Source organism: Dermacentor albipictus, chromosome 4 (assembly GCF_038994185.2).
Source record: "Dermacentor albipictus isolate Rhodes 1998 colony chromosome 4, USDA_Dalb.pri_finalv2, whole genome shotgun sequence".
Classification (NCBI taxonomy): domain Eukaryota; kingdom Metazoa; phylum Arthropoda; class Arachnida; order Ixodida; family Ixodidae; genus Dermacentor; species Dermacentor albipictus.
The window spans coordinates 167,782,445-167,836,910 of NC_091824.1; the positions used below are offsets into that span (position 1 = coordinate 167,782,445).

Genomic DNA, 54,466 nt, shown 5'->3' on the forward strand with positions numbered 1-54,466 from the left:
CGATCGCCGCGATTGAGTCTCCCGAACCGGCTTCTTGCGTGAAAGGTACAGGCAAGCGCTGAGAGAAAACTATGTGAAATATGTTCTTATAGTGGGCTGTCTGTATAACCAAATGGAGCATAACAGAATAACGCCTTAATGCAGCGATCGCGCGCGTTCGCAGCGACCGACGGCGTCTGAATTCATTTCCGCGCACAATGTTTCGCTTCCGCTGGGAGCGCGTTGTCGCACCGTGCCGTGAGCTTTAGGCCGCAGAATATGAGCGTTTGACAGTACACAAGCGACCATTGTTGCGAGGATTCTATTAGAGCTGTTCAAAAATAATTTCGTTATAGAGACTTCGACGCCTATGGCGACTGTGATGTGCCGTCGCGACGATTCAATGTTTACCGGGATTCTGCAGCGTGCGATTTCCCGCTGTGTCTGTATCGTAATCCAGTGCGTTAATTCATAACACAAAACATGACCATACGCCAGGCTTCTTTTAATGTGCTTCTTACCGCTCCCTTTCCATTATAGTGAACTTGCCAGTATCTAGCATCAACAAGTTCATAGACCAAACTGTTATGACATTAGCCGGGCAGCGAGCGCGGGCGAGCGTCTCACTGCGCGTTTTCTGCTGTTCCTCGAACATCGCACAGTCCCGGCGCCGTAGCAGAAATCTTCCTCGCGTCTGTGCTAGCTGTATACCCGAGTTGTAGCCGATGGCTGTTTGCCGGTTCTAAGTTGCGCGAGCCAAGCTTCACGTGGCTTCTTGTCATTTGGCTGCGTGTGAATAAGGCTGACACCGGGCTCTGTTGCGTACGTCCGGAACTGCGGCACCGAACGGTTGCGTACCATGCTGCACGCTTCTAAAGGCAGCCACTATCTATTATAGTGTTTTCAAATGTTGTCAAGCAGACACCCAAGGCGGGAAAGCCTCACCACTTAATCAGAACCGCAGCGCAGGTAGGACATTGAACCTTCGTTTTCAGCTTGCTTCGGCGCTTCCGAAGCAGCCGACGCGGCCGCTGTGTCCACGTTATCCCTCATGCCACATCACGTCGATGGTGGCGCCAGCATTTCCAGTGGTGGAGCTCGACCACTAAAACCCGTGATATGGGTTAAATAAAGTGGAAAATAATATCACGCGAAACAGCATCTATCATGAAACCTTGCAATAACGGTTAAACCCATGGGCAATATGAATGTCACCCGTTACGTCGTCTGGTTGTTCCCTAATTGTACAGCACTTTTCGGGCAAAATTGGCAACTGAACACAAGAGTTTCAAGGAGTTGAGAAATTAAGCTATCTACTAAGGAAGAGAGCCGAGGCAACAGCCAAACAGGAAGGAAAAGTGAAAATTAACAAATTTAACCATCGTTGGCGAAAATATTTATGGATCAACATCACTTTATTTTAAAAGGAAGTAGAGAAAACGCCACCGGAAGTGGAGCATGATTTTGTGTGCGTTGAATGACGCTTCTACAGTTATGAGATAATCAGTCGAGCCGCCTGACGTAGCCACTTCTCTGCTGTGCTTATGTGGGGTGTTTTTCTAACCTTTCTCGGTGGGCGCAGTACGTCTCGAGCCGCAGCGACCTGCGCTCTACACGGTTGTACGGGACTGGCGCCAACGCATCGTTGCGCAACTTCCCCAATGACGATACGAGTCGGTTCTGGCACTTGGTAGAGCAGTAAACGAGGGCTTCAAAAGAACTCTGATTGTTCCACAAATATGCTTTAAAGTTTGAAAGGACAGCGCAAGGACAGCAGAGGGGAAACAAGAGAGAACAGAGCGCTAACAGTTTATACGCGCTGTTATTCAAACTTTAAGGGATGTTTTAAGGATGCAGGATGCACCCTTCCGCAAATATATATTTCTCTATAGTTCTTTCATAGCTAATTCAGAAAACACTACTAGAAATTTTTATTTTACACTTTCGCTTATTTACTTGTTGGCAGTGTTCTTCCTGCACTTCTTTCCTGCGCGAGACCATTTGATGTGGTTCCTTGTTTGTCAAGTAAAGAAGTGTATCTCACAGGCGTACCTGTGAGATACACCTTATTTAATTTCTCTTTTGTGGATTTACGTGTCTTTATGGTGAACAGTGGGCATTATTCACATTTGTACTAGTAAAGCCCGGACCCCCCCCCCCCTTTCATTTGCATAGGAATGTAACCCTGGGTTGGTCCCCCCACCCCTGAAAAAAAAATCCTGGGTACGTGCCTTTCCTGAGCACAGGATCAGTGAAATAATTTAGGTATGATGTATGCGTCAGCCTGCTATAAAATAGATGGGCTGTGCACGCAATCCCATATGACCACCACTGTGTATCCCTGATTCCAGGTTGATTGGAGCAGCTGTAAACTAATTTCAACTTTTCCTCAACTTCATGCTCTGAATACTTTTTCTTTGAGTGTATGTCATTTGAAAATGGGGTGTTTGGAGAACAATGCCTTAATTTTAAAAATGGGAAACCTGCATAGCAATAGCAATCGTCTCATAGCAATTAGTCTCATTCAAGCTGATGGCTGAATTCAAGGTATGTTGTGCAAATAAGGATGATCATACTAAAGCCTGTATTCACCATAGCCTCATCTAAACATTTTCTGTTAAACTCTGTTTCAAACTTTAGTACCACAACTTTATGTATTCGTTGTATTCTTCTGCATTTCTTTTAGTGCTCATTCGATGCTTCGGAGGATTAAACCTGATATCTTCGTTTGAGGTTCAAAAAAACACTGGTCATTGCACACCAAGAATACTTGACAAAAGTCCTTTTAATTTTAATAAATATGCCAGTGCCAGCGCAGTTGCATTCAACAGGATCACAAACACTTTCCCCACACGGGACCACAACACTTTGTGGAAGTTCGTTCTCGAAGGATGGTATGTTCTCAGTGTCCCTCCATTCACGCACAGGTAGCTGCACACGTCAGCTACTAGGTGAGGAGCTTGTCTTCACTGTAGGAGTTGGACCGCATATGCAAACTGTGCATAGCTCTCCCAGAACACTTTAATTACCTTGCTTGCAAAGCCTTCATTGCAATGCTGACTGGAACTTCCCGAGGGCATATCTGCAGTGCAGCATTGGGACCCCAGTGCATTTGTAAAACCTATGGCACTCGGCTTCAAACACTGCATGACCAAGTGGGAATGTGCCACCCTTGCCTGCTTTTGCTTGTGTAAAATAAAGTGCTGTAAACGTTTCACTTAGCAAGCTTCACTAGCCGTTGTAATCGGGCCCAACTTGCGCCGTTACGTAAGGAAGATGGGAGTATGATGGATTGTAGAGTTTGTAGATGGCAGCAAGCAATATGGACTTTGAAGGCTTCTGCAAGCCGGTGAAAAGAGTCCAGGAGTGGCTAACCACAGGTGCATAGCTGGCAGTTATGCATCACTGAGCGCGCGTGGTCTCGCTTGATGCGCGTTTCTCCGCAGAGTTGCAGTGGTGTGCCCTTGTCGGCAGCGCATCGCGTTGGCACTTGCGCCGTTCATCGGCATCCCGCGCCGAAGGCTCTGCCCGTTGCTTGAATACGAGTCGGTGTTTCCCCGCGCCGTGTGCGCCGTGGCGGTCAGCTGCAGAGCGCCGACCCTTTGTCCTGGAGGAAGGACAGGCAGGGGCTCTTGGCTTCTTTGGCGAGCGCGAGGCACGAGTGTCCCGCGTAGTCTTGGGCCTCGATGCTGGCACCGTGCGACACGAGCTGCTTGACTAGGTGCTCGCGCTGCAGGGCGATGGCGTGGTACAGCGGCGTCCGCCCGCTCCGGCCGTCCTGCGAACGGAAGCGAGAGGTGTGTGACATAAACGAGTGTAAGACAGTACACAACGACGCGAGAAAAAAAAGAGAAACAAATTTACTTATTTTTCCGCGCGGTACCTAGGCCGCTCTAAAGGCCGTGGGACGTTTTTCGCATCGTATTAAGCATTTTGCAACCACCGTAAATTGCTTCCCGGCATCGCAAGAGGCCTGTTGTCACGCTGTCTCGCATGCCTGAACGCAGCACCGTAATATAATCGCACACTACAGCGGCAACTGGTTTTATCGACTTGCTCCTGCACGACTTGTACGAGCTGAGCGTCTGATTCCTAAGCTTAGGATGTCCTAAACGCCGCCGATTCGGCATTGCTTAGGGCCTTCAAGTAGTGTAGCTATAATGCTGCTCATTCTAATTGGTCAGGTCCTTCGGCATTTTCATTAGAAATACATTGTTGGTTGAACGTCCCTAAACCACACAGCGGGTTATGAGAAACCTGCTACAGCCGACATTTTTGCAGTGTATGTCAAATGATTTATAACGATGACTTTAGGCTTAGCTTTGAGTGCACGAATTTCAGTGCAAGACCTGCAACATTACCGCTTAGATAGTGCTTTCTGAATATAGAGGAAGACTGATGTTTTCCATCCCCTTCTGTATAGTCTAGACTGAAGCCTCTTTTTAGAAAAGGTTTTTTCATGGACTTTGCTAATCGCTAACGCATTTAGCGGGCTAAATGATTTGGATTCGTGATAAGATCAAAATGTGCGCTATGTGTGTAGTCTTCGTTTCCTTCGTCTGTAGTCACGCTGCACGCCCCTCTCCCACCTCCCTTCCATGTTGATCTTGCGCGGGCTTCTGTATAAATTGCAACGGTTCTATAAGAAGGGAAGTCTTTGTACACTTCATGCAAAACGCTATGCTCAATCAGTGTTTGATCACCCAGACTTCCGCATTACAAGCCACGTCAGACAAGGCCCATTTTGTGGCTGGGCGGTACGTGATTGGTGCTAATGTGAAAATAAAGAGATGGTAGAATCCCGACATACTTACAGAAACATTGATATCACAGTTGGCCTTGATTAGGAGACTGACCGCTTCTGGCTTGTTGAGCAGTACTGCCAAATGCAGCGGGGAGTAACCTGCGAACAAGATAATATAAGTTTGTTTAACGCCATCTTTAAGCATTTTTACGTGATAAGTGTGCGCCGCCGATTCGGCATTGCATAGGACATCCGAGTAGAGTAGCTATAATGCTGCTCATTCTAATTCGTCAGGTCCCTAGGCATTTTCATTAGAAATAAATTGTTGGTTGAACGTCCCTAAACCACACAGCGGGTTATGAGAAAAGCCGTAATTGAGGGACGGAATCCCAGTCTTGGCAAGTTTGTTGCGGTGTTGTCGCCTCCGATCTCTAATTTCACTCTTTTCAACTTTATATTTAATATTTTATTACCCGCTCTCGTCTCCCTTAATTCACTTAAGCCCATAGCACAGAGTAGCGTTGACCGGCGCATTCCCAATTTTTGAATGCATAGTTTTTAGCCTGCCCGTGTATCGCTACCGTTAAAGTAGGCATCAGTATGGCACCAACAACGCTGGCACTTTAAATGCCCACGCGTATACATGACTGGTATGCACCTGTATGCGAAAGCTCCTTTAAATTTAGAGGGCACCAGCTGCTCACCATCGAAGTCCGGCGCGTCGACGATCTTGGCCGCTTGCCGGTGCGAGAGCACGAGCCGCATGCACCCCAGGCTGGGATACTTGAGCGCCAGGTGCAGCGGCGTGTTGCCGTTGCGATCCCTGCGCACCACCGAGGCGCCCTCGCGCAGCAGCACGTCGACGGCCGGCTCGTTGCCCACGATCAGCGCCAGGTGCAAGGGCGTCTGCCGGAGACAGAGGGGCACGTATTACGCACGAGGGCCGGGGCTAAGTTGGCTGGGGCCACTATACTGCAAGCACGCACGTTCGCCTGATAATGAACTGAAGGTCTTAGAAAAGATAGATAGATAGATAGATAGATAGATAGATAGATAGATAGATAGATAGATAGATAGATAGATAGATAGATAGATAGATAGATAGATAGATAGATAGATAGATAGATAGATAGATAGATAGATAGATAGATAGATAGATAGATACTACTGCATAGTTACTCAATTCGACTACGAGTGGGTAAATGTAACGAAGACGGGACACACCGAGAACAAGACAGGCACTGCTTCACACTGCGCCTCAATTTCGTTCAGTTTTCTGCCGATCCATCACTTGCGTGTTTGTGCAGTCACCTTTGAAGCCGCTCGGAGTTAGTGCGGTGCACTATCGTCACTACCGCACCATGTGCAACAGCGGCACCACATACCTTGTCACTATATATATATATATATATATATATATATACATACATACGTTCGACTGCTGCTTTTCGCATGCTTTTTGTGGGTCGCCCTGTCACATACCCTTCTGAACTTTTGCCTTTAGGACGGTATTTGATTACTACCATACATTTATTCTTCATTAACGCGACGTGGCCGCAACTGTGACTCAGCATCTATGGCAGCCTGTTCCAAAACACTAGTTCAGGGTTATAGCCCCGCCAAACCGCTACATTTCAGAAGGGGCGGTACCGCATAGTTGGTAGAATTATCCGCAGGCTTTCAGTCAAGCAGTCCACACAAGCGTTAAACCCGTGCGCAGTGGCGTAGCAACAGGGGGGGGGGGGGGGGGGGGGCCTTGGGCCCCGGGTGCAAGGGGCCAGTTGGGGAGGGGGGGTGTTATATACGTCTGAAGACACCCGGAACTTGTTGATATCCTCGCGTTCCTCGACTACACCCGGGGACGGGGGGGGTGACAAAAGCCCTATGGGCCCCGGGTTCCAGAGGACCTAGCTACGCCACTGCCCGTGCGTCAAGTTTCCGCAAGGTATAGTAGGCTTTGTCCCGTTCTGGTAAAGCTCTCTTCGTCCCTTCTCGTTACACCCTCTGGCCATCGTCCTGCTTCAACTGTAGCAGCGACTGCCGTGCAGGCTCCAGAGCCTGGACACTCTTGTGGAGAGCTGCTCCGCTGCTGCGCTGCCGACCGGCCGATTCCGGTGGGCGCTGGCACGCCTCGCGAGCAGACGGCTCGCGAGTTACGCGCACATCTACTACCAGCGGAAGTGCGCGTTCGTTCACCGTGACCCGTTTGTGCGCCGGCCTCGATCTCGCTCCTAACATCGCGTCCCTCATGTCAGCATTTTGCCCCAGCTGCCGCCGCCGCGCTGGGAGGGTCAACAGTCGCTGGTGTGGCGGGAAAGCCCCATTGTCGGAGAGGACGCTCCGCCTCCAACCCGCCCCGTATAGCTCGCTCGTTGTTTTTCCGTTCTTTGTTTCGCCAACCACGCGTCGGGCGCGCACGCGTTCTCTTTTTCACAGGCCGTGTCTGCCGGCGCTGCAAAAAGGAGATGAACCGCGCCGCCGCTTCGATCGTCGTCGTTGCCGGGAGCGGGCTGGGGGGAAAACCCCGGAGCTGTTCCGCCGGTTGCTCCTCTTCACAAAAGAGCTTCAATGATCGCACACGCGGCGAGAAACAGACTACCAGCGAGCCAGTGACTTTTTGCTCGCCTCCCTCGCCTTCCTTTTTTCTTTCTTAGCCGTAAGTGTTCTTCGACTCAAAGTGGCTTCGGCTCTACCGGCGGCGCCAGATTTCGCGCTGTGGCCTCTTGAAATCCAGCCTGCCTTCATACATATTATACATGCCGCCGGTGTCACCGGCCCGTCCTGCCAGATGTGCAGAGACTACCCAACCGTCTCCCACACCTACATGTCCTCGCGATAAGTCCTCGCCGTATTTTATCCAAATACCATCCCCATCCCATCTCCACTCTTGGGTGAGCTGGACCACTTCACCCCAAACATCTCCACCCATTGTTCGTGGGGTATAGTCAGCACTTCTTGGGGATTTCCCAACCCCAAAGCACCGCATGACATGTCACCAGCGCCAGAGGATCGGACAAAGAGCCGATGGTAAAATAAAGTTATCTCTCTCGCTTGCCCCTGCCTCGCCCGCACGATGCCGCGCCTTTCGTTACTTCATCCCCTTTGTTCTGCTTTTGCTGGCCTCGTGAGCGACCGCATTGCCTCCGCTTTGAGTGGACGCCTGGGAAAACCGACCATTACGTAGCACAGGGTCGCACTGTGCTGGATTGACGATCAAGATAAGACGGCAAACCTCCTCTTCCGAGTGCTTCGGCCCGAGGAAGGGTTGAGGGGTGGAGTCTCGCGAGGGTGGGGGATTAGCTGCCACGCTTCTCCGCCGACTGCGCTTCTGCTGCTGCGGCTGCTTCGCAAACACTGGCTGCTTCCTCGCTGGTTTTATTATTATTTTTTTTGTACCTTCTCCATCTTTTGACCTGCCGCACTCGCCCGTAACTCTTTCCTGTAATGGGGGTCTGTGTGGCTGTTAATTACAAAGTTTTTCCGGCCTACCGGGCTAGAGCCACGAATCGCGCGTTGTCGCCGCCCGTAACCTTGAAGGCGCGACGTATTTAAACGCACCACCGAAAAAAAGAAAGACAGAAAAATGATTTGTGCCACGCGCAGCGGAGACGGAGAATGAATAGAAAGCTTGTCAAAACGAGCGCATAACATGATAAAAAGGGGATAACGCTTATTCCCTAATCCATCATTCGAACTCATTTCGTGAAAGGAAAGCTTGCAATTCCACGCCCCCAAGAAGAGGTAAGAAGAGGTGTTAAAAGAAGTGTACCATACGATGAGAATTTCATGCTGGGAAAATGACTAGATAATAAAAAAAAGCCGCACTTTCGCCCGTAAGGTGAAGCATCGATTGCGATAGCAAATTAGTAGACGGCTATATACGAAGTAAGGATAGTAGTTTTATCGGCCGTATAAACTTGGAAGCATCATCATCATCATCAGCCCATTTTATGTCCACTGCAGGACGAAGGCCTCTCCCGGCGATCTCCAATTACCCCTGTCTACGCCAACCGATTCCAACTAGCGCCCGCGAATTTCCTAACAACGCTGTTAGGCCCCACCTATATAGCCGTCTGCCGTCCTCGACTGCGCTTCCGTTCTCTTGGAAACATTCGCTTACTAACTCGCGCTTCGATAAAAACTAAATGCGAAAACATCCGTGTACTTAGATTTAGGTGCACGTTAGACGACTCCTATTGGTCCAAATTATTCCCAAGTTCCCCACTACGCCTCGTACCTCATAATCAGACCGTGGTTTTGGCGCGTAAAACCCCATATTTTTTTTTGCTTACAAACTGAATTAACAAGCCTGTTGTCAGCGCACACAAGGAAGCATGAACACATCACATTCGATGGGCGCGGGCATCGGCTGTCAAAGCGCGGGTGCGAGTAAGCGCGGCAGCAGCAGCGAGCGAAGTGACCTTCGTGCCGTCTATCGCTTCAACGCAAGAGCGGCTAGATCACAGCGCGCACAAAGGTATGAGCTGTCTGCAGATCCCTTTCAAGATATGGCGCACGCGACCGTGCAAAGTACGCACTTGTTGGCGGAGTCGAAACCACACCCCTATACCTCGCTCCCGCGCTGCCTCCCCGCTTTCCTCCACATATGGCGCGTAAGATTGAGCCGCGATCGTCAGTTCCCGTTGCGGCCGGTCGCGAAATTCGCAGTTATTGCCGGAGCGCAACGCCGCCTCCCCTCCCTACCTCCCTCCCTCCCTACTATCCTCCCTCTATCTCTCTTGCTACGAAAGACGGCGGGTTTGCTCACCTCTTTCTCCGCGCGCGCCAGATTGAGCCGCGATCGTCGGCTTCCCTCGCGTGCTTTCCCTCACACATGCGGCATACGACGCGCGGCGACGGTGGTATCGCCATTGGACTTTGCGCGGAACATCACGGCGACGGCCAAGATGCGCCCGGAATGTCCATTGCTATCGCAATGAAATGGGCATGTTTCCCTTTGACATGTTTCCCAATGACATGTTTCTCTTTGTCTTTGTTAACAGTAACGTTCGGTGCCGTCGTACGATTTTGAGTTCGAGATTCAACGTTACGCCTATTACGGCCGTGTTAAAGGAAGAAATATTGCGCCATTGTGCGCTACCAGGATGTACCTTGAATGCGGAATTTTTCTTTTATCGTGGACTATCATAATAATGGTAGGTAGGCTATTTTCACGAGAAACAAGTTGTGTCCGTTATTTTCTTGTACTCTGAGTGTCTCCATATTGCAGAAGTCAAGAACACAAAATTTCATTAAATTGGAAACGCGCTGTGTCGTCCTTCCCAATTTACAATGAACATTTCACTGCAAGTCGACTACGTTGCACACCCTTCACTCTGTGAGCCGGTTTCGCCATTATTCTGTTACCGTACTTCACCTGATTCGGTGGACAGTCATCCTGTAATCACTTCTGAAGATTGACGATTGTAACAACTGCAAAGAGAGGAGTGGATGTCCTGCGAAAGTGCATGTCCAGCGAAGCTATTGAAAACCACCAATACAACTGCTAAACTTTTTGTTGGGCTAGTTGGTGCATTACTGAAGTACTATAGCGCCAAACAGACGACACAGTTTCTTCTTCTTGTGTCGTCTGTTTGGGCTATAGTACTCCAATACACCTGCTGAGGGGGGGGGGGGGGGGGGGGGGGGCACGCAATGCCTTATTGCTTTAAAGTAATGGGAGTGATGGTAATTTTGACAGTACTCCGCGGCCGGTCCTATTGTTCTGTTTTTTCCCTTTGCCGCTCCTCGTGTTCGTGCTGCTCCTCGAAAGCGCTAACTATGCGTTGCCTACCTATAGCGGTGCTGCAAAAAACAATGAAATCAGTTGCTAGGCTAGTTGTTTTATATACTGAAGGCTAGAGACCTTACTCGTACGTCGCAAGCTGCCGTCGCCGCGGCACATTACGCAACAGTAATCTTTACCGGGAAAGATATGAGGGGACTGCTACGTGTTTCGCATTGGTATCAGTGGCGCCTTATCATCAATTATGTGGTTCGGATGCTTGTTTTGGGCTTATTCTTTATTGAGACGAATGATGTTTTGTATATTGCACACGTGATTAAAAAAAAAAATGTATGCACTTTTCGCTACACTTTGCTGGGTGCTTGAAGTCTGCTTCACCTTTCCGCCGCTCGGCCCGGTATTCTGCGGGATCTGACCACATTTTTGCCACGGACATGGACACGAAAAATAGTGACCAACGGGAGGCTAACAGCTTCACTGTAAAAATATTATCGCCTGATCCACTTGTGAAAACAAGCGGTTTAAGAATCGATGCTGCATGGTTGTGGATGGCGACTTATGGAAACTAGATGTATAGGCGAGCAGAGTTCCTTTTAAAACTTTTTGCACGCGAGTGAGATTTATTATTGGTCTGAGATTGGTCGGAGCATGGACCCCTTCAACCAATAACGAACGTTCCCTAAGTGCGAGCTGTATTTGCGGTATAGACAAGATTTGCTGCCGCCAGCTCTTGTTTTCGCACCGTTCGTGGTTATAGCGAGGCATGCAAGTATATGTATACACTAGATTCCGTAACGTGAATATATAGCCTCTTGTGTGCGCGTGCTCTTCTGCTGGGCGCACAAATGTTAATCTATTTTAATTCCCTCTTGCTAGGGTTTCTCTTTAGCTTGAGTGCTACTCAAACTTCTCCCACTCGTATGGGAAACAGCGTTAGCAGAGATACTACTCCGGACTTGACATTCGCAAAACGAATTCCACAAGCAGACTGGATCAACACACAAGACAACTTGGGCAGTGACCACTATTTAATCCAAACAACAGTTCGAGCGGGCCCGCGAAAGCCTAAGGGTCGTGAACTCCACATAACGAACTGGGACGCTTTCCGGCAGGCCAGAGCCCTCACCTCTTTCTCGGGTACCCAACCCCCTTACGAAGATTGGGTCGCATCCTTGCTGCAAGACGCGAGCAAAGCCACTAAATTAGTTCCTGAGGAAGCCAATCTGCAGGAGGCAGATAGCAAGTTACTGCATATGTGGGAAGCCCTCGCCAGTCTGCAACGCAGATACAAACGCAACAAGCTCAACCGAACGCTCAGGAAACGTATTAGCACTCTCACCCTTGAAATCGAAGACTACGCACAACAACTTACTCGTCAAAATTGGCACAGCACATGCGACAGCATGGAGCGGCAACCAAACCTGCCCAAAACGTGGAATATCCTCCGTTGCCTCCTCGATCCGGCTAACAGCAAGAACACACAACAGCACAACTTGCAAAAAATTATTCACACCCATTCTGGCACGGACGCACAAGTTCTTCAAGAATTGATAGACCGATACATAGGACCTCAACCTACTACACCCGCTCCACCATACACAGGCACCGATAACGACCACCTGGACGTGCCCATAGAAGCAGCAGAAGTACGTGAAGCCATCCTCGCACTCCGCCCTAACTCAGCCCCGGGACCTGATGGCATTACTAATAAAATGCTTCGCAACCTAGATGAGGATTCTATACTAGCCCTCACAGCTTATTTTAACGAATACTGGGAAACTGGAAACCTCCCCTCACAATGGAAAGAAGGCAAAATTATTATGATTCCCAAACCCGGGAAGCGCCTCCTACTCGAAAACCTCCGCCCTATCTCCCTGACTTCATGTGTCGGAAAAGTCCTCGAGCACGTCATCCTCACACGCTTACACAGACATATGAACGACAACGACCTCTTCCCCAATACCATGATTGGCTTCCGCCCGAAACTTTCTGCTCAAGATATCATGATTCAGCTCAAGCACCAAATTATCGATGGCGACAAAACCTCCAGGCTGGACACCAGAGCCATCTTGGGGCTAGACCTAACCAAGGCCTTCGATAACGTCACGCATGAGGCCATACTGAACCAACTGGCCCAACTCCAGGTTGGCCATCGAACCTATAACTACGTAAAGAATTTTCTTACAGGTCGCACGGCCACCATTACCATTGGAGGGTTGCAGTCGCCAATTATTCACTTCGGCAGTAAAGGCACGCCGCAAGGTTCGGTTCTATCCCCTTTTCTGTTTAACGTGGCCTTGCTCGGACTACCGCCTGCATTAGCTAGCATCCCCAACCTCAAGCATAGCCTCTACGCAGACGATATCACCCTGTGGGTCACCGGAGGCAGCGACGGGGACATCCAAGACACGCTGCAGCAAGCCATCAACGAGGTCGTTGCATACGTAGAACCGCGCGGCCTGGCGTGTTCCCCACAGAAATCGGAGCTCCTTCTGTACAAGCCTAATTGGGGAGGTCGACGTCCAGACCCTCACCCACCCGAGATAGAACTCCACGTGCACCAGCAACGCATACCTACAGTACCTAGCATTCGTATCCTTGGCTTACGCATCCAACAAAACGGCAGAAACACGGAGATACTCAAGCAATTAGATAATCATGTACACCAAACCACTCGCCTCATTGCACGCATCGGAAATCGACATCATGGCATGAAGGAAAGCAACCTTATACGCCTGGTAACCGCCTACGCCTTGAGCAGGATCACCTATGTCGCCCCGTACCTTAGCCTCAATGCAACTGACAAGTCCAAACTCAATATCATGATCAAGAGGGCCTATAAACAAGCCCTACATCTTCCCATCACCACCTCTAACGAGAAACTGGACGCCCTAGGCATTCATAACACCATAGACGAGCTTATTGAAGCGCACCGTATTAGCCAATACGAACGACTTGCCAATTCCACCACGGGCAGGCACATTCTAGGCACCCTAGGCATAACCTACACCACCCAATTCGGACCAAAAGTACCCATCCCTCCAAACATTCGTGATCAGCTAGTTATCCCGCCCATACCTCGTAATATGCACCCTGAACACAATCCGGAGCGACGTGCAGAAAGAGCTAAACAACTACAAAAGCGCTACGACCAAGCCGCTGACGTAACCTACGTGGACGCAGCAGACTACCCCAACCAAAACGCCATGGCGGTAGTCGCAGTCGCGGGTTCGCAGTACCACCTCTCCGCGGCCGCATCAATATTCGCCACGCAACCCGAAGTAGGCGAAGAAACGGCCATCGCTTTAGCCTACGCGGCTACCAATGCACACTGCATCATCAGCGACTCAAAAACGGCCATTCGTAACTACGCAAGAGGACTGATAGCACCCCAAGCGCAAAAGATTCTCTCTGGCACTCCTCTCTCAAGGCAACGCCGCGTGCAGATCATCTGGGCCCCTGGTCACTCGGGTCTGGCTGGAAACGAAGCCGCCCACGATGCCGCCCGAGCTCTCGCACACCGGGCGCATCATCCTTCTCCTGCGTCTTCCGATCCCGACCAGCCCTCTGTTCTGCATCGCGGTCACGCGCGGGACCGAATGGTCACGTTCAGTGAAATTCTACTGCACTACCGCAGAGAGCGGTTACGCTACCCCCCAGCACACAAAACACTGACTAAGTCTCAATCCACCACTTGGCGACTCCTTCAGACACGAACTTTTCCGAACCCCGTGCTTTACAACCACATGTACCCCGATGCATACTCACCACTCTGCAAAGTGTGCAAAGCCCGCGCCGACCTCAATCATATTATTTGGCAATGCCCCAAAGCCTCACCCACCAACACCTCCCGCACTAACACACGCATCATTAGTACGGCCGAGCAGTGGGAGACATTGCTGCTCAGCTTGGACCCAGAGGAGCAGCTCTGGGCCGTCCGGATGGCCGAAGACGCCGCCAGGAAGCAAGAACTGGCCGCCGTCTGAGGAAGGGGGGGGATTGGGGGTTAGCCTCCCGACCCCCGCCACCCCTTAACCCCATCAAGGACACAATAAAGTTTTATCTCTCTCTCTCTACTCAAACTGAAAAAAATCACTAAGTATGGACAGCTGGGCTAGTTGGTTATGATTAGCATTGTGAAACATAGTTCCAGCGCACATTTGAACAAGGACCAGGCGAGAAAGACAACACGAACGCCGGACTTCAACTGAGTTTTATTCATTGGAAACAGTGCTTTATGTACACAAGGGGGGGGGGGAGGGACTGCTACTGCGCAGGACCACTCAAAAATATTTCCTTGGTCTAGGCAAAGGTCATCACAGGTGTCAAAACAAGAATAAAATGAGAAACTTTTCCCTCTTTTTTTCTCTCTTCTATTTACGTCACTCAGTACAATCTTGTTCATATCCCGCCCTGCCTAGCTGATTCGACACATCCGTTTGCCCTGAGATAATCAATTTCTTTTGTCCCGAGTGCAACAGAAGGAGCGCTGACACAGTTCTCGTTTGCATTGGAGATACAACACGCTTCAAATATTTCCCGGTGTTTCTGATCGCTATATTTGCGCAACACGCGTGTTCGTTCGAAAAAAGCCTCGCATGCTGGCTTGTGCGAGCAACGGCGTATGTGGTCGGCTAAATGACCAGCGCCACTTAGTGATGTAGCATTCCTGCGATGCTCTAGCAAGCGTTCATTCAGACAGCGCCCGGTTTGGCCGATATAGCATTTCCCACAGGCGAGGGGAATACTGTACACAACGCCGACGTCACATTCAACGAGGGCTTTGGTGTGCTTAATTTTGCAGGCTGGTATCTTCTGGGATTGGTTTACAAGGCGACACATTCGTCCCAGCTTTACGGTGCTGAAAACACAACACGCACCCCGCACCTGTCGCCAACCTTCTTGAGGCGGTGAGACACCTGGTGCCAATAGGGCACTACGACAGGGCGCTTTTGCGGGCGTGCGTCTTTTTTCAGCCTGCGCCTCCCACCAGCCTTTGCCTCGCGAATCTGGCTCTCTACCACCGAGGCCACGATTTCTCCGTGGAACCCAGCCTTCTCCAGACGCCTTAGCTGGGCGTCGACGCTGTCACGAACTTGATGTTCGCATGACTTGTCTAGAGCAGAGCGGATGCAGTTTTTTGCTATAGCTCTTTTTACGAGCTTGGAGTGGGCCGATTGATAATTCAGAATTTGTTTTTTCGACCGTGGCTTCAAAAACAACATAAAAAAAATAAACGAGAACGTGTGCTGGCTGATTAAAATGACTTCACATCGAGGCTGCCTTTCTTTCCGGCTTTCTTTTTCCTCCGTTGCGCATAGGCTCCTGGCGACAGTTGCGTTTTCTCCCGACGGGTTGCGCAATTGTCAACGCAGAGTTCGCGAGAGACCGCGGAGTGGTGCGCGACCGTTTTCAGCGTGCCATAAGGTAGTACGTTCAAATATCGTGGCCGATTTCGAATCTATACTGATTTCCAATCTGTGCCGATTTCTGCTGCATATTCTAGAGTTTTGTTTCGCACAGATGTTGTCAACTTTGATCTAATAGTTGTAAGTAGATATGTCCTTAGATTTTATTAGAAAGGGTATTAAATGTCTTTTTGTTTTTGTCTCGTTGTCTCGTTTTTCTGTCTCGTTTTGTCTCGTTTTCTGACTTCTGAAACAATGTTTTCGCGGTACAATTTTTCTCTGCATTGACGGGGAAATGTAAGGCAAGCACTCATTTCTGTCGCGGACAGCTAGGCGACGACATATTTGCTTTTTTACAAACCACACACGCACGCAATACGTAACGTTCCGCGCTGCATTAACTAACGCACATGAGAAGGGATTTCTTGAAACGGTTATCCCAACGGCATATACTTGTGAGTCGCTCGGGTTGCGACCGCGTGCTGCTTTAAGGCAGTGTAATTGGCGTTTCGTTACCCCCACTGGCGCAGTGTCAACACACAAACATAGACTCGCAGAGCTCTGCTTACTTGCAGTGTTTACAGTGTATACCTCACTCTTGACGCTTCATTCAAGCGCCTGTCAGAGTGAACGCGGATAGCTACACGCGCTGTGTATACAAGGGCAGCTGCTGTCACTTACGTAATAACCTTTGGATTATATTTTTTGAGCGTTGACGGTGGCATACAGTGGTGACGCCAGTGCTTTATTCTCACCTGCCTGAGGCTGTTCAATACGTCGACGCTGGCACCCGCCGCTCTGGTGAGTCGGCAGAGCCGCTGGACTAGGGTGATGTCGTCGTGGAGCACGGCGATGTGCAGAGGCCTGCGTGTGAGTCAGAAAAAAAAATTGTTGTTTAAGAATGGGAACGATATAGAATGCTGACATGGACTATATAGCTGTAAGATAGTGGCTGCCGAGTGGCATTTATACGTCGCTTCTACGTCCAAGCACCGTATTCTCGACATAGCACTTTCGGCATATATTACTTTCTGTGTGGGATAGCTGGTAAGTGCATTGACAGGACGCCCGTCGCATCAACGAGACATGACTACGGCCAAGTTGCACGAAAGTGAAAGTAGCCCCGAAGGTGATCGACCGAGCGGTTCTCTATCGGAAGCACAACCACGAAAACCAAGAGCAGAGATAAAGCAAGTTCACCGCCAAGTATCCTGCACGTGCAGATAGTACGGATGGTTTCGAGCTAGCGTCACAATCAGGGCACGCTTCAGAGATCGTGGTTCCGTGGTGGTTGCGGCGTGCCACCTCGGTCGTCGTTCCGCACCGCGTGCCATTTCTTTGCGTTTCCTCCGCTTCGCTTCGCGCTTGGCCTGTCATGCGCTGTCTTCAAAACTCCGCGTTTGCGTCCTGCTGGAGCGGGTGCGTATACAGTGCGACAAAGTCGGCTTTCCCGGTCGCGCAACCTTGTTCATATGCGACCGCGCTCTGCTTCACAACAGCCAAGAAGAATATAAAGAAGAACGAAAACATACAATAAACAGGCGGCGTTAGGGAGGAAACTTCGAAACTGTGCTCGTGTAATTCATGGTGCTCTGATATCGAGGTTCCTTTTTCAGATTCTGTTAGAATGCCTTGCGCATTGTTCATATATATATATATATATATATATATATATATATATATATATATATATATATATATATATATATATATATATATATATAGGAGGAGTGGTTGCACTGGCTAACACTCCTAAGGTTAGTTCTTGTAATTCCCAAGAAAGTAGATGCGAAAACGGCGCCGCGGTAGCTCAGTTGGTTAGAGCATCGCACACGTAATGCGAAGACCTGGGATAGTTCCCCATCGGCGGCAAGTTGTTTGTTCACCCCACTTTCATTGCCATTACCTTAAAACTTCTAATTTAATTAGTAAGTACAAGTAATTTCCTTTATGTTGTCTTTGGTGTCTTTCTTTGTTGGCTTCTCGTGACATGGTTAATAAATATCGGACTACCTCGTTAAACCCCTCACTTGTCGTTTCTATATATATATATATATAAGGAGACAAGCGAAAGATTATTGCCCTCTAATGTCTATAGGCGACATTTTAAAAAGCCATTTTCCACTGGAAGATCGCGCGTGTAAAACATGTTTACTGCGCTAAGGAAGAGCAAACACGAACCGAAGACAGCGGCTTGACGGAAGCATCGTCTGGATGGAGTTAATCATAGCGAAAAGTAGTATGGACGTCGACCCCAAACGACAAAAATGCAAGACGTCTTTGGGCCGAAACCACTTGCATTTCGCTTGTTTGCGGGACGAGCGCTCCGAGTGCACCGGGACGAGCGCTGGACGTCGTAAATAGCTTTAGTATACGGGAAGGATTACACCCTTGACAGGCACACGTTCGCGGCAAAGTTCTCGTGCATACATCACTCACGACCGTTCATCACGTGCGCGTGTCAGTCGTCGTCATATTCAAGCAATCAGTTTCATACAGTCAAATAAAAAAGTACGTATTCAAGCACTCGATAAGCCTTGAGTTCCTACACTGAAGGACACAGTGTGCACCAGTAAATTGAGGCTATAGAGGGACCAACTTAGTTAAAGACGGGAGAGAAAAGTGGCACTTCAAGCTTGTATCGGAAATATTGCAGGTAAATGCTTGCCATATTACAATGGGAACGGAGCAGTGAGGAACACAATATAATTCGGTATTAATTGCCCTTTGATTACGCTCCCAAAGTACGCCGTGGAAATTCCCTGGAAAACCAAGGCTGTTCTCAGCCCATCCAGCTGCATGGTCAGGCAGAGTGTAATGGGCTTTCGCTTATTTGTATTTATTTTGATATAAGCCTAACGTTATTAGCTTTTTGCAGCAGAAAAAAAAATGTCAGCCCGAAGGGCGCCTGTGCTTTCCGCGATTACGGCATATATTTTCGTGGCGTGTCTTCGCTCACGCGGCCCCATTTCCTCGCGAGCCGCCGATGGTGTCGCGTGATAGAAAACAATTCGCTCGTCGATGAGAGAGGTGCTCGGCGGTCTTCACAGGTGGTCTGGTTGTGATTGATGGGCACTGCACGTGGCCGCCGTGGACTGGGACTTACGTTAGCCCCGGGCGTGAATGACGCGGACGTCTTTCCGGCGAGAAAAACAACGGGTCGACGTTTCCGTTTTCTTTTTATTTCAATTTTTTTTCGACGTGGTTTGTCGTACCTAACGAATTCTGTGCACCGTTTAGATAGACGCCACTTCATGAAGATCTGAATTCGCGGGCATGACATCGGTAGAAACATTGCACAAATTGTTCGTTATATTCGAACTGTCGGGCATTATTGCAACTTCGGGATGATTTAATAGATTGGCGTGCTCATTAATGCACAGGGTCGTGGCAGAGACCAAACGTATCGTCTCTGTCTTCTTGTGCAGGTTGATTATTGCGACGTTAGAGGTGGATGGGTATACACTCATACGTTTCTCCTCGACATGAACATCACGTGGTATATACCTCGCGTCGGCCGTTGGTTGCCGTCTTTCCGTTCTCCCTTTCGTTCTTATTCACCGCCCTGCGTCCTTAGCGACAAGACCAGGCCTTGCACGAGTGAATACGGTAACCGAAAGCCGACCAAGATGCGCGGTAAGTCAGTAAGCCCCGACATCTAATTCGACGAGCGAAGGTCGTGCTCGTGTACCGCAAGCTTAAGATTGTGCAAGTCCACATAAAACTGCGCTCGCTATATCGATCGCACACTGACCGGGGGCGTGCGAGCGGCGCCGCGCTATCGGCGGCTATCGGCGCAGCTTAGATAATAACTCCGGCAAGAAGAAAGCGCGAACCCTGACAAGTAAACGTAATGAATGCAACGAGTGAAACTACATTTTGAAAGTCTTCCGGCTGGGAATTTTGTTTTTAAAAAATTAAATTATGGGGTTTTTCGACCCAAAACCTCGATATGATTATGAGGCATACCGTAGTGGGGGATTCCGGAAATTGGGTCCACCTGGGTATCATTAATGTGCACCTAAATCTGAGTACACAGGTCCTTTCGCATTTCGCCCCCATCGAAATGCGGCCGCCGTGGCTGGGATGCGATCCCGCGACCTCGTGCTTAGCAGCCCGACACTGGAATTTTGTTTACCGATTCGCGATTTGACATCGAAAGGTCTTTTATAGAACGCTGTAGTCTCCTAAAAATAGCAGTTCCCAGTGCCGTATGTAATTACCTCAAACCTGTTTCGTACCTATCGTGGTTTCGGACTCAAAAATAAAACATGATTCTGGGTTGGTGTAGTGCGAGTGTTATCGTTTTGTTCCGTGCATCCGTGTCATTAGGCGTGCCTACTGGTCGATCATGGTGATAAGTTAGTCGGGTCACTGCCCGGATCAATGACAATTAAGGAGCGAAAATAATTGGCCTAAAGTTTCTAGAACCGAAATACCGGGCCTTCCAGCGAAGAGACAAAAGTTCCCTAGTGCATCGCGTTAGCGATAAGAAGGCGATGGTATCGAGCACTGTGGCACTTCATGAAGTTGACTGGGCTCAGCGACACGGAGTGCAGTGCGGACTTAAGTGTGGGCACAGTATCACTTCTCGCCACCTCTTCTATTTCCATTCTCCTATCACCCCCACAGAATAGCGTAGCCATCCGGACATGCGCCTGCTAGACTGCCTTTCCTTTTCTATATGATATTAGCGCACATTTGAAATGCCAGTTCCGAAGACACGTCAAGAAAGTCCTGTCGCGAAACATGTAATGGAATACACTGGTAATTCGCATACACTGTTGTCCTGAAGGCTGAGATAAATATGTTAAGAGAGAGAGAGAGACCTGTGCATGTCACCGAATGAACGGTTTGCATTTTGCTTTTCAATTCTAATTAAACATGCTAGTGTAGCTTGCGGTGCTCACGTGATGGTCTTCATCGTTACTGCGCTAACTTAGCGCGTAATTATTTTATTTTCTCCATTTTATCCGTGACGATTTTTGCGGCGTATTTTGTATTGTGAAATTATCAGCACGCAAGACGTTTTAATACTGCGAAAACATTCGTTCGACGGCGTGCCATCACCTTGCCGATCACACTGCTTATATAAACGTAATGTAGAAGCGAACTGTCCGTCATAACTTTAACTTTCCTGTCACATATCACTCCCAATTCACGCTGTGGACCGAGCTGCGCCGTGTGTATTCCCGCCACCGGAGATTGCAGAGCTCGACCTCCAGCGAAGAGCGCGAGGGAAGCGAAGCAGATGGACGACACCTCAAGCTCGTCTCGCCGAAACCCGTCCGGCAGTGGCCATGCGCGCGGGGAATCCCCGTCGCCCGGTCGCGTGGTTGTTACGTGCGCCTCGAGGCGTGTGCGTGCAGGCATCCCATCTGATGCCGGGCACGGTCAGGCGAGGTCTTCCTGGGGCGTTCGCTGGCCGAACAGAGGTGCGAGTCGCGCAAGTGGAGGGGTGACCGCTCGCTATGTTTCCCAACTACGGCGCTTACTGACGCCGCCCGGTGGTGGCGTACGAGCCGTTTTCTACACAAAGCCTGGTACTATATAAAATCAGAGCACCCTCCTTTTGCTGTTGTTTCTCGCCGTGGAAAACTGTTCTAGAGTGGAGTTCGTAAAGGATCTGTTTCGAAGGTGCCACCTTCAATGCAAGACACATGGGGTTGTTTGGAGTGCGGCTTCACTGCTACACTTGCGCGACGTTTGTGGAACGTATGGCTCGAAACTGCTGCTAAAAAAAAGAAAAGAGATGAAGAAAGCTTAGTGGGGATGTGGTGTGTGCAGGCGATTTGTATTTGCTATCCTAAGTAGTCGCACACAAATGCTGAGTTTCTTGCAACGGGTACAACGTGCAAAAACACCAGGATGACAAAACGACTGTGCACTTTAGCTCGAGTTTACTTAAGCGAAGGGGAGTTGCTGGGACAGCCGCGGAACACGAGTATCATTTGCAAGACGAATGAAAGTAAACAGTCAGCATTATGGTATGACAGATCGTTAGTTTCAGCCGTTTGTATACAGAAGGCGCGCATATTCGTCAGAGCTGCATATGGTCTCACGCGGACACGCTAAATTTCTCCGTTCCCACGTGTCTAACGCATTTCGAACAGTGAAGGAGGCCGGAACTTCGCTGTCGCACAGTTCGCGATACGGCCGCTCCGTCTGGCGCGATCGCGAATCGCCGGCTTACCCCTTTTGTAACCTCGTCACACACCCCGTCGTAGCGGTCGCTGCAGCATTTCCTCCTCCGCGAAGGCGCTCGTAAAAGCGCTGGCAGGGCAGGAAAGTCGGGGAAGGCCGACAACTGCCGACACGCAACGTGCTCGTCGCGTTCTTGCAATGTGCCAGGGCGCGACCGCCGGCCATTCATGCCGCGGCCGCCGCTTACTACGGCGCCTCTCGCGAAGCTAGTCGCATGGACCGTGCGCCCTGCGAACAAAGCCCGATCCAGGTGCGCCTGCCTCGAGGGTCGAGGTGCGCACGCGCCTCTGGCGAGGCGCACCTGGTACCTTAGGACAGTGCACAGCCGGTTACGCCGCGGTGTTTCACCTTAACGTGAAACCCTGCCGATCGTGCTGCGCTAAAGTGTTCGGCCGCTGTCGATCGTAGTGGTCTTAGAGGGGCACGATATACATTTTGCCTTTTGAATAAACTTGCAAGGTAATGGTATCAGTCGAACGGTGTTAACATAGCCGCAAACAAAACGGAAGACAAGCGTTGGTGCGCCGCATTTAGCTGCTGCGACGGAACTGTGCCTCCTTCCTGTGGGCCACTCCCACGACTTGCGATTTATGTGCGAGCGAATCTCCGACCCTCAAGGTGTTGTTTTGGGCTGGTTGGCTTGGTTTAAACCCGTCTTATGCTAGTTAACCATCGCAAAGGACACGTCTTCTCAATTACCCGTGTCTTTTCTCTGTTTCGGTAATTATCGACTAAGCGGAGCGGTTCTTAAAGACCGCTTCGCCGTGGCGCCGTCGCCACGAGGGATCGTCGACGGCGCATCGGAGGTAGCTCGTCCTCGGGCTTTGAGCGCGGCCACTTGCGTGCCCCGGAGCTTGGGCGAGAGCCTCCGCCTGCGTCGAGAGGGGCGGAAATTCTCGGCACGCTGATGTCACGGCGGCTATTACGAGGAGCCGAGGGGATCCCGAGCCTAATGACAGCGTTCGGGCAGGAAACGCAGAAGAAATATGAGGTCTTCCAACTGAACGCGACGTAACGAGACGTATGAAATCAGAAACACGCGTTGAAGCGCCAACTTTCCCGCGTGGCGAAGTACACGAGAGAGAGTAAGAAAAAAAAAAGTTCGAGCAAGTAACGAAAGGGAGATTGAAGAAGAAAAGGGAATATTACAAAAACTACGCGAGATAATTGCGCATGCGTGCTTGTCTTACGGGTGTGACTCGTTTAAGACAGCTGTCTGCCTCAGTCAGCTGCGTACACGCATGCAGATACACTTGTCTATTGAGTACGCAGTTTGAAGAGGACCCTCCTGTTTCTGAGTTTGGGCAAAAGAAAAAAAAAAGAAGAAGAAACCGCCATGCTTGTGCTCTTTCCTTCAGAGGGAGCCCCGGTGGCACGTCCTAAGCTAACATTGGCTTTCAACAATGTAGTTCAGCTGTCCACGTGACCTCGACATCAGCTGTGCAGATTGAGTCCGTTTCATATATCTTTTTCGGGCTTCGGTGGCTGCTGTCCTTCTGCGTACCAAAAGCTACCGCATGCTCTCACACATTTCAATTTGATTATGCGCACGACTCTGTACAAAAAGATTTCGCATAATCTCATCTTGCTTTCTTTTCTCTCTCTCTCTCTCTCTCTCTCGGCATTGCACTCATGTACACACCGACCGAGTTGTTGGAAGCATATGAAATGTCGCAAAACTAATGTGTGCCGAAATTGTAATTACTTGTATGTGACCGTACACCTGCAGACAGTTTTACTTTCAGCCGGCGTAGAATGCCTTTTTCAGAGCGCTAAGCTGATGTTAGTGCTCACTATTTCTCACGAATGTTCCAATTAAACCGCTACTATAGCGCAATGCCAAACAACCTGCACGACTATTTCCCATTGCAGGAACAGAACACGTTCACGATGTAGAGCTACACTACTTCCGCATGAACGACTCGAAGAGCGCGTTTCTTCGCTCTTGGTGAACTCATCTACAGAAGGCGTGAGAAATAAAGGAGAGAGAGGAAGAAAATGAACAGAACGAAAAAAGAAATAGGAAAAGAAAAGAGGATAACGCGTGTTAGTTGCGCAAGGTGGCGGAGTATAAAACACGTGCCCAGTGTACACTAAAAGGAGACTTTCTTATGGCGTGGTCTGCAGGTGAGAAGTGCAGGCCAGGAGAACCCCCTTAACACGGCGGTGACGTTTTTTTCTCTCGCTGTGTTCAAGGAATGAAGCGCGTTGTTCTAATGGCAGTCGCGTGCGCGTGTTGGGGAAACCACCTGGGGACGCACTCGCGATAGGCGCTTCGCGGAATCGCAATTGCGCACTCCGTACCCCTACACGCCAATAATCGGATTCGAGCCGACGACGATGCAGGAGATAACGTAGGGCGCAGAGACCATATATCTCGCGGCTTCTGCGTCGCCCGTACTTTATTCATTTCTTGGTCTTTTTTTTTTCCGTCACACGTTTGTTGTTTGTGGACTGAACCAGGAAACTGCGGCGTTCAAATCGACAGCGGCTCGCGTGCGCATTTCTGGAGCGTCGAAGGCCGCCGTCGAAACGTGTGCGGGCCCGTCTTTGCCATGTCGAGTGCAGGGTTTTCTGGGAGCCGTTTCTTGGAAGCCGCGCGGCGCACGGGGATCGCGATGGTTGGCTCGGCGCGACGCAGCCGGCGAGGGCGTTCGGCAAGAGGCGGGGGGGGGGGGGGGGTGGACAGTCCGTCCTCGTAATGCGGCAATGGGAGGGCTCCTCATTTCGGAAGCAGATACAAGAGCTTAGACCGCTCCGAAAGATAGCCAGCGAGCAGTGCGCACGGTCAAACCGCCGTGCGTGTGAACACAGTCGTCCAGAGAGACACGAGCTTTAATGATATGCTGGAGATGTTTACCTTGCTGTTCGCCTGACATACTGTTGCAGCTATCTTACGCAACATATGGGCCCGGGGATGGAATAACGCGACTTTTCCACACTTGTTCTATTCCGGTGTGTCTATTGTCACATTTGTCATCAAGTTCTCTTTTATTTCTCTCCTCTCTCTTTTACACACACACACACACACACACACGCGCACACACACACACACACACACACACACACACACACACACACACACACACACACACACGCACACACACACACACACACACACACACACACACACACACACACTAACACACACACACACCTATATGTATATATTTGCTTGTCCAAAACGCAGCGCTATCGATCGTTCTTCTTTCCTGGGCTTCCGCTATACAATATTTGATCTGAGACATGCTGAGCCCGCCTTTGCGCGACTCCATAGTAGTTTAGTTCTCGCTCTCTCGTTGTCTATGCACTGGCTTCCTCGTGCGGAATGTCGTATAACTGAAGATGCAAATGCGTTACGGTGCCAGGAGAACGTCACCCGTGGAGGCCACCGAGCTGACGCGGGTGGAAGAGGCGTCTGCGTGAGCAGTGCGTCAGCACAGGGTGATGCTCGACGACGTCTCGCGACAGCAAGGGGCGGCCGCTGTCAGCTGCTTCGTTACGGGATTCTCCCCCGACGGTGTTCTGGCCGCTTGCCAAAAGCCGACATCGTGCCTCCACGTGCATGAACTCAACGGCGCGTGTCACCGATCATCCAACTCCGCCGATATGCCTGACTATATATTTCTTCCTCCCTAACTGATGCTTGACAAAGTACGACTACGTTGCCTATTAAAGCTGTTGCGCTGATACCAATGTGATGACGTTGTTTGAAGGACGATATTTGGAGCTCAGAAGCGTCTCGGGAGTCTGAACCGCTCCAGCGAATGTCCTGGTAAGGGAATTGAAGGCGTCGTCGTCACTGCCGCCTAGAAACTAAATTTAGGCAGCTATATATAGTACAAACTACAAGTACGCGAGGCGAGCCACGTGATTCGGCAGTTTCGTTCCTCAGTGTCGCGCAAAGGAGGAAGTCGCATTCCATATTATTCTCAAGTTTCAAATGACCTTCCCTTATTTGCTTTTCCGGTATCTGAGGATATTGCTTTGCGTGATCACGATCGGCTTTGTTGTGCTGGGCTCCCGACTACATCTTCTTATCGGAAAGGAAAACATCTTAGAACGCATATTTCACGATGGCATATTTCCTGTGCGTTTCACCTTCTGTTCTCCTGCCCTATGCTTTATTATACCGTTTTTGATTGCCGTACATATAGCTTGTTGACACTTCTCATGGCGCAGGCTCCTATGATTTCAAAACTCCGCGGGGCAGGAGTGTTCCGCAACTTTCTAGAACGGAAATTTAACCCGCTTGAGCCACGAACGTAACTGCACTGTAAACATATGTCGTCAGCGCCGTAGTGCTGTGAGGATACTGCTGAGGTTGCATCAGTCGGAGCATGTAAAGGGGCCAGAAATCGCTGAGAAAAAAAGTTGGAAACATCCTGGGGATGTTGCCGCATCGTCGCGCACTACCTCGAAAAAAAAAACACAAAAAAACGATGCATTAGCTGCAATTGAAGCAGATATACAGAAGCGAGAAGTTGCCCATGGTGCCACCTTTAATGGCCACGGCCGCGTGCAGCGGTGCACGAAACATAGACATCGACCGGTGTTTATTTCGATGTTCTGTACGTAAACTACACCGCAATGACGCAACTCGGCGCACGTCAACCAACTGGCGATGCTTTCCGAAGAATGGCCGATGATTGAGAGAGCAGCATCAATATGCGCGGCACACAGAACCGCGAACTGAAAGGCGAAGCGCACTTCGCAACTGCAGTGAGTGAGCGCATTCCCAGATGTGTATGGCTGCGGGCAGGAAAATCCTTGCGCGCGCTCTCCCTAATTGTTGCACTCTTCGCTTGGGCGGCAGACGGACACGGAGCCCCCTGTGTACCGCCCGCAGTGCCGGAATGCCAGTGCCGTCGGGGAAGACCCAGCCGAGCCGGCGCTGCGCAGAGAATTCGTCGGATCGCGTATCCGCGAATATATACGTCGGGCGATCGAGCTATAGCGTTAGACGAGAAACTCCCGTACAGCGTGCAGAATGAATGAAACGTCCCAAGGAGACCTGCTTGCGTTTTTCTGCATTACCTCCATCCTTGCTGCACAAGCACCCTCTCGCTCACGCAGAACTATGGTTATCCTTGGTACCAGGAGACTCTCTGCGCTGTGTTAACATAGCCAGTTTTACTTATCTAAATGCGCGCGCAGAGGACAATTGATAGGCGTATTTCGCACCATCACTCGCTGGTGGGGCACGGTTAACAGAAAGCAAATCAAACCAGGATATACAGCACACGCCGCCTAACGCCGCAGGCGGCGGGGCCATTCAGGAAGTGCACTGCCCGAAACGAGGGAAGCGTGCGGAGACGAATTGCTCCGACGGTCAAATTTTATGTAATCACAAACGTCGCCGAGTGGCGATAAGAATTGAATCTCAAGTCCACTTGAGCCCGAGGTCGACAATAACTTCTGTAACTTCCAGTATTCCAAAGGGCGCGGTTTTGGGACCCCTGTTATTCCTTATCTACATTAACGATTTACCTTATAGTATATCTTCCTCAATAAAGTTGGTTGCAGATGACTGCGTAATTTAGTGCGAAATTCCAAGATAAGATGACTCCGTTAATCTACAATCTGATCTTCATAACATTTCGTCGTGTTGCAGTATGTGGCTGAGAAGCGTAACGCTTCTAAATGCACTTTTGTGAGGGTTTCCCGTCATACTGGTCGCAATATTCCAACTGCCTATCAACTGCTAACAAGGTCCCATTCACGTAGTTTAGTTGTATAATATACCTGGGGATTCACCTTTCTGAAAATCTTTGTTAGCAAATACACGTTGAAAATATTCTTTAAAAATGATAACCGTACGTTAGGGTTTCTTCGCCACAACTTTTCTCTGGCTCTTACTAACTTGAAACCCCTTCTCTACAAAACCTTAGCACGATGTAAACTTCAGTATGCGTTGTCAGGATGAGACCCGCACATCATCTCTTATAAATAATATTCAAGCATTACGAAATCGTTCTGTTCGCTTTATTATTGCCGTACTTCCAGTGTCAGCCAAATGAAAAGAAGTATCGACCTACCAAATATATCGCTACGTCGAAAGATATCGCGTCTTTGTTTCATAAATTATATCATTTTAATCCAACTCTCCTAGACACGCTCTTCCGCCCACCAACATATAAATCAGCCCGCAATGACTACATGATAAAAGTCAGCGTTCCCTGCAGCCGGACGAAGTTTTGTGCTGATTCTTCTATCTTACTAGCTAGCACTGAATGGAACCCCCGGCCTGCCTCCATGGTTTCGATCACTGACGTCATTGCTTTCAAGACAGCCATCGACAACGAATATTGTGCCTGCTCTCTGTTGTAATTGTATTCTTTTCTCTTTTCCCACTCCTCTCTGTAATGCTTCGGTCTTGAAAATAAATAAATAAATAAATAAATAAATAAATAAATAAATAAATAAATAAATAAGTGGAGATAATCTTCTCTCGTCGTTTTGGAGCTGAGAACAAAAGTTGGCAGGGCCTGTTGCGATAACGTGTTCGTACTTGCAAGCGGTCCTGTTTTAAACAATACCGTTGTAGCAAGTAAAGATACCGTTTTTGTGAGTTCAAATGCCAAATGAAAGATAACAACGGCCCACATCGGCTGCCGATATATAAAGCGGATACCAGCGCATTCGCGCACAATACGAGCAGCTGCCGTCTGCCGCCGATACCAACGCGCCTCTCTCCTTCCTCTGCTTGTGTCGCGTGGGAGCGATGCTCGCCGTGAGTAATCGTTTTTCCAGAGGAGAAGAACGGGTGCTCCGTCGTGCGCGCGCACATTTTTCGGGCCGGCGTGGAGGAGACGCGCTGGGCCAGTCCTCTGCGTCACGCGCGTTTCACGAAGAGAAGAAACTATAGCCGCACGACAGAATCCCGAATGCCGCACTTTGCTGCCGTGACGCGCGACCTATGGGCACGAGTGAAGCGCATCCTTCGCAAGACGATTCTAAGAGCGGCGACCATCCGCGTATAAAGCCGATCTATACGAGTAGTTCCTTCAAAACATGCGCATATGGAGGAATTGCACGATGTATGAAAAATGCTAGTGTGACAGCAGCGAACACTTTCTGGGCGGTTCTGGCGGCACTCTATATAGTGTCCGTGGTTTGCGTGATCATGCTGTTCGCGAAATCTTTATTGTTACTTTTTTAAATTTGGGATCGGCGGCGCGTTGCGGCCATTTTCGGGAAAATAGTGGGCACATGAACCCCATGCTGCGAAGAGAGAGAATGCGTATAGACATTTACCGCCAAGGGAAAATCATTTGATTTTTATAATTACTCATAAGCAAGCAACATGCTGTATATGTAGCGGTTTAGGCCGAATAATGTGTCGGTGTTAAAACATGGGGTCCACGGGATGTGGATCGCAACCTGCTACGCGACTACTGCATTTTGCTGCGGGCGAACAGTTAGTCATGTGATATCCTTCATTTTTCGCCGGTTTTCTTCATCAGCCGGAAAGAACAAACGGACGGAAAGTACCTGTCCGGAAATATGCCAGTTGTAGGTTTCTTGCAATTTTCTACAAATTATTCATTGACAGCACGCCATTCAGGACAGTAATAAAATATTTTGTTAATTGCAATGAATTAATAAATTGAATGGCGTCAACAAAATAAATACTGGAGGCTACTTTATTCGACTGTGAACAATATGCGCTTGGCTATCTTCGCGTAGAATAGCCCGTCTTTTTTAAAAACGCATGCAAGATAGCTGCGACACCATGTATACAGTGCAACTGACGGTGCTCTCCTCCAGATCACCGTCAGTTGCACTTCGTTCCTCGAAAAGACGCCCGGCGTATCTCGATTGGGCTCCTGAACAACACTTCGCAATGTGGCGAACGCCGTTTAAATGATGGATCAGGGACCTCAAAGGGGTGCGACGTAATGCTAACGCGTTTCTCTCGCATTTACCGCTAAATTACCACAGTTTTTCTTTGCAATAGGCGGAAATTCTGTGTCGTACAAGAGCTACGCGCTTTTCGTACTACACAGAGGCACTGGCTTGCACCTCGTTCTTCCGAAAGCAAATAAGCAAAGCTAACAAAACGCGCATCATATACGAGGGCACAGTCAAAGACTCCGTCGTTCAAGCGAGACGACCTCCTTAGCTTCCTGCAAGCAGCTTGAAGGACGCTAATTCATAATATTGATTAATATAGTAGATTTAAACGTTTCAGCAAATCCTCGTTGCATCATAACGCAAGAATGAAAGCAGGGAACATTAAAAGAGTAATTACGATTGGGAGAGCCGGTATATTGTTCGTACGATCGAGGAAGGAGGTCCGTCTGTCGAGGCCATTACTGCGAATTGGAGGTCGACGCGTAGCAGTGCTCTGAGCTTTCCAACGTCCGTGAGCCTCCCACACATGGAAACCCCGAGCGCGCGGAAAGTCCAGTATTGAGCGGGAAAAAAAGAAAACGAGAAGGGAAAACCGAAACCAGTCGTTCTCCTCCGCAAGCGACGGCGGCGCGTAGCCGCTGAGTCGCGCGTGGTTTTTCGCAGGTTATGAGTAAAACTTCGCAACCCGGTCCGCAGTTTGTCGTAGTTGTACCGCTGAACATTCGACAATTCCGGCAGAAAAAAAAATGTATAGAGAACGGCTGCCTGGCATAGGTTACTGAAGCAGATGCATCAGAGCTAGGAAAAAAGGAAGGTTAACATAGTCACATACACACAGAGAGAGAAAGAGAGAGAGAAAGAGATGGACAAATGAAAGGCAAGGAGGTTAACCAGGAATGAACCCGGTTGGCTACCCTGCAACGCAGCCCAACCCTACCGCAAGCTAGAGCACTGTATGACGTTGGAGAAGTGGCACACATCTAAATTCACTCGCAATCGTTTACATTATCTCGACCCTGCTATATGCAACTGCGGCTGTTACCTGGGATCCTACGTAGTGAGGACACAATGCTGGGCCGCTTACGCCTGGGCGTTGTATTAATCAATGCATACATATGTTTGATTGAAATGGCCGATGCCGCCGAGTGCAATGCCTGCGGTGTCGAAGAGGATACACAACTGCTCCTCTGCTACTGCCATCTTTTGAAAAGGAAAGACATGAACTTTGCACAGCTCTAAATCAGTTGGATAGAAGACCATTCACCTTGAACAAAACCTTGCGACCATAGCTTCGCATATCGCAGCTACAAAAGGCCACAAACGCTCCTGATACCATTTTTGAAGGCTACCGGATTGTGTGACCGTCTGTGATCCGGACTGTCTGCGACATAGAGCAGAAAACTGTCGCTGCGCCGGTGATATTTCTCTTCTTAATCTTTCCCTCCCCGTTTGCCTTCCACATAGGCACATATTCCCGTAAAGGATCTGAACTTATATTCTAACCGACTTGTTTAAAGCGACGTGGGAAGCGAAGCATACCGAAGTTTTCTTGCGGGGTCTTAAGAATCCGCGTAAAAGCCCGAGGTTAGAGCATCTTCTTATCCTTCATTAAATGTGAAAAAATGGGAGGTTCGACCAGCAGATAGGGACGGTTATCCCAGAATTCTAAGTATGAAAAAAAAAAGTGTTTGGGAATGGATAACAACGAACGGAGGCAGCAAATAACTCGGCTCATAATGTTAAGAAGAAAAGTATGGAAGTTAGTTAAAGTCATATTTGACAAAACATGAATTGTGTAATGGCCAGAAAAGAAATTTGTCTGCCCGTAGTCGTGGGTCCAGCTCACATGGTTTCAAGAAGGCTTTCGGCGCGCTCTCACCATGACTGAAGTCAGTATCTGCAAGAAACGTTAATCTAATCGAACATGGTGGCTAAATAGTAGTCTGCGCAGCGTGCTACAGTTGCGCTGTCTGCTATAAATGTTGAAACGTACTCAACGTGCCTCGCTATGCTAGGGAAGAGTCGTGCGGTGATGCCACGCTGAGTTGCCTGACGTAGCTGTCCTGACGTTTAGGGTGCGAGATTGCTCTTTTCGAGTCTGCTGGTGGGTGGTGGTGGGGGTGTTGCAGCAGGCGGGGTTAGCCTGGCATACATAGCCGGAAATTGCTGTTATCCGACGCGTATCGGTATCTCTATGCTGCATCTTCCTTTTTCACTCTGATCATTTTTTTTTTAACCTATGCAATGCTTGTTGACCGATCGTACGCGAACTCACACAATCCGTGGCGCGATGCAGCACACCACCTCAAATGACTCATCACAGCGCTTCAAACCAGAAAAAAGGAACGCATGCATGGAATGTTTGAGACGTGAACTGCGGAGTGAGAAATCTTCCAGCACGCCCTTACGCGTGCTTGATGAAAGGCCGTTGAAAGAGGAAATATGGTGGCCCATCAATGCAGGAAAAATGAAAGGTGCTGACCTGTCTCCGTCGGCGTCAGAAAGAAGCGCGTACTTCACTTCGAGCGAGCGCCGCTGCTCCAAGCGCGCACTGCGCCGTGCCCTCTTCAGCTGCAGCGCCTGCTGCATGGACGTTGGAGACTTGATGCCCGACACAGCGGCCGTGGTCAGGGCGCTGCTCGCCGGCATCGCGGTTCGCGCAGTCCGCACCACCATTCCGGCAGAATTAGAGGCGGGCGTCTCGGGGTGTTCCGTGCCGCTGCCGGCGGACGAGTAGTCCGACGTCGCTGAGTCCTCGGAGGCTGCCGCGGACGACTGCCTGGTCGTCGTAGCCGGCGGTAGCGAGTCGTCGCACACCAGGCCGCTGTCGGTGGTGTTCGCCGAGTCGGGACAACCGCTGTCTTCGCTGTGCGAGCGCTTCTTGCGCTTCTCGCAGGTCACGTCCGACGATTGTTCCAAGTCGAGGAGCGTCTTTCGCGGCACGGTGCCGCCGTCGCAGCTTCCGCCTAGGAATAGAGGTGACGGCGCTTGTAGTGGCGCGCCGCGGTTCACGTCTAGTTCACTGCCGTCTGCCGCAGTCGGCATCACTTCTCGGGGAGCACAAGGCGATTGCCTGAGGTCGCGTCCAACAACCTTCCTGCGCTGTGGGAAACGCGCGCACTCTAGGAAGAAGCAGTCGGCATGGTTGCACACACACGCGCGATGCGCGCTGACTGACAGCTGAGTGCCGCTCGCGCGCGCTCAAAACGGCCGCTCGTTTGGCGCGGGGCAGTTCGCTGGGGAGTGCGGGGGGAGAGGGGGGGGGGATCACTTATCGGATGCACCACCACCACCACCACCACAACCGCCGGCGTCCTCCGGACGGTGGGAGAGAGGAGGAGAGGCCAGGCAGCGCTGCGGTTGCTGCCGAGAAACGCCTGACGTCGCGAGCGAGCGCGCCGGCCTGGAAAACCCCACCACCGGCGCTCGCGGCCGCCCTTCTCGCCGCCGCGCTGCCTGGATGAGCGGGGCACGGCCAGTCCCCCTTTCCGCAGCCGGCCCGTCTGTTGCGCGGTCGCCGTTTGGGACGTACACCGCCTGTTATGGGCTGCGAGCAGTACAATGCGCAGACGGCGTCGACCCCACCGCCTTCACGGTCACGGGCACTGGCCAGCCGGCCTGGAAGAGGCCGAGGGAAAGGGAGCGAGCGTGTCGCGATTTATCGTCCCTTGGCGGCGTTCTCTTTGCTTTGTGCTCGATCGCCGGCGCCCGCTTACTTCCTCCCCGTGCGCTCGGAGCAGGGCTGCTCTGGTCGTTAGTGCACTGCCGGACGTGCCGCAGACGGTTTTCGTGCGAGCCAGGGCCGGGATTCCTTGCAGGGAGGTCTTCTATTCGCACGAGAGAGCACTTCTCCGCCCCGTGTGAACTCCACTGTCCTCGCTCCTGCAACCGCCCACAGTTTCCGTTCCTCCATGGATTCCCTCGTTTCTCGGCACACGATTTGCCCGCGGTGCCGTCGAAATGACGAGCGGTAATAGTGCGGCCGGCAGAAGAATTCAAGTAATGATACCGGGCGAGATATAAGTTTTTTCTTACGAAGAAAGATCACTCACTTTCCTCGCTGACTACAATAGCTGACCTCCTCGAATGTGTGAATCCCCCTATCCCCCTCCCGTCCTCCCTATGCTCCACCATCTACAAGTATTCTTTTACCGGCTTTTTTACATCCAGTTTTTTTCTTTTCGCTTTGCCTTCCTGAGCAGTAGTGTGAGGTGTATTCTCCGCAACCCTTTCACCACTTCGTTCTTCGCAGGACGCACTTGCTGCTTTGTCTCGTAGTCTCCGTAGTTCGCCCGTTCACTCGGCCGCAGCTGCAGAAGCGATGCAAAGCACCGGCAATGACACTTTTCTGTGCTTTCCCTGCGTTTCGCTCGGCGCGAGCAGACACGCCTCCGTCTTCTTTGTCCTGGGAGTTCCACACAGCAAGCGCACCTCGAGGCGCTGTGGTTGGGATTTTCTTTTTATAGTCCGCAGAGTGTTTCTTTTTCTCTCTCTCTTTACGCAGTGCGCCTAATGCGGGAGACACATGGTGCGATTTTCCGTGCGATCGGTCGTACGACCATTCGCATCGGCTGCCGCACTCAACGGTTTCCCAACAGAATCCGCCGCATGCGGCGTCGGATCGCACGCCGCGCATGCGACCGACCGGCTGAATATTAACGCGATAGCGTTAAGGAGCTCGTGTCGCAGAAAAGCCGGTGTCGTCGGCGTCGGTGTCGGCGTTTGCGGCGTTGACCGTGAGCGATAAATCACGGCAGGCGCTTCATAAATAAAAAGCAACTTCCAAGATTGGCCCGGTGGGAATCGAACCAGGGTCTCCGGAGTGTGAGACGGAGACGCTACCACTCAGCCACGAGTTCGATGCTTCCAAGCGGTGCAAACGCGCCTCTAGTGAATGCGGTGTTGCCTTCGAAACGAGCCGTGTAAAGTTATACTGCGGTGTATATCGGTAATTATGAACATGTAACGTACAGAAGTCACAATTACACGAGTTGCGAAGTGCGTTTCCGCTGCATTTCTTCTGCGCTTTCCGCACACGCAGAGCCATCTTGCGGCAAACACAGAAGACCCCCTCCTCTCAATGTACGGCGCTGCCCCGACAGGAGGCGCGCCGCGCGCGCATTGGGACCGCTGCCAGGCGCGTCGCGGGACTCCCTCTCCCCTGACGACGCTTCGCCGTGCTCCCGGTTTAGATTACTATCTATCTCTCTGCCCGTGCCGATCACGACGTTTGGCTGGCGTAGATCGGCGTAGATCGTTTCCCCTCCGAGACACCGAGTTCTTTGGTTCGTTCCGTTCGCTCAGGCGCACGTTTCGTTGCCGCGCCGAACGCTGCGTTGCTCGACGCTCACCGCGTGATAGGTGGGCGCTAAGTCCGATGCGGGGCGCATCGTAAGTGATCGCTGTGCCGTAGCGCATTGTCTTATACCCCTTGGCGGGTTTACGGGAACGCTGTCGCGTCCCACTCTTGAAGGCGAAGCTTAAGCGTCCTCCAATTTTTTGTCGTGCGACTGCCGCGTCGGTCGGACGGCCGCAGCCAATGACAGCGCCGGTAGCGCGAACGTCACGGCCACGTCGTAGACCCGACGGGGCGGAGCCGGTAGCGAGCGCCTCGCCGCTTCGATCATGTCTGTTTTTTTTTCTCCCTGGTCGAAACGAAGGCTTCTTTCGCCGCTGACGGCGGCACATAAGTAAGCTGCAATTTGTTTCTGACACGAAATAACTTATAGAATAAAGTGGCCTCAAAAGAGTGCATGTTATAAAACGTCGTGCGATATAGTAAACGGACGCCGTCAGCGCAGATGCGCCAGCAATCGTCTATACGAAGCGGCTCGCCTGACTGGCGTGTTTACTCATCGCTACCAACGGCACCGAGAAAACTAACCGTATTTTCACTTAAGAAAAACATAAAGGTTCAGGCATTGATTGTGCTGATGAATTTAGGCGCTTAATTACGAGCTGCGGACGCATCGGCATGGGCCCTCGGCCTCGGATAGACGGCCGGCGAGCTAGGCCTACACGGTCTCCCAGCGATCGCAAGCTCGCCTGGCATGCTCGTTCGCTTCTGTCGGCGCCAATGAAATCAAATGTGCTGCAATATAAGCGTAGGATAACTGTGTACACGTTGTGCCGACTAACATAGACGCTTCGTTTTACGAGCTGCAAGCGATCGGCGATCGTGTCACAAGCGCCACCGGTGTCGGATTCGATGGCCGAGCGAGCTGTGCCTGCCGGCTCCACAGCCATCGGCGGCTGTCAAAGGAGCCGTTACTGCTAACGCGACCTTGTGGAAACACGTCTACAGTGCTTCCATAGGCGTGTTTATATTGTCATCGTTTGTTCCAAACAAGAGAGCTGTGCAAATACGTTTGCTTTCACTTTCTGTTCGAAGTTATGCAGCATTCCGAACTTCCACGCAGGGGCGCCGGTTCTGGGCGGAGCTAGCCGCCGCTCGGTCATTCGTACCATGTGTCCCGAATCGCCGCATGCGGCAAGTCGCACACGACGCGCCGTACGACTGATCGCACGGAAAATCGCACCATGTGTCTCCCGCATAAGGCAGCATGTCTAGACGCTAGTCTCTCATGGCCACGTGCAGGTCAACTTCCTCTGATGGCGCGATGTATTTTTTCTTAATGAACCTCGCAAGAAAATTAATTGAATGAGATGTCCCATCGAACTGACGCAACGACCAAACCGCCGCGATTGCTTGAAGGGGGTCTGTAAGATCAGCTTGGTTCTAATGGTTGACTGTCAGGCGAACAAAGCCAAATAGGCGTCATTTCTTCAACTACAGGTGCTGTTTGGACATAATCATACTGTGAGGGGTTTGGCTCGCCTTTAACTTCACATTGCACGCGGTGTATATTGCTGTAAGACGTCTGCATCGAAATTCTATTACTCTTTCTCCTTTATTATATTTTACAGCTATACCGGGTGACTTTTTCATCAAGTTATGCTGCAAAAATCACCTGCATTTTAACCTATCCGAAGGCGTGTCTGAAGTTCTGCTTGCACCTTCGGTCGTCCGATGGTTCTCACTCTATAGGCACGCAGCACGTGTGCGTCATAGCGGTCAAGATGGGTCACCACCATTAGATGTGTACATGAGCATAGGTACATATGTACATAAATTCTCATGAGCAAGCGGTATGTAGCAGGGACAAAGCACGTGTAGGAAATTGGCAAAAATGCTTGCCGTATTCGCTTTCTTGCATTCATTTATTACACATGCGAGCGATGCTGATATTTAGTACATCAAGCGGAGTCGTGAAACCAAGAATTAATCGGACAACTCTTGTGTGTTTGACACTAATCAGGCAATATTTACTAGCATCGTGTAAAGAACGAGTCTCCGAGCAGAAAAGAGACACTGCGAGATGCGTCCGAAAAGCAAATGTCTCTGTCGTTGTTACATTTGTTGTCGCCTTCAACATATGGCACGTACCGGCGGAGGTGGTTCGCCGTGAAAACATAATACGTCTCTGGTGCTGCAATTGGCACGAAAATTTTCATCTCGCGATGTCTCTTCCTTCTTTTCATTATTTGTTTTTCTCGTTCACATCACGATTTATTTCTTCTGTGTCCTTGTCCTCTGTAATTTATGATAGTTTGGCGCTGCTGCGGCATGGCTTATGCTAATTGCATATCTTTTTAAACGGGTCCTCAAGCACTTTTCTAACTAATCATAGAATGACCTCACTATTAAAATTCGTCGTCCCATTAATTTTGTGGCCCAAAAACTTTTTGTATCCTTCAACTGTAAGCGTAGTTATGGCACCAATACCCGGCTTCCTCTCTTTATTCGTCTCCGCTAGAGCGCTGGAAGCTAGCTACACCGCGGAGGAGCCGAGAGGGCAAAGCCCCGGCCAAAAGCCCAGTGTCGCGGCGGCGGCGAAAGGGCTCGTCTCGGCACCGCGTGACGGTCGACCGCGCTACCCTGCACGCCGCTGGCATCTCGGAGGCCACGCGCAGCGGACGCAGCCACGCTCAGTGCAAAGATGAAACAATCTTTCTGTCTTTTGGAGACCTCGCATTCTCTAGTCGTTGTCTGTCTGTGTCTTCGTAGTCGACTGTTGATTGTGTCTCCAATAGCGATCATCTGCCACTATTCTTTGAAATAGCGTGCTCTATAGTAGCCTAATTGACGGGTCCAGCGCCGCTGGACCCGTCAATTAACTGCTCTTCGCGCTGCACTTTGATTTGTCAATCGGGAGCCGCCTCGACAGTGGTCAATCTTCAGCGACTCAAAGGCATCCCTACAATCTGTGCTATCAGCTGTGCGTCGCGAGCCAGTAGAACAGCTCGTATTCGATATTAGATGCCTACTCCATACATCACAAGAGAAAGGACACCACGCGACGTTTCAGTGGCTGCCAAGTCACTGCGGCGTCATAGAAAACGAAGACGCCTATAATGCCGCTCGGGCAGCTCTTGAAGACGCACAAGAAGAGGCCATACCACTGTCACGGTCCGACGCAGCTAGCAGACTTCGAGTGCTTGCACAGGAGATCGCGCTCTCTCTATGGTGCACACCAAACAGCCACACCAACCAGAGCAACCGTCAATACCACCTGCCCTCTTTGATGCATTTCTGTATGCCAACTGGACTCCACCGAAGAGAGGCGACTCTGCTTTATCGCTTATGGCTAGGGGCAGCTTTCACGAAATCTTACTCATTTCGCATTGGAATGGCCGACAACGCTCTCTGCAATGCCTGTCTTTGCGAGGAGACGCTGGAACACATTCTGTGCGACTGTCCTGACTATAATGTTCAGCGACAGTCCCTGGCATCCGTTCTAGCGCACCTTGACACTAGACCATTGTCCCTCGAAACGATTTTCACATGCCGCCGACAGAAGACATCGCAGCTGAAGGCGACGAAGGGACTACTTCGGTTTTTGAGAGAGACGGGATTGGAAAAGCGGCTGTGACAGTGATGTCACGTACCACGCAAGAGTGATGGACTCTAATGGACGATGTGTGTGCTTTGCTATGTGCTCTCTCTCTCCCTTCCCCATCTTTCGTCCCCCCATCCCGCTCCCATGTGTAGGGTAGCAAACCGGTTAAGCTAAATTGGTTAACCTCCCTGCCTTTCCTTCTCCGCTTTTTCCTTCCTTCAGGTAGTTTTTTTGAAGGTGCGGGCACTATTGCAAATGCTTCTAACACTTACTTCCAGTCAGTTATTACGCGCACACAGCCTTCATATCTACCACTAACGAACAACGAATGCCGGATGCTGGATGTAACGATATCATAACCTCGTGTTCTTAGTCTACTTCTACAACTTTACGTTATTCCCTTTCCTACAGAATTTATTAGCCTTATCATTGGAAACAGCGGCGTTGCCTGCTGACTGGTTCTGCGCGAAAGTTATACCTATTCATAAAAGTGGTAACAAACAGCTGATAGACAGCTACAGACCCATATACAGACCCTAACCTCTCGCCTCCCCAACGCGCCCCCAGGGCCCCGTATTTCTTAAAAATTTTTCTTCTCTCTCTTGTTCTTTCTGTCTTGGTGTCGCCCTTTTTTCCCCATGCTTTTCTTTCTTTTCTTTTCTCCCCGCGTTCCCACTCTCCCGCTCTTGTCCCCTCGTCTTGGGAACGAAGCTCACAGACGTCGGACGACAGCGCTCGTTACCTCTGAAGTCTCTTCTTTTAAAAACCAGCTGCCAGCGACAACATCCGCACGTGACGTCACTGCACTAACCCTTTAAGACTAACGTGCCGGGGATGACGAGGCCGCCTTTGACGAAGATAGGTCCTCCTATCGAAACGTTGGCCAGCCTTTCTGAGGCACCTTATCCCTGTTTACAAACTTTATGCCACAGTATGCTACTCCATCTGTCAGCCCCTTTCTTGATTAAAGTAATGTTTAACAGACTCGGAAGAGAACAGCAGTTTACGATAGGTAGCGAGGCACTGGAAGTGATAAAAGAATACATCTACTAAGGGCAGGTAGTGACCGCGGATTTGGATCATGAGACTGAAATAATCAGAAGAATAAGAATGGGCTGTGGTGCGTTTGGCAGGCATTCGCAGATCATGAACAGCAGGTTCCCATTATCCCTAAAGAGAAATGTGTATAACAGCGTTGTCTTACGAGTACTCACGTATACGGGGCAGAAACCTGGAGGCTTACGAAGAGGGTTCTACTTAAATTGAGGACGACGCAACGAGCTATGGAAAGAAGAATGGTGGGTGTAACGTTAAGGGATAAGAAGAGAGCACATTAGGTGAGCGAACAAACGCGAGTTAATGGCATCTTAGTAGAAATCAAGAAAAAGAAATGGGCATGGGCAGGACATGTAATGAGGAGGGAAGATAACCGATAGACATTAAGGATTATGGACTGGATTCCAAGGGAAGGGAAGCGTAGCAGAGGGCGGCACACAGTTAGGTGTGCGGATGAGATTAAGAAGTTTGCAGGGACAACATGGCCACAATTAGCACATGACCGGAGTAGTTGGAGAAGTATGGGAGAGGCCTTTGCCCTGCAGTGGGCGTAATTAGAATAATGATGATGATGATGATGATGATGATGATGGTAGTCCGCATATTGCTTTATTGTTGTTGTCGTCTATGCGTACACAGTAGTATGCTTTTTTTTTTGTTCTTCGTTAACATGGACTCCTTGTATCTCGTATTCCCTTTCATGTATAGGCATGGATAGGCCTACAGTATTGAATAAATAAAGAATTTACCACTACAGATAACCAAGTTCGAACTTTTGTAAACTACAATACATTCAAGAAGTCTTTCCGGTCTGTGCTTTCGTCCATGTCAGATGCTTACAATTAAAAAAAATAAGCTCCTTTGTTGTGCCCTTGAAAAGTCTAGCAAAATCAGAATTTGCAGTTAGAACTAGTAACGGTTACTCATTCATCCCTTGGTGGAATACAGATTGTTCTGGTGATTGTAAAAGAAGGAAAGTTGCCTGGAAAAAGTTGTTATATAACCAGTGTCCAAAAATTGGAGTAATTATAAATCATACAGAACTTTTTTTAGACATACAGTTTCTAAAGCAAAAGGGGAGTATGATTGCAAACATTTCGATTATCTATCAAAATGTAAAAGCAAGAGTGCTCTTTTCAATTTTCTTTGTACAGGAAAGTAGTTCCGCGACCGATTAACATTGACTTGATGGTTTTCACTGGGGATGTAACGGCGCTAATGATTGAAGGAATCGCAAAGGGTTTAGAAAGTCGATTCACTTCCTCATTATCTCCATGTAACAAGTTACGAATCCGCTCAGATGATTTTACAGAGATCACTATGCTGGAACTGACTACGGCAGTGGAAAGTCTGCCACATTCCGCCCCTGGTGCGGACAGAGTAACCACAAAGTTTTTTAAAATTTATTCAAGGAGTCCCCAGATGACCTTTTAGGCGTAAGAAACATTTCTATTCAATTTTAATGGATACCCTCGAGTTGGAAATTTGCTAATCTCATTCCGGCTCTTAAAAATAATCGTGACGCATTCACTCTAGACAAAGCTCGACCAATTGCTCTAACCTCTAATTTGGTTAAATTAATAAAAAGGATTATGAATGTTTGTCTTATGAAATTAGCATAGAACAAAGATGCACTCAGCCCTTGTCAAATTGGTTGTAGATCTGGCTTTTCCATTTGGCATGCTCATGTGGCCTGGAAAGCCGAATAAAACTAGCACGACGTACGCCAGATACAAATTGCAACTCTAGCAACTTTAGATGAATGAAAAACATGTGATAGTGTAGAACATGAAGTATTGTTGAATCGATTACGAAACCTTGATTTCCCAAAGTATATAATAAAACGAGTTAGTGAATTTCTAACTGACAGAGAATTTTATTTCTCTATGAAAGGATTTTCTTCAAATAAAAATTGACCGTCGCCTGGGGTGCCACAAGGAGCTGTCACTTCACCTTTACTGTTTCACATATTACTAATCTCTATACCTTTTCATAATGGCATATACACATATGTATATGCAGATGACACCGCTTTCTTTTAAATCAGACAATGAAAAATCAAAATTAAATTATGGGGTTTTACATGCCAAAACCACGATATGATTATGAGGCACGCCGTAGTCGGGGACGCCAGATTAATTTTTCCTATTTGGGATTCTTTAACGTGTACCTAAATCTAAGTACACGGGTGTTTTTGCATTTCGCCCCCATCGAAATGCGCCCGCCGTGGCGGGGATTCAATCCCGCGACCTCGGGCTTAGCACCGCAACACCAAGCCGCTAAGCAACCACGGTGGGTACAGACAATTACATTATCTCTTTATATATTAAGACGGCAAGCTGGGCGAGTTGGTGATTGAACATGTTCTTGTGGGTGGGCAGTTTCACGTACATTTCACACGTGTTTACATTTTCTGTATATTATAGTCCGTTGCTTGAAATAACAAACCAGTTGTTAGTCTGCGCTCGTGTTGTGTTCTTCCTTTCGTCCTTCGTCCGGGTTGCGCTGCCCACCCACAAGAACATGCTCTTTATATAGTCGATTGAAAACATACCTGTGTGCCATAGAAACCTGGTTACAGGACTTTCGCCTCTCTCTTAAGTCAGACAATGCTCAATTATAGCTTTTCTTATGAGGTATCCAATATATATATATATATATATATATATATATATATATATATATATATATATATATATATGTTAAAGAGTTCCGAGTGGTTGGAATGTTAAGAACGCTTGGCAGCAGTTGATCGGGACTGCGGAAACAATACTCTCTTGTGATGATTTATCAAATGTACGTACGGCCGATTTTGGAATTTGGATGCGTTCTACATTCAGGAGCGCCGGCATGTAAATTACGTCCCCTTGTTCTTCTAGAACGGGAAGCTTTGCGCCTGTGCCTTGGTTTACCAAAGTTCGTTGCCAGAGACTGGTTTGATGGACACATGGTGAAACCCTTCAGCGGTATTGTGCGAGACGCTCGGGCGGAGCAATTGCCGGCCTTGTTCGCCAGGCTAAACCCGCCTGTTGCTACAATTCACCACCACCACCACCACCACCACCACCAGCAATGTACTATACCTAAAACACGCTTACCCTCTCTTTTGTGTAGATTTCAGCTATTAACTGTCCTAACGTTTTTAAATATGTATGAATCCCCTATAAATTAGATATCATTTTTATATGTCATCCTGTGATATTTTTCAATCTTCCTGGCCTAGATTCCACACTCCTCAAGTCATCTTCGTACAAGCAATTGTTGAACCCTTAGATGTACGATTGTGTGAGGTACCTCCTATCGGCAGTGAGAGAGAAAATATTGGGGTATGGTACGGTCGTAGCGGGCCGCTCCCACGTCGGTACAGAAAGGCCGAGCCTCTCTGCTGCGTCGCGGGCCCGATGGACAGCCCACAGCGGTGCTTCAAGATCGGGGCTGCCTTAGGCCAGCCTCCCATTTGGACGACGTCGCCGTCGAATCTCTAGATTATAGTTCACGACATATATGCAAACAACGCGAAACACCTTTCTTACAATATATTAAATGAGCTGTCACAAAATAACGTATTGGAGCTACACATAAAAGCCGTCATAGCGATGCATCGCAACTAGAAGAAAAAAATCGGGAATTGCAATTTTATCTTCCGTTTTAGACTGGTTTTTCTCTTTAAGACTTCCTGACTACATAACGGTATTTTTAGCTGAGTTTCTGGCGGGTGCATTGGGTTTACGAAAAGTGAACTTGTCAATCTTGGAAGTTGTAATAATAACGGATTCTTCATGTTCAGCTTTCTCTGCAAATAGTGGCTCACATATTTCACGTACATTTCATCGTTTAATACCCTCTCCCTTAACACTAATTAGATTGGTGTGGGAGCCTGGTCATAAAGGATCAGTTATCAATGAATTAGCAGACAGCTTGGCGAGAGCTGCCATTACTGGTCCAGTTCTCCCGATCCTTCCTGTATCTGCTTTCATAACTGCTGCTAGGTTCGGGAGAGGGGCAAATATGCAAGATTATTGGAACCTATAATTAACAAATTTAACTGATTACGGACACCTCCCATTTCCTTGAAACAGAAACTTCTCCCGTAATAAATAAGTTGAAGTCCTGTTGACGAAATTCTGATGTCGAATATCTGCATTAAACTATTATCTGCATCGATCTTGCGCCCTCCTCGTTGTGCTCATACTATGGTGAGAATGAGAGAATGGAACACTTAATCCTGTCACGTCACCGTCTTTCAGCATTATGAAAACATACTATAGAAAGGCAATTTCATGGGGCTGGATTTAATATAACGATTCCCGATATTCCCTTTCGGAGCCTCTTCTCTGGGCCACTATCATGGGGATGTGGGTTCCGCTGTTGCGAGATACATGATTAGATTAGGATGATTCCCTTGCTAAATTATTAAATTTTATCTGACTTCATTCTTCTAGCTATACAAAATTTTCAATTGTGCTTCTTTTTATATTTGTTCAATCTTTTTCATTAAGTCAGCCCATTCTTGACCAATCCCCCGTAGTGGGTATGAGCCACTCGTAGAAAGAAAGAAAGAAAGAAAGAAAGAAAGAAAGAAAGAAAGAAAGAAAGAAAGAAAGAAAGAAAGAAAGAAAGAAAGAAAGAAAGAAAGAAAGAAAGGAAGAAACAAGAACAATGCTACACCTACGTTAAACTTGCATCTACGCAGGTCTAGTCTGGTCCCCTCACCGTTATGCGCATGCTGTGGCAAAGCGGTGACAATAGACCATTTCTTGTTGCCTTGCAGCTGTTTTTCTGTAGTAAGAAAAAGATTGCTAGAAATCGTGCTTCGCAGTACAGCCTTAGATATATATGTGCCTGTGATCCCCGTGATCCTATCTTTTGGAGCCTCTATTATTTGGTTCATCCACAGAAATACTTGCTTGGTAATCCAAATTACCTGATTGAATCTAATCGATTACCATGCTAAACTGATCGCCACCTCCTTACCACCATGGCTTTCTTTTATTTATTTACCTATTATTAGCTTAGATTTATTTCATGCCTTTCTTCTGATTGCTTTTTTCCTCTCACAAAGATTTACTTTCTAAGTTTCAACATTCAAATTGTTAGTTCCCTTATTTTTTTTATGCACCTAATTGATTCACCCAATTCATGGCCAATCTACCACTGTGGGTATGGTCAACTCAGGTCAACAACAACAACGCCTGGGCACTACGATCCCCCTTGGCAGGTTGAGCCATAGCCATAGGCACCAAACAAACCAAGCCAAACCTGGATATAAGGTTACACAGGTTTACGGTCGCTCAGTTATAAGCAGAAGTACGGATCAGTTTGCATGGTTTCAAGCTTGTAGAAATGTGGAGTAATGACCATGCCTTAGTGAGGATATAAAACTCTAAAACAGTGCAGAAGTCATGAGTTCACTTAGTCACACGGGATGCTTATCTGTCTCCTGAGCCGTTTCGTCATGTTCAACTGTACCACTCCGACGTTACCGAGTTGTACACGTTGTTGGGCAGTCATAAACAGAGATATAGACTAAATTTGTAATAAGATTGTCATGCCGTACATTAAAAGGCTTACAATCACGCAGGTATATTTACATGACCACATGACGTGCTCCCGTGACATGACGCTCGTAACAATGTTCCGTGCGCACTACATTATCGTGATCTTGTAGAAACCGCAAGTTCTTTTGGTGATATTGCAGCAGATTTGTTCGCTTCATTCCAGCGAGCTTGGGCGTCGGGCGGCCCACGTACGCATCACTCGGAGCTGGCCAGCAGACAAGGGGGCAGCGTACGAGGCAGAAGACCGAAAAGTAACTCGATTTTTTGTTATTGGAATATGTCTTATAGGATATCCTCAAACGTTAATCACCTGTAAAGTACTCTTTCCTGGACGCAGTGAACTTCTGCCACTTCCTTCATTGTTCACAACTGTTCTGCAACTCTTGCAAACGGATGACCCTCAGTGCTTTCATCGTTTTCTTCATCACCTCCACGTCTTCAAAACGCTGAACTTTAAGCTCTAGTTTCAGTCCTAGAGGTAAGGAGTCGCAAGGGGCAAGATGTGGGGTGTAGTGGATGGTGAGCTGAAGTAGCGTTACCATCTCATTTTTAGCCAGGAAGTGCTGCATGCTCAGGGCAGGAGTGTCTTGAGGCACAAGACATTCGCCTGAGTTCCACATATTGTCGACACATTTCTTTTTAACTGCATGACGCAATCGCTTGGGAACTTTGGCGTTCACATTCTGATTGACTGTCGGCCCTTGCAGCACAACTTCTTTGATATAAAAAAAAATTACCGTTAGAGAAGAGAGCTTGATGCACACACATTGTTTTGTGACGTCCGTCATTGTAAAAGCGACGCTGATGGCGACAGTGACTAAAAGAAAGCAATGCATTGAGCAGACAAAACCTCACACAAGGACGCTACTTGGTCGATTGAAAGGCACAATAGCACAGTACACGGGCGCAGTCACACGCGTCGGTTTTTATCTGCTCTTCCTCGCCAGGAAAAAAAATCTCGTTACTTCCAGGTCTTCTCCCGTATTTACAGTGGCTCGAGGTGCATCGTCATCGGAGCACCGCGGCGCTTCCCGCTTCTAATCTTTATCAGCCTGCTTCGCTGCCAGCTTCTTCTGTCCCCCGTCTCGGTCCCGGTAAGTCTCCCAGCGCCGCGTTTGCTCGCGGCTCAATTAATCGCCGGCGCGCAAGGTCGTCGTTCTTGGCACGCGTTCCAGGCGCGTGCATCATCGTGCACCTGGGCCGCTCGCAATCTTGCCCGCTATGACATCCTCGACGGCGCGCCGCCGTTGCCGAAGGTCGGGGAGCGCCGCCAACCCTCGCCGCGCAGAACGTATACGAGCACCTCTCTTCCTCGATCACAATGGCCGGGCTTTTCCTTCCTCGCCGACTCCGCTGCGCAAATGGCCGCCACGCGTCTCGCTCCAGGACGCCCTTCGCTCGCTTGGGGCGCGAAAGACGCGAGCGGTTGTTGTTTCGCCCTCTGGCCAGACCAGTTGACCATCTTCGGGCAAGGCGGTTAGATGCGCTGCGGAAACTATCGGCCACGGCGTTCACGTGCGCCCCTTCGTGCTCATCAGAGGGGCGTGTGGGCGTGCTGGTTGAGACTCGATGATGGTGGGGGAAACCTCAAGTCCCCGTTTCCACCCGCTTGCGTTGGGATGCTTCCTTTAATTCGCCCGGGACAGTCTTGAAAGGCGGGTAATTCATTCGCCGTCAATGTATACTTGCGGTCAACCGGCTCGAACTGCGCTATCATGCAAAAGGCGCTACGTGGTTTATAAGAAGTACAGCACCTGGAACCACGGCAGACAAACGTGGCCGTACAGAATGCACGCACTTTGGCGCCATTCTATCGCCTGTGCCACTGCGCGCACTGATCGAATTACTTTTCACCACCAACTCAAAGCTTGTTTCATTCCATGCATGCTCATCGAAAGGTGACCCCCGCGCATCGTTGGTCGAGCTTATACAATGGGTCAAGCGGCGCTTGGGAGTCGCACTATTGGAGTACCATATTACTGAGGTTGTCATGGGAGACATTGTAGTCAGTGCAGCGGGGTCGTTGAAGAACGACGCGACAGCAACGTTTATTCATGCGAAAGCACCAGGTGGACCATTGAGCGAAAAGGTCTCGCTTCTGTCATCTGTAGCAGCGAAGCGGCACCTAAGCTTCCGTTGCCACGGGTGCGACGCCACGGCACGAGCGCACCTCGACGGTGCAGAGCTGGTGAAAGAGAGCGCCTGCTGCTGCATTAGCACGCCAGCTGTTGAGTGAGGGGAGAGGGCATTGCGGCGACGCCACGTCGCCCTCGCTCTCACTCTCGGAAAACTGTGTTAGCAGCGTGCTCCTTGTCCGCGCAAGCTCTGGCCTGCATTCTACGCCTCTGTCAAGCGACTCAACCCGCTCGCTTGCCAGCGAATAGTTCATAACTCGAAGGACCACTCAACGGTGTTCAAATGGACAATAATCATTCGCAACTCACAAGAAGTGCTTAGGTGTCCTCAGATTATTGTATCGAAGGCGAAGAGTGGCGCCGCGGGACCTCCTGACAAAGGAGATGTCCGCTCGGTTCGAAATCTACGTCAGTCTTGACTGAGATATTTAATTAAAAGCTAGAGACTCATGATTGCCTGGCACATCCACCCACGTAAATGTATACACGCATTTTTAATACACTCAGCTTTTATTTCCTCCATACTCACGTACTAGCGAACTGCGTTGTCTCTGAATGGAGATGGCAAGGGGAAATGTCGCTATAATTACGGGCATGATTCATAATAGGATTTATTATCGGGTTGCATGAACACATAGGGGGCTCCCTGCAAGTATTGTTGCTCGTCCAAGTCCGGTCGGCCTCGTCTCCCTGTATCAGCACTTATGAATCCTAGCGCTGGCAGGCTGCCCGCGTACCTGAACAGGTCAGGCAGTGGGCATCGACAGAGTTCACCAGGGCCGTGTGTTTGCGGCAGACTTGAAGCACCCGTTTGCGGTGCTCCCCTCTGAAATGAAAGCATTGGCGGAATGACAGCGCGGCCCGCTCGACTCTTTCGACTTAATTCTGACGTTTCGTTGAACGTTGTGATACTTCCCCTCAGGATGTATGGCACCCATGTCAAAAATGTGTTTGTACTATCGCCTATTTAGTGTTCGTTATTTTTGCTTTGTTTTTAAATGCTGTTATTGTTTACAAAACCATGAAGTTCGATCACATTAAGTACTGCAAGTGAGAAACCTCAGCGAAGCAATGGCTGTCTCACTTCTCGAAAACCCTCTAATGGCTCCAGCCAAGTCAGTACCACCAAGTTACCAAAAACGCCCCTGAAATAGACATAATAATGCACTTCCTAGAACTTCAGTCAAAGTATTTGTGCCCAGAAGTTTACATTAGTGCATCAAAGTCACATGCCACGGTGTTTCTTATGCTGCAGTCGATTCATCCCTCTCAGTATCCGACTCCATGCACCCGGAAAGAAGCATCTTTATGGCGGATGCTTGCGTACTTTTGTGGGCTGTGAGACACAAGGAAGCGTCGTCAAAGCCCTAATGTATGTATATAAAAGAACACAAATCCTGTTTTTACTGAACTGTATTCAATCCTCTGCGCTTTATACGCATCTTATCAACATATAATATTATGCAGAGTACCTGGCCACAGAGGCATCGAGGGTAATATGCTTGACAATCATATAGCCACATCAGTAACTACAAATCCAAGTAATTATTCTGTAGCTGTCCCTACTCTATATTTAAAGCACTTTCTGCGCAAGATACTGAGGGACCATTGGCAACGTACGTGGGGCACTGAACCACTTAATAAACTTTACGTTATTAAGCCAAACATATGAAAGTGATATGATTTTCTGCCGACTTAGTATAGGCCGCACGTATGGCTCTCACTCCTACCTGCTGACTGGTGATGAAGCTCTTATGTGCGACAAATGTCGCCAGACACTAACGGTCTTTTATGCCTTGCTAGAGTGTTGGGAAGTAGAAGCTGAAAGAAAGAAGCAATTGCCCCGGCATACAGACAATACATTCCCCTCCACCCGGCAATGTATTCTTGGAATTGAACCACTTTTAACAGTAAGTTAGTTTTAAAGGTTTTACAAGATGTTCGTACATTACAAATTATCAGCCCAAGAGATTCGTAGATAATCATCTTTCTAGAATCTGCTGCTGCAATAACATCTTCTAAAGCACGTGCCTTCCAGCCCTTGCCTTTAAGAGCTCACTGGTGAGGGACGAGTGCTACGTTTACTCGCATGTTTACTACATCACCCCTTTGTAGTAGAACTTTTATAGTCATTGCATACATCATGCAATTAGTCATAGTCATTACTGCATCATTATTACGTTACATAAATATACATCATGCATACTAGTCATGGTCATTATTCTATAACTTATAAAATTTGCCTGCCTTAAACAAATTAATTTTTAGGCCTCTCTACAGCTACCTTTAGCAACTCACTTATTTTGTTACTATCGACAATCCATTCATTATATTTTGCTTGGCGCTCTTTGGACATATCTCGCCCTTGCGCCAATAAAGTCCTTAAATCATCATCACCACCAAGTTCGAGACATGTATGCAGTGTGCTCCAACGCAAGTATTTAACTGAGAGAAAATCAGACCTCCACCCGTTCGTAGCAATTGCTACAAAGGAACCCCATAAGGGTTCCTTGAAAGAAAAGCCTCGCAGTTGAAGAAAAATTCGTCCTGGTCCGGGACTCGAACCCTGGACCACCGCATTTCCGACCAACGAGAGGCAAATGCCGAACAACGAGAGGCTAATAGCTTCGCTGTAAAACAGACCACGTGCCATTCTGGACACCCATTGCTGCTCTGTGACGGCAATTGTAATTCTTCTACCATCTCTGTTTGCAGCTTTGACTATTTTCCGCTTTTCTTTAAGTGAGCTTGGTGCTGGATGCGCGTATTGTGCAGCAAATTAGAAAGTAAGACCGAAAGAGAAAAGGAGAGAGCGGGCATCGAATGAGAACCTGTTGTTGCTATGTGACGGCAATTATTAAACTAAAGCACGCCCGTTGATTTCACTCCATTATGACCTTAATTTCGACTCCTTCGGAACTAAATCCTGCGCCTATGTAGCGCCCGCTATGTCTGTCCTCTAATGTACAGGCTTTGAATTGCTCACAGCGCCTCAGCAATTACGCTTGTGTGTATGCCTTCATTACCTGCGCCAGCCAGCTGTCACTCCACGAAGTAGAACTGGTTATGTCGAACATGACGTTGCGCACCTGTTGAGAAAAAAAGTTTCTCATCCATCTACGACGCCTGCAAGAATGATACACACTGACCAAGGCCCAGGAGGGTGTCAAGCGTATATAACAGTATAACGGTATGACGGTATAACGCTTCGCACTTTCGAATCGAATGTGACAAAATCCTCTCCCATGAAGCTGACTGACAAAACAAACGCGCACAACTTTGGGGAGAGCTCCTATCACATTTTAGACAAATGTGCGCGCTATAAGGTGAAGAGAGTGAGGGAGTAACACACACACACACGCACGCATGCAAACACACACACACACACACACACACACACACACACACACACACACACACACACACACACACACACACACACACACACACCCACACACACACACACACACACACACACACACGCACGCGCACGCACACACACACACACACACACACACACACACACACACACACAAAATTAACTGACATAGCTGTACATTTAAACGGCCGGCGTCGTACGCATGACTCACGAAAAGCGCCTGACATCATAACAAACCAAGCTAGTTTCAAAACCCCGGGACCAACGCTGCTTTCCCAAACCTTAGTGTAAATGAGTCTACATTACAATATGGAGTAAACCTCCTAGAAAAGTCACAACTTATATTTGTTGTTTATATGCGTTAAGTGCTCCCCCTCCCGCCCCCCACCTAACTAATATTATTGTATGCGCATGTTATGCGTATTTGTGCGCCGCTTCTTATGTCGTTCTTTGGTGTTATACCCTCCAATGTAGCCTGAATATGGGCGGAAGTGAGGACACAAAAGGAATGTGCTTCAGCCAAGAACTGGAAGAAGGTTAACAGCGTAACATTACGAAAATATGGTCGCGTTTCCGCCAAAGTAGATGTATCGATGATTGCCTTGCTTGTCAAACGCACGACTTCAGTCAAAGAGTGCGTGGTTGTGATTTTAGTAACGAGGGAACGAGTTTCACCGGCGCGGGCGTTATTGAAAATAAGGGAGTATATTTCTGACTAAGTTGTGGCAGTTTCCTTTCGTTGATTATCGTCATTCAAGTTTACTGACAGCGGTGCGCTTGATGTTAACGAAGGCTACCAGCCAATGACAGACAAGTCTTACAAGGGAACGGTTTTCTGTATTCAGCCCTTCATGTCGATTTGATTCGATCGTGGGGTTGGTTCATCAGTTTGGCTCATTGGGCACTCACGGACACATGGTAATACGCTACTTAAAAGCGCAAGGAGGTGCTCAGGCAGATCATTTACCCACACAAACTGCCTGGCTGACCTTGCCTGCAGCAAACTCCTTAACCGACCAACGTACTAACTATCTCGCCCTGTGTCCCAGTGTTTCTTTTATTGCTCCACCCACCATTCCTTTAAAAAGAAAATTGCGGACAGGCTCCAAGGACGTTTTTTTTTTTTCTTTTCCCAAATTGCCAAGGGCAACCTGTCGCATATGTAGGAAGCATTTCGTCTGTAATATTTGTTCGTCACTGACTGGTGTCCTCGCCTATATATGTTCATTGCCACCCGTGAATAGCTCTAAAACTTAGTGTGCATAAATTTGTCAGGCTACAGTTCCGCATTGCTGTCGAGCGCACACCAAGGAAGCACTGCTCTGCGCAACACAAAACCGTACATTTCAAATAGACTTCAAATGGCTCTTGCAACTGGTCGCGCAACTATACCATGTTCTTCAGGCATATGATGAGTGCGTGGTCGGAATATCCACGGTGCCATCGCTTTCTAGGCAACGATAATGCTATACACGCGCCCAAAGGCTTCCTCGCGAGTCATGGCCGCGCAGCACGAGATGCCACAGCCAGGTGTAAAGCGCGTAGTCCGCTTTCGTCGTTGTGCAGCCGGTATAACCAGGCAGTGCGTGAAGGCTTACGTCTTGCGGTTCGTGCGCAGATTACCAAGTCGGGGGCAAGCGAGGTAGCAAAAGAAAGGAGGAATATGTAGAAGGAACAAGAGGGGGAAATGCAGAGCTGTGCACCGACAACCGGCCACGGCATCGCAACGGTTCATTTCTGCGAAAGGTAAGGGGCGATCGGAAACAAAACCACGACTAAAGTAAAACTGCCAAGCAAAGGAATGGGCCGAACGGCATCTCGAGGCAGAGCTTCTGTTCGCTCACGGTCGAAGTGGGGGATTCCCGGTCGACTACGCGTGCTTTGGAAGGGCGGCCGACAGTCTGGGCCAATGTTAGTGGGTCACCGGAGCAGGCCGGGTATCCCCCGACACCTGGTGAGGTAATTGCGCCCGTGGCAACGGAGGCCCGGTGGACCGTTATGCTGTGCCCCGCGATAAGGCCGAGTTATGAAGAGCCTGTTACGTCACGTGACCTAGACTTCGTATATCTGCAAAAAGGCGGAGGACCGATTGCGCAGTCGATGGCAGGGAATCCGCTTCGCTGCCGGTCACCGAGCGAAGGTTGAAGCGCAAGCACCTATACTCTATTCATACGAAAAGTGCACTGGCTCGAATGTCTGTTTTCTGAATATTGTGTAAATAACTTTTGGGAGTTCTTAAATCAGTATATTATAATCATCACCATCATTGCACCCTTCGTTTTACGCGTATGTCCACTGCTACACGAAAGCATCTTCTAGTGATAGCGAATTACTGCTGTCTTGCACCATCAGATTTCCTGATCTCATTGCCCCACATAACACCCTGCAGTCATCGCCGGTATTTTCCTTTCCTTGGCGCCCGTTCTGCAACTCTAACAGACCACCAGTTATCTGCTCTACGATTACACGACCTGCGCAATCCCATTTCTGTTTTCATTTTAATCTCGACTAGAATATCCGTTGCACTCTTTACCTCTCTAACTGCATTCTAACTCTCGTTAAATGTTGGACTTCGCGGCATCATCATATGATCAGGTTATGACGCAGAGAAAAATTTGCTGACTCGTGTAGCAATGAGGCTGTGTATAAGGGGGCATTGTGTATTAAAAGAAAGTTAACAATGATTGTTCCGCGTTTTTCTTTCGGCAGAACTCGCGTGGGGTAGTCGCAGTGTTGGTCGCCGGCGATTGCACTATATATCAGAGCGACACAGTGTACCGTGCCGTCGTGACGCGTCTATGACATATCGGTACCGAAACCGAAACTAGTTCATAGAAACAATCACGGTGTTCTTCGGTATGTAAATAATTTGGAACGCTTTGCAGTTTGCCACCCGTCGAAGTGGCGTAGTAGCTTTCGCGTTGCACTGCTAAGTCCGAGTGTGCGCGATCAAATTCCGGCCGCGGCGGCCGCAACGCCAATGGGGCAAAATGCAAAAACACCCGTGTGCAGTACCTTGGGTGCATGTTACAGAACCTCAGGTGGTCACAAATAATCTGGTGTCCCTCACTAGGGCGTGCCTCATAATCAAATCGTGGTTTTGGCGCGTAAAATCCCAGAATGTAATTTTGCTTGCAGTTTCCTAGTATGCTTTTTAATTAAGGGTAGGAAAGGAAGGGGGAGGGGGCACTTTATAGAGAGCTTGGACTTTCATTTGGAAATATCAATGTTTGCACGCATTAAAATGATCTAATAAATGTTTAAATGTGATCAAGATGAACGTGGGCTATCTTGATCAATAGAGGAAGATACAATATTTTCTCAGTCATGGAGCAATATATTTTCTGCAGTTCAGAAGGCAACCGCATTACTTTTCACTCCACTTCGAAACGTTTATCTCGATTAATCTTGGCGTCAAGCTAGACCTCTATACTGACGCCGTACAGCGACGGGATTCCCAATGGGCAGCAGCTGTCCATTATCCCTTCACACCACGGTGC

The 54,466-nt window shown here is 49.0% G+C and overlaps 1 protein-coding gene and 1 long non-coding RNA gene across 2 annotated transcripts; one reads left to right on the forward strand and one right to left on the reverse strand.

The window, feature by feature from the left end:
- Positions 1–2,746: 2,746 nt before the first annotated feature.
- LOC135910046 (B-cell lymphoma 3 protein-like) lies at positions 2,747–33,181 on the reverse strand. Its single transcript, XM_065442001.2, has 5 exons — positions 32,421–33,181; positions 16,633–16,741; positions 5,428–5,629; positions 4,794–4,882; positions 2,747–3,757 (listed from the first exon to the last, which is right to left on the reverse strand). Exons 1-5 carry the CDS (start codon positions 32,981–32,983, stop codon positions 3,560–3,562), a joined length of 1,161 nt encoding a protein of 386 aa, XP_065298073.1. The 5' UTR covers positions 32,984–33,181; the 3' UTR covers positions 2,747–3,559.
- A 12,438-nt stretch (positions 33,182–45,619) lies between these two features.
- LOC135910040 (uncharacterized) lies at positions 45,620–48,974 on the forward strand. Its single transcript, XR_010566896.1, has 3 exons — positions 45,620–45,703; positions 46,444–46,546; positions 48,843–48,974. It is a non-coding gene; the product is annotated as an uncharacterized lncRNA (long non-coding RNA).
- Positions 48,975–54,466: the final 5,492 nt, after the last annotated feature.

What these genes read in the sequence shown, in the direction of transcription:
- LOC135910046 (XM_065442001.2), bottom strand. Translation starts at nt 32,983, where the DNA reads ATGCCGACTGCGGCAGACGGCAGTGAACTAGACGTGAACCGCGGCGCG. An exon ending in TCTGACGCCGACGGAGACAG is followed by an intron (nt 16,742 to 32,420) that starts GTCAGCACCTTT and finishes ACTCACACGCAG; the next exon opens with GCCTCTGCACATCGCCGTGC. An exon ending in TATTGAACAGCCTCAGGCAG is followed by an intron (nt 5,630 to 16,632) that starts GTGAGAATAAAG and finishes TGTCTCCGGCAG; the next exon opens with ACGCCCTTGCACCTGGCGCT.